The 69,337-nt window shown below is 38.3% G+C and overlaps 14 protein-coding genes across 15 annotated transcripts in view; 7 read left to right on the top strand and 7 right to left on the bottom strand.

Moving 5' to 3' along the window:
* Positions 1-260, top strand: part of LOC126799939 (transcription termination factor MTERF15, mitochondrial-like) — a 1,423-nt gene extending 1,163 nt beyond the window's left edge. The window contains exon 1 of the mRNA XM_050527203.1: positions 1-260. This exon is cut by the window's left edge and continues 1,163 nt beyond it. Within this exon, the coding sequence (XP_050383160.1) occupies positions 1-169 (169 nt within the window). The 3' untranslated portion in view covers positions 170-260.
* Positions 261-4,413: 4,153 nt separating this feature from the next.
* On the top strand, positions 4,414-6,105 carry LOC126799518 (transcription termination factor MTERF5, chloroplastic-like). Its single transcript, XM_050526733.1, has one exon. The coding sequence runs from the start codon at positions 4,588-4,590 to the stop codon at positions 5,773-5,775; it is 1,188 nt and encodes a 395-aa protein (XP_050382690.1). The 5' UTR covers positions 4,414-4,587; the 3' UTR covers positions 5,776-6,105.
* A 12,037-nt stretch (positions 6,106-18,142) lies between these two features.
* Positions 18,143-20,755, top strand: LOC126801232 (IQ domain-containing protein IQM1-like). The gene is made up of 8 exons (XM_050528719.1): positions 18,143-18,474; positions 18,557-18,671; positions 19,062-19,127; positions 19,318-19,406; positions 19,501-19,588; positions 19,693-19,923; positions 20,034-20,135; positions 20,224-20,755. The coding sequence occupies exons 1-8, from the start codon at positions 18,143-18,145 to the stop codon at positions 20,698-20,700; spliced, it is 1,500 nt and encodes a 499-aa protein (XP_050384676.1). The 3' UTR covers positions 20,701-20,755.
* A 724-nt stretch (positions 20,756-21,479) lies between these two features.
* Positions 21,480-25,463, bottom strand: LOC126797175 (nuclear/nucleolar GTPase 2-like). Its single transcript, XM_050523846.1, is given in 6 exon segments — positions 21,480-21,974; positions 21,977-22,263; positions 22,266-22,433; positions 22,531-22,650; positions 25,084-25,303; positions 25,305-25,463. Coding segments are annotated over 6 exon segments (1,449 nt in total).
* A 754-nt stretch (positions 25,464-26,217) lies between these two features.
* LOC126801233 (protein IQ-DOMAIN 8-like) lies at positions 26,218-29,663 on the top strand. The gene is made up of 5 exons (XM_050528720.1): positions 26,218-26,397; positions 26,476-26,718; positions 27,846-28,046; positions 28,184-28,297; positions 28,809-29,663. The coding sequence occupies exons 1-5, from the start codon at positions 26,332-26,334 to the stop codon at positions 29,475-29,477; spliced, it is 1,293 nt and encodes a 430-aa protein (XP_050384677.1). The 5' UTR covers positions 26,218-26,331; the 3' UTR covers positions 29,478-29,663.
* Positions 29,664-33,594: 3,931 nt separating this feature from the next.
* On the bottom strand, positions 33,595-34,951 carry LOC126797174 (protein NUCLEAR FUSION DEFECTIVE 4-like). Its single transcript, XM_050523845.1, has 2 exons — positions 34,459-34,951; positions 33,595-33,942 (listed from the first exon to the last, which is right to left on the bottom strand). The coding sequence occupies exons 1-2, from the start codon at positions 34,792-34,794 to the stop codon at positions 33,595-33,597; spliced, it is 684 nt and encodes a 227-aa protein (XP_050379802.1). The 5' UTR covers positions 34,795-34,951.
* Positions 34,952-39,154: 4,203 nt separating this feature from the next.
* LOC126797173 (transcription factor MYB26) lies at positions 39,155-40,620 on the top strand. The gene is made up of 3 exons (XM_050523844.1): positions 39,155-39,287; positions 39,438-39,567; positions 39,756-40,620. Exons 1-3 carry the CDS (start codon positions 39,155-39,157, stop codon positions 40,618-40,620), a joined length of 1,128 nt encoding a protein of 375 aa, XP_050379801.1.
* Positions 40,621-41,186: 566 nt separating this feature from the next.
* Positions 41,187-43,606, bottom strand: LOC126800648 (uncharacterized). 2 transcript variants are annotated; one of them, XM_050528041.1, is made up of 3 exons: positions 43,256-43,606; positions 42,176-42,275; positions 41,187-41,619 (listed from the first exon to the last, which is right to left on the bottom strand). In XM_050528041.1, the coding sequence occupies exons 1-3, from the start codon at positions 43,530-43,532 to the stop codon at positions 41,580-41,582; spliced, it is 417 nt and encodes a 138-aa protein (XP_050383998.1). In that variant the 5' UTR covers positions 43,533-43,606; the 3' UTR covers positions 41,187-41,579. The 2 variants fall into 2 exon arrangements, with proteins under 2 accessions (XP_050383998.1, XP_050383997.1); XM_050528040.1 differs by having other exon boundaries at positions 41,187-41,623; positions 43,256-43,601.
* Positions 43,607-48,937: 5,331 nt separating this feature from the next.
* LOC126800647 (F-box/kelch-repeat protein At3g06240-like) lies at positions 48,938-50,179 on the top strand. Its single transcript, XM_050528039.1, has 2 exons — positions 48,938-49,592; positions 49,701-50,179. Exons 1-2 carry the CDS (start codon positions 48,938-48,940, stop codon positions 50,177-50,179), a joined length of 1,134 nt encoding a protein of 377 aa, XP_050383996.1.
* Positions 50,180-52,558: 2,379 nt separating this feature from the next.
* LOC126797171 (putative F-box protein At3g16210) lies at positions 52,559-53,578 on the bottom strand. The gene is given in 4 exon segments (XM_050523843.1): positions 52,559-52,703; positions 52,705-52,841; positions 52,843-53,232; positions 53,234-53,578. Coding segments are annotated over 4 exon segments (1,017 nt in total).
* Positions 53,579-56,589: 3,011 nt separating this feature from the next.
* LOC126797170 (putative F-box protein At3g16210) lies at positions 56,590-57,833 on the bottom strand. Its single transcript, XM_050523842.1, is given in 5 exon segments — positions 56,590-56,595; positions 56,732-57,148; positions 57,150-57,495; positions 57,577-57,702; positions 57,793-57,833. Coding segments are annotated over 5 exon segments (936 nt in total).
* Positions 57,834-59,541: 1,708 nt separating this feature from the next.
* Positions 59,542-60,847, bottom strand: LOC126800643 (F-box/kelch-repeat protein At3g23880-like). Its single transcript, XM_050528036.1, has one exon. The coding sequence runs from the start codon at positions 60,845-60,847 to the stop codon at positions 59,657-59,659; it is 1,191 nt and encodes a 396-aa protein (XP_050383993.1). The 3' UTR covers positions 59,542-59,656.
* A 119-nt stretch (positions 60,848-60,966) lies between these two features.
* LOC126800644 (F-box/kelch-repeat protein At3g06240-like) lies at positions 60,967-62,694 on the top strand. The gene is made up of 2 exons (XM_050528037.1): positions 60,967-61,070; positions 61,404-62,694. Exon 2 carries the CDS (start codon positions 61,405-61,407, stop codon positions 62,539-62,541), a length of 1,137 nt encoding a protein of 378 aa, XP_050383994.1. The 5' UTR covers positions 60,967-61,070; position 61,404; the 3' UTR covers positions 62,542-62,694.
* Positions 62,695-63,290: 596 nt separating this feature from the next.
* Positions 63,291-67,566, bottom strand: LOC126800645 (uncharacterized). The gene is made up of 10 exons (XM_050528038.1): positions 67,210-67,566; positions 66,896-66,990; positions 66,523-66,590; positions 66,395-66,438; positions 66,107-66,184; positions 65,866-66,019; positions 64,969-65,118; positions 64,756-64,863; positions 64,227-64,292; positions 63,291-63,716 (listed from the first exon to the last, which is right to left on the bottom strand). Exons 1-10 carry the CDS (start codon positions 67,470-67,472, stop codon positions 63,621-63,623), a joined length of 1,122 nt encoding a protein of 373 aa, XP_050383995.1. The 5' UTR covers positions 67,473-67,566; the 3' UTR covers positions 63,291-63,620.
* Between the last annotated feature and the right edge of the window lie 1,771 nt (positions 67,567-69,337).

Genomic DNA, 69,337 nt, shown 5'->3' with positions numbered 1-69,337 from the left:
TTCTTTACTTGGTACCGCATTAATGTGCAAGAAAGACTACTTCTTGCATAGGTTTGTGAACAAGCATCAAGAGCAAGTACCCGAATTATTGAGCATCTTTCATGGGAAAGTTGGTCTTGCCGAACTGGGCTTAGAATTTGAGGAAACAGATGGAGTGAAACAAATATAAGACAAACTTGGCATGCTTGTTTATATTTATTACAAGGGTCATTAAAGAACCAATTATTCAATAATATGAGTTCTGCAGTCAGAAATATTTTCTCCTCTTTGGCAGTACTTTAGCCTTCAATGTTACTTTGAATTACCTTACGAGCAATGATTCTAAATGTTTATTCGCACAACACTAGTTTATCATTGTTTGAATTGGATTTCACCAATTTGTATTCCAACTTCCTAACTATCTGTGTGTGTTGACAATTCCCAGCTGTTTCTTCCTTGATTTGTTGGATTATTTGTTGAATAGCCTACTGTATACTGTGCACTACTGCAAATATTTGGTTTTTTGGACATTCATTTTGATGAAAGCTTAAATATGTAAAAATGAAATGGCATATATGATTTCTGAAAAGATTTTCAGGTCCTATTTTGAAGTGTTGAGATTCAGGTTTTGATAGTATGAATAGCAGAAGTGATGAACTCTAGGATGTTTTCTTTAACTTCCTGAACGTTTCTATTTGTCTCCCTCCATGTGCATTAAGCTTTCGATGCCTCCACCAAAACCCTGAACTTACTCATGTACCTAAACTAGATGCATCTAAAATAGATGCAGCATACCATTTTGTTTTGTTCTAGTTTTCTGTCTTTTTTTTTGTGTAATATTCTAACTTCCAATAGTTGTACAAGTAAAATGTCTTGATAGTTGTCTTTTTTTTTATATATTTTATTTGAATCAAAGTGACAATTGGAAGCTGAAAGCCGCCGAGTCAACAATTTCGAGGTGAAAGCCTCACCCAAAAATGTGGATATCGATGACTGATTGACTGGTATGTCGTTCTCAGGCTAACCTCCTCTTACATCAGGCATTAAGTTGTTTGGAGAAGCAGATCATACCTAGGTGTTCTGAGTTCTGCTTTTTGAAGCAATTATAATAAAGGAGCTAGATTTTGCTTCATGTACTATTTCAAGGAGAACTGTAAATCCCTTACGGGATGTATGAGTATGAGCAAAGAGCTCCAGTAAATCAGTTGCAAAACGATGCTCATGTTAAAGCCATATGCGGCATGGATTTTGGAAATGAACGAAAAATATTTGTTCTTGTATGGAGTAGTCTTGTGTGTGTTTATTATATTGCTTAAGCCCGCTCGTAATACCGTACTATGAAAAGTCTGAACATACAAAAGTATATTTTTCGCTGAACAACGAAACTGAATCTTCATTTTCATAAGATACTCTGCTCTTGGCACATAAAAAAACACCATTGTGGTTCATTTTCAAGCCACACTCCAATGCTAAACAAACTGTACTTTTAGCTGATGCATTTGCCGCCTAATAACATGTTTCTCTACTGAAATTCTTTTCACCAACTAATCACATTCAACACAATTGAGATGGGATACAAATTTATGTAAACTATTGTTTCATTGTTTTAAGAAACTAAAACAAAGTTAGTGAACTTTGTACACAACTATGGTGCCGAAACTCCAGAATGAGAGGATTCGAGCTTATTGGATGATCAGAAATCAGCAGTGAGGACTAGAGACGATATCGTCATTTCACCATCCTCATACACATCTCACTGTGATGTTCGACTATCTAATTAAGTCATACTGTATTCAAATTCTTATTCTTGATTTCTTAGTTATATACTCTTTAGATTATGGTGTAATGGTTTAGGCCTCATCATTTAGCCCGCGGATCCGAAAAGCCCGCGGAGCCCCGCAAGCCCGACGGGCTTTTACCCGGCCCGGCTCGCGAGAAAGCTCGCCAAAGCCCGCTTCCGTGGGTAGAGGACCGGGCTTAAATTATAGGTGTGAAACCCGGCCCGGCCCGTGAGCCCGGCCCGCCAAAAGCCCGTCAAATAATAAAATATTATACATACATATTTTATTAGGTTTAGAATAAAACTATTGCATTATGAAACAACTATATTAAGGAAACTTCTTGGGATCGATCGACACCAGTAGATATGATCGGTATATATATTTAGTGACCCTGTAAAAATTTCATCCAATTCGGAACTCGTTTGACCGTCGGAATTTCCGGTAAACCGAAAACAACACTAATATGTCATAAGGGAAGACCCATTACCAAAATGCGAACACCAAAAGTCGTTTGCATATCTGAAATCACCTAATTTTTGTCACCGATTGTATGTGGTCGTACCAAGAAAACCAATTTGGCAAAGCCCCGGTCAAAGAGGATTTTAATATGTCAAAACGCTTTTTTCTTTATTAACCGTAGGTACGGACGGTCAAACAATATCCAAAACGGATGAAATTTTTACGGGTTCTCTAAATATATATACCGATCACATTTACTGGTGTCGATTGACCATATTTTGAACTAGAGTTATTGATCGCCAAAGCGTCAACTAATATATCATACCCTTTTATATTAGGTTTATATTAAAACTAACGCATTATAATGCGACTATGTGAAAGAAACTTGTCGGGATCGATCGACACCAACCGATGTGATTGGTATATATATTTAGTGACCCTGTAAAAATTTCATCCAATTCGGACTTCGTTTACCGTCAGAATTTTTGGTAAATCGAAAACACCACTATTATGCCCTAAGGGAGGACCTATTACAAATATGTGAATGCTGAAAGCCGTTTGCATATATGAAATCACCTAATTTTTGTTACCTATCGTGCGCGGTCGAACTGAAGAAATCTATTTGACAAAGCTCCGATCAATGAGGTTTATATATGTCAAACGCCTCTTTTTTAGTTGACCATTGGTACGAACGGTCAAACCATGTCTAAAACGGACAAAATTTTTACAGGTTCCCTAAATATATATACCGATCACATCTACTGGTGTCGATCGACCATATTTTGAATTTGAGTTGTCGATCGCCGAACTGTCCACTAATGTATTATAACCTTATATTAGGTTTATAATAAAACTATCACATTATGAAGCGACTATATGAAGGAAACTTCTCGGAATCGATCAACACCATCCGATGTGATCAATATATATATTTAATGATCATTTTAAAATTTCATGCAATTCGGACCTCGTTTAACCGTCGGAATTTCCGGTAAACCAAAAACAACACTAATATGCCCTAAGGGGGGACCAATTACCAAGATGTGAATGTGGAAATTTGTTTACATATTTGAAATCACCTAATTTTTGTTACCTATCGTGCGCGGTCGAACTGAATAAATCTAGTTGGCAAAGCCCCGGTTAATGAGGTTTAAATATGTCAAAACACATCTTTTTTAGTTGACCGTTGGTACGAACGGTCAAACCATGTCCAAAACGGACGAAATTTTTACGGGTTCCCTAAATATATATACCGATCACATCTACTGGTGTCGATCGACCATATTTTGAATTGGAGTTGTCGATCACCGAAGTGTCCACTAATGTATTAGGTTTATAATAAAACTATCACATTATAAAGCGACTATATGAAGAAAACTTCTCGGAATCGATCGACACCATCCGACGTGATCAATATATATATATATAATATATTTACTGATCATTTTAAAATTTCATACAATTCGGACCTCGTTTAACCGTCGGAATTTCCGGTAAACAAAAAACAACACTAATATGCCCTAAGGGGGGACCAATTACCAAGATGCGAATGTGGAAATTTATTTATATATTTGAAATCACCTAATTTTTGTTACCTATCGTGCGCGGTCGAACTGAAGAAATCTATTTGGCAAAGCCCCGGTTAATGATATTTTATTATGTGAAAACGCATCTTTTTTTTGTTGACCGAAAATTTCGACGGTTAAACGAGGTCCGAATTGGATGAAATGTTTACACGGTCCCTAAATATATATATCGATGACATCTATTGGTGTCGATCGATAATATTTCGAAACTAGAATTTATTTGTGACTTTTGTTTTAGAATGTTTTCTAACAATTTTTTTATTGTTTCAAACCCTTAAATTAGAGTATTATATTGTTTTTCTAATACAAGCCCGTAAGGCCCGGTCCGCAAAAGCCCGCAAGGCCCGCCTTAGGTGGGCGGGCTTGGATCTTCGTATTTTTGAAAATACTCGGTCCAACCCAGCCTGCCACTTATTTAAATTTATTAAGGCCCGGTCCGGGCCGGCCTGGGCCCGTCACTCCCCCTATAATGGTTGATGTAGATTGTATGAATAACGGTACGTGTATGGTACGCTATGTTGTATAAATACACAGCAGATTACTACGAAGTACAAACCTTAGCGAAACCCAAACAAAAGCTAATACCCCATTTACCCCTTCAGTTTTAGACATAGCTGACTGTCTTCCAAGTCCCTGCTTTGGTGAGCCCAGGAGGAAAACCCCTAAACCCTCAAATCCAAAACTGGAAGTGGGCGAATCCGCAGCAGACCAAAGAAACCACAACTAGTCGGTGAGTCCCTTCCTGTTTACTCCAAGGTTGTCTCTGATTGTGTTCTCCAATTATGTTTGGATTTTGTTTTAGAAGATTGCAATCACTAGTTCCAAGCTGTAGCAGCATTTCTGTTCAGTCTTCAGCAACCCGTTTTCAAAAGGCTTCTCCTTTTAGCAGATTGTATTCATCATTATTGTCTGTGTCTGAAATAGATGATGTGAAACCAAAAGATGCAAAAGACCAATCTTTTACAGTTTCATACCTCATAAACACAATTGGGTTCCCCCCAGAAGTTGCTCTTTCTTTGTCAAAGAAGCGACGGGTGCGCTTTAGATCCCCTAAACAACCAGACTCGGTCATTAGGCATCTGAAAGATTATGGCTTTAGTGATACTGATGTCTCCCAAATGGTTAAGAAACACCCAGCCCTTCTTTTAGTCAGTGCTGAAAGGACACTTGTCCCTAAACTTGAGTTCTTATGTTCCATTGGAATTACAGGAACTGACCTTACTCGGCTCCTTTGCCGCAAACCAGTTCTTTTAAACTATAGCCTCGAGATAAGTCTCAGACCTTGTTACAATATCATCAAAACTCTACCTATTGGTGATGGACAGCTTGGTCTCTTCTTGAGGAACTGGTGTCGGATATTGAGTGTCAGAGTGCTACAAAATGCTGCTAGCAATGTTGCATATCTGAGATCACTTCAAGTGCCAGAATACTCGATCTCATTGTGTGCCTCCTATTATCTTTTTGCTGTATCTCGTGATACTGCAAAGTTTAAGGAATATGTGGGGAAGGTCATCAGTATGGGATTTTCCCCTTCATCCACAACTTTTGTGAAAGCCGTGTATGTGTTTGCTCTGATGAAGGGGAAAAAGTGGTCAGAAAGGTTGAAACATTACAGGGAGTGGGGATGGGCTGAAGATGATGTACTGACTGCGTTTAGAAAGAGTCCATCGTTTATGTTCTTGAGTGTGGAGAATGTTTCCATTAAATTGGATTTTTTTGTGAACAATATGGGTTGGCAGCCAGCCGATATAGCTGAACATCCCGCTGTTCTAACTTATAGTATGGAGAAGTGGATCATACCTAGGTGTTCGGTCATTAGAATTCTGCTGTTGAAGGGCTTAATAAGGGAGGGAGAATATTCAATTGCTTCCTTGATGTTGAGGAGAGACCCTTTCTTGAATAGGTTTGTGAACAAGTATCAAGAACAAGTACCTGAATTGTTGAGCATCTATGAGGGAAAATTGGTCTAGCAGAATTGGGCTTAGGATTTATTGAAAAAGATGGGGTGAAACAAATGTAGGATAATCTTGTTATTCATTTTTGTGTTTTGATGTTTTAGAGGCATAAGAACTGATGTTTCAGTTATTTGAGTTCTGTTGTCAACTTGTCATAGTATAGATTTAGTCAAGTTTTATCGCAGCTTTGGCATTACCATGGGCTTTTTACCTTACCAGGAGTGATTTTTTTTAAAAAAATCTTTATGAACACAGCAATGTACTTTATGTTGTCATAATCTGAGACTATGCACGCTTGAAAGTTTAAACAATTGATTTATTGCACTGTAAATTGGCAATTGGATTGGTTTGAATTCACCCATTTGTATTCCAAATTCCTGAATCCCGAATAACTATGCATAAAGAAATTTTCCTGTATTTATGGCTTTTTTTCCTTTATTGTTTGGCATGTTATCAATAATATCCAAGGAAAACTAAACTTGTCTTATTGACCTCTCTCATATTGGTTTTGCTAATATGGGCAACCAGTTCCTATTGGTTTGCTGTATAACCGTGCACTATAGTATCAATTTCAGTCTAGATATTTTTTGTGGACAGCCAATTTGATGAGAGCTAAAAAGAAACGAACTTTGATGTCTAGAATAATATTCAGTTGCTATGTGAAGCTTTGAGATTTATATTCAAATAGTATGAAAGCAGAAGTAAAATGACATAAAGATGTTCTCTTTCATTTCATGTATTCTGTTATTTGTCTCACTCCATGTATAGTAAGCAGTTATACTTTTAGCAAGCAAATTGCCCTGAAACTAGTGTATTTTGTTTCTCATGGCAATTGGAATCTGCCTTATCAAGTTATCAACAATGTCAGGGAACTGATGCACCATTCGAAACTCTGAACCAATTCCTAAATGGGAAGCCTCTGGCAGTACATGAATAGTTGGTCATGGGACTCATGATCTTCAGTATAAGCATAATTTTGTGTTTGTTTTTTTAACTCTTTTTTTTTTTGGTCTTTTGGGGTCCTTTATTTTAACTTACTGCAAAAGATTTTAACTTTCAGCACCTGCATCCTGATTTTTTGGTCCTGCTACTGGATTTCTGGTTTTGTGCTCTCTTCATGCCAGGTTACTTTCTAAAGTCACTCTCTTAAGATATAATCTCTAACTTCAGAGGAGGTATACTTATGCAGTTATCTGGCTTTTGATTCTAGTTACAGTGTATGTGCAAGGATCTATTGTAGTTGAAGAGTATAGATTATAGATGGGTGGTTTGATTGAAGAGTGCATAGAGCATTTGGATGTTCAAATTATCACTATAAATTGGTTGCTGGTATGTAGTGTGTATATTAGGATATATGAGTAAATCAGTTGCTGAAAACAGCCCTGTGCCGGGTAGTATTTAGGTCATCATCTCGTACTGCTGGGCATCCAAATTCCTGCATTAACTGAATGGAGCTTCGTTAATGCTTTTTACAGTTTAATACTTTATAGAAAAACATTTTGGGTTCTCTCCAGAATTTTGTTCTCTCTGATTAAGAATCGAGGGATACACTTCAGTCATCAAGATACTAGAGATTATGGCTCCAAAATTGTCAAGACTCCTACTCGGTACTGTATTAATCCTTGTCCCCAGACTTGAATTTTTTGGTTCCCATTGGAATTACAGGCACTGACCTTGCTCACATTGGTTCTGGCAACCAGACATTGTCAGATATCATCAGAACTCTACTGTCTACCTATTAGTGACGAAAAGATTTGTCTTTTTTCCTCTAAAAAAACAAATTTTTTTTTTGTCTTTTCATGGGGAGCTCTTCTGGGATTGTGATCGAATGTCGAATTACTAAGCAATGCTGCTAGCATTGTGTCAAATATCATCAAATGCAATTGTTCCGTGAATACTGATTTCTTTAAGTATGTCCGATGTAGAATCATAAGACCTTTCTTGTAATAACCCTAAATTTTCAAAACAATATTTGATTTGATTTGAATTCTATAAAGTTATGAAATTCAATTAAAATGAATTTGATTGTTTGCAACTTTACGGAACGGAAACGGAAACGTTTAATAAGAAAAACGTTACGTTTCTGAACGAATTTATCGACTTTTATTTCGTCGCTCGGTTGCGAAAACTTTCTTCACGAAAGTTGTGGAGCTCGTCGATACGAGTTCGTGAGTATGTGACGCGTTCTAATCGGACGTCGGACGTGGAAGTTATTAACGTCGGAAGTTAGTTTCCGATTTTAGAAACGAGTATAAATAGGATGTTTTAGTGATTAGGGTTTCCATTTCAGGAAAACCCATTCTCTCTCTTCTCTCCGCCTCCCTCCCTCTTTCTCTCTCCCCGAAAACTCTCTCCCTCTCCTCAGAAAATTGCCTTCGTGCGATCTGCCTCCCTGGGCCTCCGTGTCGTGCACCGCCGCTCCCTACGGCATCACGAGGCCCTCCGCACCAAACCCTGAGCTCGCGCCGCCCTGTTTCGCAGCCGAGAGTCTCCCCTCTCTCTCCGAGCCTTCTACATCTCGTCGCGACCTCCGCCTCCAAGCCGTCGCGTTCCTCACAGCCGGTCCCTGGAGCACCGCGTGACCTCCGCAGCAACCCTCAAGCTCACCGCTGCTCGAATCGACGTCGCCGGCTTCTCACGCATCACCGACGATAAATCGAGCTTCCATCGTTCGAATTAGGTAAAAATTGATGTAATTGAATTGTGGTTTGTGATTGATTTGGGAGATTTCTGGATCGATTGGAGAAGGATTGAGGAGAATTGGAGGTGTAGGTGGCGAGGGTTGAGCACCGCTGCCTTAGGCGGCGCGTGTGAGAGGGTGAGGTAGTGTAGGGGTGGCCTAGGGCCGTGGGAAGGGCGGAGGAAGAAAGGAGGATGGTTTTGGGGTGGCGGTGGCGTCATACGCGCCTTGGTGGGTGTCGGCGCGTGGGCCCCACGCGCTGCCACAGTGAGTGGTGCGTGAGCGCCACGCGCGGCCTGCCGGAGGTGGCGCGTGCACCCCACGCGCCGCCACGTGCGGCGACGTGAACAGTGATTCCGAGAAGGGTAATTTTGTAATTTATTTTTACATACGGTAAGTGTAAAAAGGTGAATTACATACGGTAAATGTAAATTTTATTTACATTCGGTAAATATAAATTTAAATTACTTTTAGTAAAGGTAAAAAGTAATTTTGGAAGGGTAATACGGCAATTATTAATTACTGAGACAGTACGTACATTTGAATAGTAATTATACGTACAGAAATATGTAAACAGTATGTACTCGTACAACGATACGTATTGGTTATGTATTTGTACATTAATACGTGAATAGTACTTTAAATAGTAATCGTGAACAGTAACAGTAATCGTGAATAGTAATCGTGAACAGTAACAGTAACCGTGAGTAGTAACAGTGAACAGTGCACTGAATAGTGACGGTGAACAGTAAATTCGTAAAACTGAAAATTGCTGAACAGTAACCGATTATTACTGTTTCGGCATTTAAAGGTTTACGAAACGTTTCTAAATTCTTTTCTTATTTTTTCAAGGTGATCTATAAAACAAGGAAAGAAATTTTCTTCGGAAATTGTGGGATTACGCTCGAGTCGATAAGGTGAGTAAAATCTCACATATTTACGAATCTACCCTTGCGGTGATTCCAAGATTTTTGCAAGAGTTTTAAATATCGAAATACGACATGTATATAATATAGTGGATTATCTATATATTGTATAAATGGTAATAAGTATATATATATATGGTTTGCTATAATATATACTGTTATGAAGTCATTTGAAATAGGTCACTTCGATGACGAGCATGTGATTTAATATGGGATTTGTTAAACGTTTTGTCTTCGGACGTGTTTATAAATTATGACATGTATATGATATAGTGGATTATATATATGTATTGTATAAATGGTAAATAAATACATATATATATATATATTTTGCTATATAATATACTGTTATGATTTTATTGTGATAATGTCATTTTGATGACAAGATATATCGAGCATGTGATTTTGATTTGTACAATATGATGTGAGATTATTGTACGTGATTTTAACATTGAGATTGTTAAAATGTGATTTGTCTTCGGACCTGATGTTTGGTACAATATGATGTGAGATTATTGTACGTGTTTGGCAAGTCGAAACCTAGCCTTTGGCCGAGCGAAAGTTACGATATAGTTAGAGCTCTAGTCTGTCTGCCGTAGTACTGCATGCGAGGTAACAGGTGGTTATCTGCTCATGGGTACTCAGATTGTTTTGGATGTTGGGTAGCGGGTGGCTATCCAATATCGGCGGTGTATTACGAGAGGGGTAACAGATGTGTACCAGCGTTCTTGGTACCCGTATTATAAATGCATTTGGGTAATCAGAAGGGTTACTTAATTTCTCATGAGCGTTTCATTTCATATTTCTTTGGGACAACCAGATGGGCTGTCCATTGACTCATGAGGGCATTTATATTTGTTGATTTGTGATTTCTCGTATATATTGATATGCGAATTATATTTTCATTTTACTCATACGAGCTATAAGCTTACCGGGTTTGTGTTTACAATCCCAGTGCACCAATTCGATGGTGTAGGGGATAATTCCGCAGGTGTTGATTAGTGGAGGTTGAGTGACGACTCCGAAGACTCGAAGTTGTTCGTATCCTGCTTGTGGTGAGGTTTCTAGCGTGGATTGTGTGTGAGAATTGGTGTGGTTTTATTTGTGAGTTCTGTGAGAGATTGTGAGGATTATTACATTTCCATCTTATGTAATGTTAAATTATAAATTTGGGTTGTAATAATTGGTTTTCTGAGTTGAATTGAGAACTCAGTGATGATCAGCTGTGCACGTTAAATGATTTCGATTTCATTGAGATTATTTTGTGTTTAACGACTTTAAAATTTAAGTTTTTAAGCTCGAAATTTTGGAGTCGTTACATTTCTAGTGAAGAAAGTATCTTGATTCGTTAGTGTTTGGGGTATCGTTAGATTGCATTACTTGTTGTCATTCTATTTACGTGGTGGAAATGAAACTTGTGATCGTCTGCGGGGGAGGGAGTGTATGTGAAAGCCATGGCTGAATCCATCCTTAACTACGCAATGAGCGGTTTTCAGCTGCCACATTCTTTTTGCAGGGATCTCCCCATTGGAAAATTTGGAATGAAATCCTCATTCAACTGATGTATCTGTTTCTTCTTCAAGCAACTTGGATGCTTGCATTGTCACATAAGCAAGGACTGAACGTCTAGTAGAGACAAATCGATGTACAGCTCATGGAACAAATGAATTGATTCAATGAACTCTGAACAAATGAGTCATTTTGTCAGAACAAATGAATCCAGTCTTGCAGTACTTATCACGGGTTACTCTCACATCGTACCAAAATTGACCAGTGGCCGATGTACGTATGACTATGATGGTTATGCGAAACCTTCTAACACGTAGTTTTCTTGACAAGAACGTATATGTTTACTCTCCCAACCCAAAACTCTTGTCAAAATTATCACCCGAGTTCACTTGAACGGGGGATGGTCTGTTGGCGGAAACCACCAGCCTCTGACCGTCCTCTGCAGGTTCTACGAGCATTACCTCATTACCATTTTCAGATCGGTTGAATCCTAAATAGTAATTGTGAGTGGATGGTAGTAGGTGAATGAAGAATTAGTGGAGGAAACAATATGTAGTGGAGTGATTAGTTGAGAGATTAGTATATAGTGTAAATTAGCCTATATATATCATTGAATTTGTATATGCAAATCAATTCAAGGAAAACAATCGGTATTTTACCACTTGGTATCAGAGCCTCCTGCTCTGTTCTTTCTCCTTTTTTTCCGGCAGGTCGATCTCCGACGCCTCTCCGCTGCTTCTGCTTGGCCGCTCCGCACTTGGGCTCGCTGCTCGACGTCGCCATCGACCTTCCTCGGAGCTCATCGACCCGCTGCTTCACTGCTCCTCATCTCTGCCGCTGCTCCTCATCTCCGAGACGCCCTCCTCCGGTGGTCCCTCTCTTCCCTTTCCTCGGCTCTCTCTCGCTCCATCGACGAGACCTTCCTCAGAGCTCATCGACCTGCTGCTTCACTGCTCCTCATCTCTGCCGCTGCTCCTCATCTCCGAATCGACCCGCTGCTTCACTGCTCCTCATCTCCGAGACGCCCTCCTCCGGTGGTCCCTCTCTTCCCTCTCCTCGGCTCTCTCTCTCTCGCTCCATCGACGAGACCCTTTTCCCGCCGCTGTCCCTTTCTCTCCTCTCTTTCCCGAAATTTTTCTTCAGAAACCCTAACATTTATCTCTCAACCCGACCCGACCCGGCCTGCTCTCGACCCGGCCCGCTCTCGACCCGACCCGGTCTCGACCCGACCCGGTCCACCCGACCCGACCCGGTTTGCCCGACCTGACCCGGTCCACCCTATTTTTGTCAGTGCATATTCACCGTCAGGGCACGTACACCGGTGACAGATTGTTCTCATTTTTTGTGTTTTTTTTGCTGTCTAACTACATTGCTTCTTTTTTCAATGGGTTCTGGACATGAAACTGAGGGTTCTACGCTCCCTGAAGTTCCGACCTTCGAAGTATCTGTCAAAAATTCTGACAGTGGTTCCTTTGGGGGCACCAAACTCAACGGAACCAATTTTCGTAAATGGAAACGACTCATGGCTGCTCATCTTCGAGGCATGCACAAGATGGGACATGTCACCGGCGTCACTAAAGCTCCTAGTCATGAGGATATTGTTGCCTACAACAAATGGGACGACGACGATGGTCTTGTCATGTCCATCTTGTGGAAAGCTATGAATGATGAGATAGTTGATCTCGTGGAGGCATGTGCTACTGCGCAGGCAATATGGGAGACACTGACTGGCTTATATATTAATGACTCTGATTTCATACAGGTTCATGAGTTAATGTGCACATCTTTGGCCATACACCAAGATGGGCAACCGGTGGCGCATTATTTCACCAAGCTAAAAAATATTTGGGCTGAGATTGATGTGAAACGTCCTTGCATGATAAAAAATCAAGAGGATATTGTTTGGTACCATAAGGAGAAGGAGCTTGAACGAGTTCACCATTTCCTGAAAGGTCTTGATGCCAAGCATACTAGTGCGAAAGGCGAATTGCTCCGAATGACCGAACCACCTAATCTACTCACCGCTTTCACCTATATTCGAAAGGATGAGTCTCAGCAGGAGAGTATTCTTCCGGCACCGGCTGTCATTTCCAGCCTTACTATTCATGCTCGCTCTCCGGCACCACCCCTTCTGCAAGCAACTTCCACCCCCTTCATCGACAAGGACCACCACCAGGTTTCGGGAATCAACCTCGCCCTCCTTGCTCTTATTGCCATGATACTAACCATGCTCGTGCGACCTGTTGGAAATTATATCCGCATCTTAGGCCCAAGAGGCCTAATCATCGTCCCCAGGCAAAAGCACCTCTTCACTTAGTTCCGGAACCCGATATCTATGGTGTGGTTGGGAATGATCATCATACTGCTGGCGGAGCACCTACCGCTTCCATCGTTGGCCGTAGTCAAATTGGTATGGCCTTCAATATTTCTCACTCTGTTAGTTTTGATACTTGGATTATTGATTCTGGTGCATCTGATCATATGACTTATGATAAATCTTACTTCACCATATTGTCCCCTCCACCCGTACCCTCTGTTACTAATGCTAATGGTGAGGCATTTCCCGTGTTAGGATCCGGATCCGTTCGTATTACTCCCACCATAGAGCTTCACAACGTACTCTATGTACCTGCTTTATCTCATCATTTGATATCTGTTCCCCAATTAAACGCTGACGCTCAGTGCTCTGTAACATTTATTCCTATGTATGTGATCTTTCAGGATCTTCTCACCGGACGGGTCATTGGTCGGGGGTATCTGAGGGGCCGGTTGTTTCATCTGGATCTGACATACGCAGGGGAAAAACCAGGGAGACATTCTCGGACCGCTTTACTCTCCACTTCTGACAAGCTAAGTGAAGTTTGGTTATGACATCGTCGCTTAGGGCATCCATCTTTTAGTGTTATGAAAAAATCTATGCCTACTTTGTTTATTAGTGTGGACGAATCTTCTTTATGTTGTGAGACCTGTGTTTTGGGCAAGAGTCATCGATCTACTTATTCACCTAGTACTTCTACTAAAAGCTTTCTTCCTTTTGAACTAATTCATTCTGATGTTTGGGGACCCTCTAAAGAGTCTACTGTGTCAGGCATGTGATATTTTGTGTCATTTATTGATGATTGCACACGTCTTTCATGGATTGTACTTCTTAAAAATAAAGATGAGGTTTTTCCAGCTTTTCGTGCCTTTCATACCTCTGTCCAAACACAATATAATGCCACCATTCGAGTTCTTCGTTCTGATAATGGGGGGGGGGAATATGTGAATCATCACTTTCAGGAGTTTTTTAACACACACGGGATTATTCATCAAACAACGTGTCCTTACACACCTGAGAAAAATGGGGTTTCTGAAAGAAAAAATTGTCATTTACTTGACATGGCTCGGTGTATTCTTTTTAGTGCCCACATGCCTAAATACCTTTGGGGTGATGCTGTCATTACTTCCGCCCACCTTATTAATCGTCTTCCCTCTCGTGTCCTTCAAGGGAAAGTCCCCTATGAGGTACTTGCATCTCATGTCTCATTACCCTCTTTTCATAATCTTCCTGCTCGTGTTTTCGGTTGTGTTGCTTTTGTTCATCTTCCACCACATCAGCGTTCTAAGTTGGATGCCCGGGCGATTAAATGTGTGTTTGTTGGGTACGGAGGACATCAGAAAGGGTATCGGTGCTATCATCCCCCTACTCGGAAATACTATGTCACTATGGATGTTACCTTTTTTGAGGACATGAGTTATTTTCCCTCTTCTGATACTGCTCTTCAGGGGGATAATTCATTTTTTGAAGAGTTGTATCATGGAAAGGGGGAGACAAGTGAGTCAGTTGATATGGTAATAGGTTCCGTTGAGATTACCAAAGCCACACAGGCACCACTTGAGGTCGTCACTCAAGAGATTCAGGCACCAGAAGCTGACAACACAACTGCTCCTCATGACTCCCGTACAACTATTTATACCCCTGACCAATGCTCTCCTGGTACAGAAGATCACTCACCTGAGGTTAGTCATTCTAGAGCTAATAGTAGACAATATGTTTTGCCAAATAGGTCTACTCGGGGTCAACCAACAAAAAGATATGAACCTACCCTTCAGACTAAAGCCAAGTATCCGGTAGCGAATTTTATATCTACCAAAAGATTATCTAAGTCATATGAATCATTTGTGAATCAAATATCTACTGTATCAGTACCTAACAAAGTGCAGGACGCATTGGGAGATCCAAAATGGAGGAAAGCAATGGAGGAAGAGATGGAAGCATTACAAAAGAACAATACTTTGGAGCTTGTACCTCTACCATATGGCAAGAAGACTGTAGGATGTCGTTGTGTGTTTACAGTGAAGCATAATCCAGATGGGTCAGTAAGCCGATATAAAGCACGCTTAGTAGCGAAGGGGTTCACCCAGACATATGGCATAGACTATGATGAGACATTTGCACCTGTTGCAAAGATGAACACTATCCGGGTATTGCTTTCTGTCGCTTCTAACTTGAACTGGCCACTTAGGCAGTTTGATGTTAAGAATGCATTCCTTCATGGAGAACTAACGGAGGAAGTATACATGGATCTTCCGCCTGGATATGTGGCCGCTTCTCCAAGTAACTCCGTATGCAGATTGAGGAAGTCTTTGTATGGTCTTAAACAGTCACCTCGTGCTTGGTTTGGAAGATTCTCACAATTCATGAGAAAGATTGGCTACAAACAGAGTAATTCAGACCACACGTTATTTCTCAAACATCAACAAGGAAAGGTAACAGCCCTAATTATATATGTTGATGATATGGTAGTTACTGGGAATGATACTATTGAGGTAGATAGATTACAGAAACAGCTTGCCACAGAGTTTGAGATGAAGGACCTAGGTACACTCAAGTACTTCTTAGGCATTAAAGTTGCCCGGGGAAGTGATGGTATCTATCTGTGTCAGAGAAAGTACATCCTTGATCTACTAACAGAGACAGGTATGTTGGACTGCACTCCCATTGATACTCCTATCGAGCAGAACCATCGGTTAACAGAGTATCCAGATCAAGTCCCTACTGACAAACCTCGTTATCAGAGGCTAGTTGGCCGTCTGATTTATCTATCACATACCAGACCAGATGTTGCGTATGCAGTAAGTGTAGTAAGTCAGTTCATGCATAATCCCAGCGAGCACCACATGGATGCTGTTGTAAGGATCTTAAGGTACTTAAAGGCAACTCCGGGGAGAGGAGTAATGTTCTCTAATCACAATAAAATCCTTGAAATTTGTGGCTTCACAGATGCAGACTGGGCTGGAAATATTACAGATCGAAGATCCACATCAGGGTACTTTACCTTTGTTGGGGGTAATCTTGTTACATGGAAGAGTAAAAAACAAAAGGTGGTAGCTCGATCTAGTGCTGAAGCGGAGTACAGAGGTATGGCTCAAGGAGTATGCGAATTGTTATGGCTTAGAAACTTGCTACAAGAGTTGAGTATTAAACCTAAATGTGCTATGCATCTGTACTGTGACAACAAGGCAGCTATTGATATTTCACAGAATCCTGTACAACATGATCGTACAAAACATGTGGAGGTTGATCGTCACTTTATAAAGGAGAAGCTAGACGCGAAGATCATCAGTTTTCCTTTTGTTCCTACAGAAGAGCAACTTGCCGATATGCTCACAAAAGGAGTATCTAAGAAAGCTTTTTATGACTCACTTGGCAAGTTGGGCATGATTGATATGTATGCGCCAACTTGAGGGGGAGTGTGAGTGGATGGTAATAGGTGAATGAAGAATTAGTGGAGGAAACAATATGTAGTGGAGTGATTAGTTGAGAGATTAGTATATAGTGTAAATTAGCCTATATATATCATTGAATCTGTATATGCAAATCAATTCAAGGAAAACAATAGGTATTTTACCACTGTAATGAAATTATTATTGAAGAGCTATACTTGTATCAGTTGTATGTTTCAATTAACCAAATAAAATCTTACTATGACATACATGCATGGTCCAGCGTATGGTACACATATGAGCTATGCCGCTATGCCTCATACAGAAATCATTTGTGTATAATAGATTAGTAGAGACTTCGAAATATAAGATAATTGGTGTATTCAACTATTTCTCTCGAGTCGTAATCGAAAGAAAACAATTTTCTTCCAGTTCACCTTTGAAAGGTCTGATCATTGACTGTAAGTTTCATGAATCTTTCTTGCAGTGCCTTTCGTAATCAACTTACTGAAGAAACAATATTGAATGGGAAATTTATAACAAGCGACCAGAGGAACAAATGGAACAAAAGTAACGCGGCTATAAGAAAATATGAGCATAAATATTTGATTGGCCCTAGAAGTACATAGTTAAATAAGTTAATGAAGAGATGATGTATGATCATACGTGCTGAAACAATATCAGAGTGAAGGTATTATCATAGACCTGAATCAGTCGTGACTCGTGGGTCAAGGCTTGGTATTTGAACCTTATTGTCATGACTCACATCCCTTTGACATTGTCTCTATCTCCATTTATCTCCATCTGTAAATTTCCACTGGAATTCATTAGATACTTTCTTGACAAGTATACGTACTAGAAATTCGATTGACTTTAATGTTATGTTATAATCATGTTTGACCACCTCTCTTCTGCATGTCTTGCAATTAAAGTTAGCATTATATGATAATATATGTACTTATTATACACGTAAATATACGATTCAAGAACACATGAAACGTTGAAGCCTTCAAATTCAAGAATCAAACCTATCCACTCCTCGTGGGGTTGTCAGAATCAAAGCCAGGTTTCCTTTTTCCATTCAGAAACCCCCGTTTAGTGGGAAAGCTTTCCAGGCTGCTGCCATTCTAGTTTCTGCAATCTTAGTCCAAAATCTGAATACGTGTTAGAAGGTACTAACTTCCAACTAGTCAACTTCACTTTCAACACCCTTCGACAAGTTTATGTAGTATTTAAGGAAGAGACTTTGATTTAGAGGTGCTACTACAACTCTACAAGTCTACAACACAACTCATTCTTCAGATTGGGAGGCATCGATCAGTTTCCTATTTAGGTAAGCTGTCTGTCTCTAAAGTGCTTTCACTGACATACATACAACAATTGCTAGTTAAGATTAAAGCTAGCTCTCTCTCAAGTGTGACCAGGTTTATCGATCTTGTTATAGGACTATGACTATAATAATGGAGATAATGAGATACTACGTACATTGAGTTTGGATTAGTAACGATACAAAAGCATACTTCTGAGGCACATTCATTTTGGTTTGACAGATCTCGTAGAAATGGTGACATTGATATCTCTCAATTTAGTGTCCAAGAGAAAGAAGGTGATGTCAAGAACAGTTTGTTTTGAAACGGAAACAGATTCAAGCAACAACAACGGATTCGTTGGCCTAGATCAATTGGTTTTAGAAGAATCTGTAAGCTGCAAGAAAAGAAAAGCAAGAAAACTAAAGCTCGACACTTCAACTTTGCTACACAAGCTAGACGGTTGTGTTTCTCCGCAGACCCCACGTGAGCTTGATGAAGCTGCAATCAAGCTGCAGAAAGTTTACAAGAGTTACCGAACTAGACGAAACCTTGCAGATTGTGCTGTTGTTGTTGAGGAGCTCTGGTTTGTTCTGTTATCATTTTTATATTCTGGTGCTTGTTGTAGTAGAGTTCAGTCATATAACTAAACTATATAATTGTTGTAGGTGGAAGGCATTAGACTTTGCTGCACTTAGGCGGAGCTCTGTGTCATTCTTTGAATCTATTAAATCAGAAACCGCAGTTTCCAGATGGGCAAGGGCAAAGACTAGAGCTGCCAAGGTGAGATTGGTTTCTATAACTTGCATATTAAGTTTTTTGACAATTCAAAGTTTCAAACAAACCTCTAATAACCTCATATCAAGTTAATATGCATATTATCTTGCATTTTGGTTTCTGTAACTTGCATATTAATTTACTTGGCATTGGATGATATGATTTTGAAGATCGGCAGATATTTTAATGTCATCCAATACAACTTTGGACCCAATCAGTCCACTTTAAGACATTTATCTTTAAAATAACTTGCAGTATTAAATCTTTGACCATGACTAAATTATTGACTAAATCAAAAAATTTAAGTTCTTGTAAGAACTGCTATTTTTTATCTGCTAAAAAGTTCTATTTTGAGTATTTTCTAGTCATTAACTGATGAAGAATATGTGATTGTAGGTTGGGAAGGGTTTGTCCAAGGATGAGAAGGCTCAGAAATTAGCTCTAAGACATTGGCTTGAGGCTGTAAGCTCCTAAGAACTTTTATCCCATTATTCCAGTTAGTGTCGAATTCCTTTTGAGACAGGTCTATAATAGACCCTATCACAAACCCAATCTGAGATAGGCTTGTTTGGACATTTTTTTGGTTCGCTTTTACTGCTGAGTAATTCAACGTAAATCTTTTCCTTAACCTTCACATTCTTATGAAAAACAGATTGATCCACGACATCGATATGGACACAATCTGCATTTCTACTATGATGTGTGGTTCAATAGTGCGAGCTCTCAACCTTTCTTCTACTGGTACAGTTCTTACAAAATCCATTTTTTTTCTGTATCATAATGTTATGGCTTATCTTTTGTAACCTTTCTAATTATGCACCTGAAATTAATGTAGGTTGGATGTTGGGGATGGGAAGGAAGAAAATCTTGAGAAGTGTCCAAGAACGGTTCTGCAACGCCAATGCATCAAGTATCTTGGACCGGTTAGTACTAATATATACAGAGTATATATGAATCGTAACATGGTAGAGGGTTTGATGTTTGATAGATGATAGCTTACATTTACCATTACACATTGCTATTACAGAATGAGAGGGAAACATATGAAGTGATAGTGGTAAGTGGGAAGCTTGTGTACAGACAAAGTGGGATCCTTGTGACTACCACTGAGGGTTCCAAATGGATCTTTGTTCTCAGTGCATCAAGGATTATGTATGTTGCAGAGAAGAAGAAAGGCTATTTCCAGCACTCTAGTTTTTTATCCGGAGGCGCCACCATTGCTGCAGGGAGATTAGTTGCTTCTGATGGGGTTCTCGAGGTACAAATTCATACACAGTTTCTTGCCAAAGCGCCATTTCATTTCATGACCTAATTTTTGTTCTCCACCAACCTACTAAATTTGGAACTTGTAATCTCCATATTTTTCAGGCTGTATGGTGCTACAGTGGTCATTATCGGCCGACAGAAGAGCACTTTTTAGAGTTCATTAGCTTCTTAGAGGAGCAACAGGTCGACTTCACAAATGTCAAAGTAATTATTCAGACGCTTTCCTAATGGAATCAAACTTATTTTCCATGTGATAGTCACTTATTCTATCTGCAATCATTAATCTATGCAGAAACATCCTATAGATGATGATATTCCACCTTCAGAATCTACCAGTAAAAATATGAGCACCCTTGAGGATATCCGATCAACGAACATTGAGCCAAGTACTGACGAAAATCAGTGTGCCGTTGACACTTCCATCGTAAGTGATCACAATCAAGACATTGTGGAAGCACCAGAGTTTGATGTGGAAAGGGGATTGCCTTGCAAATGGACTACAGGAGCTGGCCCTCGAATTGGATGTGTGAGAGACTACCCTGCACGGCTGCAATTTCAGGCACTTGAGAAAGTCAATCTGTCACCAAGAATCAAAGCAGAACGCGCTGCAAGCAATAATACCCCAGTGCCTTCACCAAGACCTAGTCCCAAGGTCCACTTATCACCTAGACTTGCTTATATGGGACTTCCTAGTCCAAGAAGACCGCATAATTTAAGTCCTGCTAACTCCGCACTAGATACTTCAGCAACTAAACCGCATTGTGCATAAGGGTACTAAGGTTTAAAGGAACTGACTTCCTAGCTAGTATAACTTCTTATTTGGTTCTTTCTGACCTAGAGGTCATCTACCTAATTACAGCACCTTTCCCACTATTTTCTTGTAAACCCTTTGGCAGGGTTTATTGACCTGTTCTTTTGTATATATCATTTTAATAACCATTGGATGAGATGCATTTCAGAAGTCTGTTTCCATGCAAGTTTTTGAATTGTATTCTTACTTCAAATAAGACACTTTGAATTAAAATCAATTCCTCTGTCCCTCTCAATTTCTAGAATTTGACAAATTCTTCAAAACCAAAGGTGGATTAATATTGCAGACATTTATTAAGCATGCATCAATGATAAACATCAACTGTAACTATGTACTTAAATTAAGTACCAAGTTGAGAATATTCAGTCAAAGTAACGAGCTCTTCGCAGTTAAAGTGACTATATATATTGGACATGAGGAAAAGTCTGAAGTTCTGTTCCATTGTATTTGAGCTCAAAATATAAAGCTAATGAAATAATCATGCCTATTGTCATTTCCTTGACCAACAACATGAAATTTATTCTAAGCTCTGCTTCAAAATGCAATATTATTTTCTTCTTACTTTAACAACCAATATACTTACACTCGAAATAAAATTTAGGATGTAGTAGAAACTACAAAGCATTCATAATATTATGGACTATGAAAAGAAACCGACTTACGGTGTAGGCTTCTTTAACTCATTCTCAATATAAAGATCCCTTCGGACCGGGATACTTATTTTGCTTCTGGGATGATTAATCAATCGGATGGGCGGATAGGCCTGACGCTTGATTATTACTCATTAGTGTCTCGTTTTCTCTTTGTGGAGGAGGCACAAAAAATGGTATTTTACCCCTCTGCCAATCATGGAGGACCATCTTTGCTGCTGTCATCAAGTCAGGTTCGCCACCCTTCAAAAGCTTTCCGGATGATTTGCATAGCTGAACTAGAAAGTCATTATCATCCTCCCAGTCCTTTATCTCATATGCTCTTTGCAAGTGCTGTTTCTTAACTCGTTTCAAAACTTCTGCTATGTGTTCCGAAGCATCCTGCAAGTTTGTGACACGCACCACGTCCTTCAGTACAATATCAGTCTCAGAGTCATTGGTTTGATAGACAACTCCGGGGCAGTCGATCAAGAAGATCCTCTTTGTGAGTGTTACATATTGCCACACTTTAGTTTCCCCAGGAATAGGTGCCACCTTGCAAACATCTTTTGTTCTCAATGTGTTGATAACAGATGACTTTAATTTCCAGCATTAGGATATCCAACGAATCCCACAGAGATTGCTTGCTTGTGACGTTTTAATCGGGAAAATTGCCTCAACACTGATAGAAGAGAGCCCTTGCCAAATGACTTGTTGATGCTAGCATGAAATTTAAGAGTTGGATACTCCGCTGACAATACCTTTAGCCAACCTTTCGTTGCCCAAGCAGGAACCAAATCGCACTTGTTCAACAAGAGAATCATGTGTTTATGCTTGCAGTGCTCTTTCAAATGCTTCTATAAGTGGTAACACCTTGTACCTTGCGGATCCTTGCATCAATTACCTGGACAACAACATCTGATGAGTCTATCACTTTGTAAAGCTCACCCCAAATACGTTTACTTTGTCCCTTCTCAAACATTGTATGGCGAACCAGGTCCCTGAACCCATCAGCTTCGCCTCCCTCTGCAGCGATGTCTTCCTGCTTCTGCTCAAACACATCTAGACAGTAGCAAATCTTATTAGGTCAAGAACCATTTCATATTAATTGGATGTAAGAAGTGACCATTAATATAAATTTATGCTTTTTGCTACGTACCCTGATTTCCATCGGCCTTTATAGCTAGGGTCTGGTAATTAGCTGCAAAGAGTTTTGGACGCTTCCTCTTTGTCTTAGGACCAAATACATCGGAAAATGACTCTCTCTCAAGCAGATGATGTCACAGCTCCGAAATTCGAATGATAAAAATTCGAATTCGAAAATATGAAAACTCTAAAACAATCTCAAATATATTGAAATCATCTTATCATAAGAGTGTATCGAAATTGAGTCCACAACATGACTCAGTCGACTTGAATAATACATAACCAGTTTATACCTCAGTATTATAACCAATGAAAATGTAAAATTCACTCAATTCTCACCACAAACAGAAGAAAGAAATCTTCAGAGTAAGCCCTTTGAATCTGCTAATCCACACCTGCAGAACTATCCCCTACACCATTGAATAGGTGCACCGGGATTGTAAACACAAACCCGGTAAGCTTTGCAGTTCGTATGAGTAAATCAACAGTATAACACACATAGTATACAAAAGAAAATACTGAAAACATTTAATTATAAATGCACTCATAAGTCACAGTACGACCCATCTGGATTTCCAATAATATCTGAATATATAAGTGTTCATGAGACATTGGGCAACCCATCTGTTTACCCAAATTACATTTATAATACAGGTACTCATCTGTTACCCCTCATGCAGTACGTAATCAGACGCTGGGCAACCCATCTGTTATCTAACATCACAAAAATATGGGTACTCATGAGACACAGGTAACCCATATGTACTCATACAGTACACCGGCAGACATAATAGAGCTCTAACTGAATCGTAATTGTCACCCGATCAAGGCTAGGTTCTGATACTGCCAACACGTCTGAAGACAGAAAAACATGTCCGAAGACAGAAAAGACAGGTCCGAAGATAGAAAAACACGTCCGAAGACAAAAAAAAACACGTCTGAAGACATAAAACGTGTTAACAAGACTCAATGTTAAAACCACGTACGATAACAATCCACCCATGTTATTGTACTACAAAAAAACGACTCTTCCTCAAATAAAATGAATATAGTGGACACAATATAATTCATTTGGAAATAAGAACGTGACAGTATATAATATAGCAACCCATATATATGTATCGTATTTACCATTTTATACACATACACAACCCACTATATCATATACATGTCTTAGTTCAATCTTTTAACAAAAAAAAACGTAACTATGAGTCACCGCCAATGACAGACTCGTCATAGTGAGATTTACTTACATTCACTATAGTCCAGAATTACTAAAAAAAATTCAAAATCATTTATTAAAATAGCGTTTCACTTATCCATGAACCGTAGACGATCAAGTTCACGTAATTTAAACCAAAACATATTTTTAAAATAATTTTTATAAACTAGTGATGCAACGATTATGGTGACAACTCAAACTAAATTCAATAATTATAATACTACTTCGATCATGATGATCATTGTGAGGTTTACTCACCTTATTTCCCGCGTGCAACTTCTACAACACCGAAAACGATTCTCTCACTCGTTTCGTCAGTCACCTAATAGCATGATAAAATGTTTAGAAAACGATACGTAAAATATCAGGTGACGATTTCAGCACAGCTAAATGATGTTCATAAAGCACTGTTCATAGAACACTGTTCACAAAACAATGTTCGGGTTTAATTTTTTACAGAACACTGTTTACAATTATTGTTCATGAATATTGTTCACAGTACTGTTCATGCGGCGCCACTGTTTGCCAACCACCAAATTTCACCACCACAATCTGAATAACATTCCGAACAACTTTCTAGTTCACCACAAAGTCTAATTCTAAGACTAAACACTTCAATTTAACAAAATCCGAAAACCCCCAATTTAAAACCTATGATTTCTTTTCTTCGATTCTCCTAGCACACAACGATTTGAGTTAAATCTTTTGGAGGGTTTGTAGTATGGAATGAGACCTTTAAAATGGGACAAGAATCTTACTGATTGGTTGCCGGAGGAGGGAGATCCGACGAGTTGAAGTTCGGTGAAATATGCATTTTCGGAGGAACTTCCGGGCTTCACCGCTCCCAAACGGCAGCGAGATGGCGGGTGGCGCTGCCACCAATCGACAGGGGATGCAACAACCTTTCAAACGTGACCAGTGTGCCGCACTATGGTGGCCGAACGACGGAGATCCGGCGGCCCAAAGTCAGCCGCTTGGGAAGAGAAAAATCTGGGATTTTCGAGTACGAACAATACCCATGAACAGTACACCCGATCCGAATTTCTGATTTTTCTCCAATTTTCTCTTTAATTTCTCTTAGACTCGTCAAATTGAATATTCTTAAATAATTAATCTTTTGAACCATTTCGTTTTCATCCTCATGAATTAAATTTGGACAATGACAACTTAATAATAATATCAGAGAATTCATTAAAAATTAGATATGCATTTTCGGGATATTAGAGATGAACTCTAGATTGCTTCATAAATATCAAAAATTTCAGTAAACCATGCCATCCATAACCAAAGTAATAGATCCAGATATGCTTCTGCATCACCAATCCAGACGAGAGGCACAATAATAGATTCGTACATTGTGAGGGGCACAAACAAGGGACATGGGCAATTTCGGGGCCTTCAAAATAACAGTGTATCTATTGGACTTGTGAGTCTGGAGCTCATCACCGATCACATCAAGCTCCTTCTGGTGAATAACCCTAGTAATCCCGAACCAGCGGCGATCGGGTTGGATTCGAGTGTTAGGCAACTCTTTGGATTGGAATTCGTTGCTGATGATGTTTCCTCATGCGGTCACTCTTGGGCCTCGCCTTGTACATTTTGAGACGCCGCACGGTGGCCGCGCTACGTTGTTCTTTGTTCTTCCCATCTGTACGGTTCACGTCAAGAGAGTGCTTCGGCTTTCCGGATGTACCTATTGCTTTCCTCTCTGTCTTCTTCGTCATCTTTGTGGTGGCCGGAGGCAAACTTCACCGCCGGCAGAATTGTTCTGTGCTATTATATATTGTAAAACCCTAGGTTTCAAAGAGACTTGCATGCAACAATTGTAATATTTTTGAAATATCTAATTACCCCTTCAGTCCTTAACTCTTAAAAAAAAGTCATTCTAAAAAGAAAATATTAATAATAATAAAAAATCGAACGGCCAGTAGTATCAAACCCTAGTGTAACAATGTGGAACTCAATATTTGCTCACTATAGGACCTCTCACGATCTGTTAATTCGTGTGTTACATGCATGGCTCCTACACTGTTAAATCATATAATCTTTTTTCAAGTTTGTAAATTATAAATCAAGCCATCCAAAAGTCGGGGCAGTCAAATCGTAAAAGCTACAACAAACAGAAGGAATATGAGTAGTTTCGCCTTTTGTTTTAATTTGTATCTAGCAGACTAGCAATGGGGTTCAACCCGTACCCGACTGGACCCGGTGACCCACATTTCCTCACTAAACCCGTTCGGAAGCTTCCCCTTAACGTCGTCGTTTTGCCGAAGGAGCGGCATCTATTAAAACCCTATTTCATAGTTCATACCCATCTATCCGTTACAGACTTTTAATTGACTTTTTTCAAATTTCGAATTCAAAATATTATTAAAACAAACCTTTACCCAAATAAATAATCGATTTCTGATCACTACTTTAACACGAACCCAGATAGATCTCTTCTCCAAACTCTTCAAAAACCCCAATCCCCAAAAACCCAGAGACAACTCTCTCTCTCTCTCTCTCTCTCTCTCTCTCAGAGAGTACAAAACTCTGGAAACACTTTTTCCACAACCCACTCAAGGTTTTTAATCCTTTGTGTTACTCCAAATGGGTACTCCAGGGAAGTGGTTGAAGTCTCTCATTAATCCCAAAAGGCCCATTTCAACTGACCAAGTACCTCCCACATAACACCCTTCTCTGTTCTTCCTCTGTTTTCTCTGTTTTGTTGACTCTGTGTTGTGATTGGTTTAGGAGAGGAGCAAGAAGAAATGGAAGCTGTGGAGGAGCTCATCGGATGGGTTTGGATCATCGAGCAAAGGTGGTGTAAAGAAGGGATATGTGGAGAGTTCGGAGGCAATGGAGTCTGCAAATGTAGTTGATCATGAGTTGGCTGCTGCCATGGCTACTCTGCTACGAGCTCAGCCTAAGGATTTCAAGATAATCAAGCGAGAGTGGGCTGCTATTCGGATTCAGACTGTGTTTCGAGGATTCTTGGTGAGCAGCTCTGTTTATATTGCTGTATAATTCACTAGGAGTAGTTGTGTGTTTGTGGAGTTATTTAATTTCTGTTCACAACTGTGTAGATTGATCTAGAAGAGTTAAATTTGAATTTCTCATAGTTTGGTTTTGAAGAAAACCTGAATTCTCAAAGTCGGCATTTGCCAAGATACGGACTTTTTGGGTATATAGTTTCTGATTTATGTGCTAAAGGAGAAAACATAATGTTTTTTTAAAGCTCTTTATATGTGATCATAGCTTTCTGATATTTCCTCTAGATAAGTTTTAGATTCAATCCGTTTTCCATTGGTTTAGTTAACTTAGTCATACGTTGTATATAGATAACCATGAGTTCTTGTTACTGTTTAGTCTCAAATGAATATCTGAATATGTATTGAGTTCGACTGTCTAGATTGTTTTAATCTCAAAGTGTAATAGACATTTCGTTTATGGATGCTTATGATTTCTCGTTCTAGTGTTTCCGAAATTCCAAGACTAGCTTGTTGGCTTTACTTGATCTAGCTTAGGACTGTAGCCTGTAGGTAATAAAATGAGCAGAAGGAATGTTTTCTTAAAACTCACTAACTCTGATACATAACTTCAATTTTATTTCCTTTTTGACAACTTTTAACAGACTTGAGCCATTTATTTCCTTATGGGTGTGTTTGGGGACTTTTAGGCACTAGAATAATCGATCTTAAGTGCTGGTATTGAAATGAAAAGCTGAAAAGGAAGGAAACTTGAAGCTTATGAAGTAAATATGTTTTGGTTTGCATAGTAGATAAAACTAATTAATAGGTTTACTTCACTTTTGTTGTATATTTTTCCAGAAAAAAAATGTTGTATAAGTTTCAATTGAGCTGCTTAGTTTCTAAAATAGGCTGGCTCATAGCTTCACAATGAAGAGAAAAAACCATCCAATTAGTGATCCGCAATCTGCTTGTTTAGATTACCAACCATCCAATTAGTGAGACAATATAAACTTGAGTTCGAGAACCATTCAGAATGAATTCTATACATTTGAACATATACAAAATATTCAATAGACTCTCATTTCTTTTATTTTTGTGACCATCTCTCATTTGGTTAATTGCATTTTGTAATCGCTAATGTGATAACTGCAGGCTAGACAGGCTTTGAGGGCCTTGAAGGCATTAGTAAGGCTTCAAGCTATATTTCGTGGGCGGAGGGTCAGGAAGCAAGCTGCTGTTACATTGAGGTGCATGCAGGCACTTGTTCGAGTTCAGGCTCGAGTTCGAGCTCAGAGATCTTCTGAAGCTGATGAACTTAACTCCCAAGGTGATGATTCCATTAAGCAAGCTGAGGTATCATCACAAATTTCTTCCATGCTAACTTTTGTTTATGTTTTTCAATATTCTGTTCTTGACAGTTTGATCCGTAACTTTTATTGAAGCTGGAGATTAATCTACTGTATAATTTTTGTGTTTTCATCGTTGTTCAGCAAGGATGGTGTGATAGTCCAGGAACAGTAAGTGAAGTTAGAGCAAAGCTACAAATGAGGCAAAGAGCAAATCTAAAGAGGGATCGAGCAATTGCGTACTCCCTTTCTCAACAGGTAACATTATGGCCTTTTTTTTTTATATCTTTTCTTTTTGGTATGAAACTAAAGTCTAATTTATTCGTTATCGCCTCCCATTTCCTGAGGACCTAAGCTTAAGGTGACTAGTAAGTGCTAAGTGAGCATTAAAGTGGTTTTAGGAAGCATTGGGTTGCTCAACTCATAATGATCATATAAACAAGCGTAGTAATGTTGCTCTTACACTGCTTTTTTTTGTCCTACTCTCTTTGTGCATGGTGAGGTTTGTGTATGAGGAATGTGCTAACTTGTTCTATCAGTAACTTATCATTCAGCTCAATTAACATTGTTGAACTTTTCTTTTTCTGGTGCTGCTGGGAATTGGGGTTTGGTTTAGTCTATATTTTGAACTTTTTGGTAGGTGTATATGTCTCATATGAGTCATATCTAGTCTTTAGTGTCACACACTGAAATTTATTGATAGGATATGACTTACATCAAGGCGTTATTGAATGAATTTTTGACTAGCTTGAGTATTTTGATTTTTCAGAGGCCAAAATCATGTTCCAGTCCATACAGCAGAATGAACAAGACAGCAAAGGTTACTAAAAGTCCAAGAGTTGGCTGTAACAATTCGGAATGGAACTGGTTAGAAAATTGGACGGCGACCAAGCCATGGGAAAATAGACTGATGGAGGAAGTCCAAGTTGTACCCTCAGAAATGAAAATTTGTAATTCCAGGAAAAGTGGAGATGATATTGCTGGATTTTATCCAATTTCTTCAGAACAGAACTCAGTGAAGGCGCAGAGGAATACTGTCACAACCAGGATTTCTGCTAGGCCATCTCAATCAATGAGTCCAATAACTCGTTCATCTTCTACCCCAAGTTCTGATTTCCTAAAGGATGAGAGCTCATCATCGACTTCATTTACTTCTGGATCTCCAACTGCAGTGTCTAGCAACCGTACCAAGGTAGAAGAAAGTAATATGAGCAAACCAAGCTACATGAATCTCACAGAATCTATTAAGGCGAAGAAGAGAAGTTCCAATGGTCAAAATATGCAGAGGTACTCCATGGACGAATATCGATTCCATATCAAAGCACTTTCTAATGGGGATACAAGGAGCATCAATGGCGGTTCTGATTTTTCAGTTAATCTATGCAATGAGTTATATTCTCCAGTATCATTGGGAAGAGCTGAACGAGCAAGATATTGATGACAGTAATGGAAGCTACTGGCAATTGCTACATACTTCACATAGGAAAGGTTTGCTTAGTTCTTCCATGATTTCAACAGCTTGTTGTAGGTCTATAATTCCTAGTTACACTGAGATTTGCATCGGAACAGTTACTGAAAGAATTAAATGGTGATTATATAGTCAAGTATAGGTTTTTGGGAGTGAGAGTGATATCTTCAAACATTTAATAGTATACATGTACACTTTCAGGTCTGGCTTATTGTGTCCTAGATCAGTTGTTTGTGATCTAGAGTACTTTTCCCCCATCATGGAAGTTATAATTACAGCATGTTAAATGATTGAGTTATCTTATGACATAAGGATCCCTTTTGCCACCTCTCAGTTTCACTTTTTCATCTCTACCAAATATATATTATCAATGACATCAAATGGCAGCTCGATCTTGTGCAATTTGGAGGAGCTGTAAAAAACTCTCTGGTATCAGAAATTTACTTATTTGGGATGTCTTTTCCTGGTTGGAATATGTCAAAGTTTGAGACAGAAATTTCAAGATGCTTCGTGAGGACTCCAGATGCTTACTATAGCCTTGGTACCCCACAAGCTAAAGACGAGTTACATACAAGCTAGCATGTTAATTTCACACTTCTGTTTAACCTATCATTTTTCAGCTAGGTAGTTCCTTTCCTAGGCTTTCCCTTTCGAGTTTTGACAGACCTACTCCTCATCAAAATATATACCATTGCAGAGGTTATTACTTTTTCAATTTGTTCATGAGAAGATGCATGACCAGTATGACAGCATTACCTCCAAAATTAACTTCTTAACTCCAGTTGAGGATCATAATACTAATATATATCCTCATAGCATGTCCCTTCCATAAGTACATAATCGAAACCACAACTACTAGCAAGACCGGTGCAAGGCTATTCGCAGCAACATTTGCATCACGCTATCTTATTTGTATTTTCTGGTGTACGTACGTAGGGTTTGTTCATTCTTTTAAGCATTACATTATGATCTTTTCTGCAAAGCAATATATAATTTGGTTTAAGCTGAATGACAATATTCTAAAGGTCATCTTCAACACTTGATGAGTAGATCAGATGATTGAACGGTCGAAGACTCAGCTAGGAAATTAGGCACAGATCACACTTCGACTGATGTGGTTCGAGGGTCAACTTCAGAAGCATGACACAATTTCAGAAGTTTTAGACAGTATCTTCAGATCCGTTAGGGTTTGACTTCGATCTCTCACTGTACTGTGTTTCTGAATGGCCTACCTTTGCCCTAAAACAGTGCACTGTGATCGGGTTCACGTGGGTGAGTGCCCTAACAGAGGCAAGAGATCAATTTTCCACCAGAAACTGTGAAATTTGTTGATGTCGTTTGGATGGGATCGAATCTCAGTGGAATGAAGAAGTATGCGCGGGCTTATGTGAATTGGTAAGAAGAGAAAAGGATGGGTGGCTTGAGATGAAGAGAAGCAAATCAGTGTGGGGTAATATACATATTGTAGTTTTTGTTTTCTTACACATAATGAAGAAACAGATTACTGATGTGATAAATATGCGTCATCTGATTTTTATTTTTATTTTAATAGGAAGCCAGCATAACTCAGCATGTTTTGACCTTCACTAACTACATGCATCATCCATGTGAACATATAAGGTAATGTTATCAGTTTTCCCTCAGAACAAGTATGATTGAGTTTCCTAGTCGAAAATGACCTATAACAGAGTAATTAATATTATGGAGGTAAAGGACAACGATACTGAATCATTCTTTCATGTCGATATTCATGAATTGATTTCTCAGTAATTATGTTTGGGATGAAAACATAAATCTCTCGCAGCCAATTGCCTGCCGACTTTGTTGGCTCATCAAATGAAGCAAATGATCGAGTCTTCTACAACTAATTCCTGCCCATATATGCATGCAAAAACTAGTCAAGGATCTTTTAAGGTCCTATTTCTTTGAACAGAAGCATCATTTTACCTATCTATTCTCAATCCGACGCGAGCAAGCAAGCAAAAGCAGTACAACTTTTTTTCTGATTGTTAATGTTGTGATTACACTCGATTTAGTACGCCGTACTCCTTGTGGATGTGATACGCCGTATTCCTTGTCTCATTCCTGTCACAAGTAGCACACGTCGTCAAAGTAGAGACCAGGGCGGCGTGGTCTTCAACTCTCCGACGCTTAAGTTTGGGTGATGGTAATTTATACAGAGTTACAGTAGGGAGTTTTGTATGCTTACCTTATGAGGTCAGGAGTTTGACCTTTTATTGTTGAGTTGGGATAGATCGTTTATCTATCTTTCGATGTGGGACGACGTCCGATTAAGGTGTTCTCTGGAGTCTTCTTTGAGATGCGTGTGAGGGCGCGTCCGTAGTCAATTTGGATCGCGGAGAGGCCCATTGCGTAGCTAGTACGGCTGACTTGCTATTAGTATTGTAAGACTGTGCTATACATTAGCCTTAATGCGCTTGATAGTTGTGCTGATTATGGCGGGCATAAGCCTATGCCAACACTGATTATAATTTGCTGCTCTATTTCGTGAAATGAATGTGGGGCTTCTTACCTAGGCGTTTACATTATAAACTAATTCAAGTTGATCTCCACAAATGTGCCTGAGTGATAATAAAGAGGAATCGTTCCATTATGATTTGAATTTTTTCGGGTTAAAATATAAATGCAGCTCAAATTAGCAAAGAACTTTAAATATCCGCAGAGATCATCAATTAAACGAAAGATATGCTGAAAAACAATTGATAGTACTAAGGCTGTGTTTGGTACAGCTGAGCTTATTTAAAAAGCTGGCTTATACTTATTTTTTAGAATAAGTGGCTGATAAGTAAAGTAGCTGAGTGTTTGGTAAACATGCTTTTATAAGTGGCTGTTTGTAGCAGAAGCCATGACAATGTGTTTGGTAAACTCAAACTGGCTTATGCTTTTAATTTGTCAAATGACCAATTTAGACATTTAAGATAATTTTGTATGAATTGTTTGGTAATATAATGTACTCAAGTATATAATACTAGAAAACCACTTAGCTTGAGAGGGTATTTTGCCTCTATGTTTGAATCTTCACGTTGGGGTTTGAGCTTGTGCACATCTCTGTTGGTATTTATCAGCTTTAGTAACTTTTCTACATTCGCAGGACTGGATTTGAAGCAGACAAGGATCTGCCTATTGTGCTAAAGACTATAGTTGCAGGCAGATACTATATAACCGAATATCTGGGTTCAGCTGCTTTCAGTAAGGTTGTACAGGCTCATGATCTTCACACGGGAGTCGATGTTTGTCTAAAGATCATAAAAAATGATAAAGATTTCTTCGATCAGAGTTTAGATGAGGTTAAACTTCTTAAGTTTGTAAACAAGTATGATCCTGCAGATGAGCGCCACATTCTACGACTTTATGACTACTTCTACCACCAGGTATACCTTTGTGATCCAACATAAAAAGTAATTTTATTTAATTACTTCGTTTAAGTAAGAGTTGTTGATTACTAAATCAGGCAGGGTATTTGGTGATTGTCTTTATCTTTCCTGCGAGGATTGATAGTACCTTCAGTTTTTTTTTTTTTTGGTGCTAACATTTCTGCTTTATAAAACAGGAGCATCTCTTCATTGTTTGTGAACTACTCAAGGCAAATTTGTACGAATTTCAGAAGTTCAGTCGAGAATCAGGTGGTGAAGCATACTTTACACTAAGAAGGTTACAGGTTTGCCTGACTGCTCTCTCTCTCTCTCTCTTTCTCTCTCTCTTATAACGCATGGATATATCTGAGCAGAGATGTTATTTTGATTACATCTTCTTGCAATCACATATTAATTTGTGAGCATAGCTTTCTGCTGCTTGTAAAGTTATTTAAGGAGTACTACAGCTAGTATGGAACTTAACCATGCACTCATAACAGGCCATAACTCGTCAATGTTTAGAGGCATTGGAATACTTGCATCACCTGGGAGTTATTCACTGCGATCTGAAGCCTGAGAATATTCTCATTAAAAGTTACAGACGATGTGAAATAAAAGTCAATATGATGGGGATAACAATTGGAAGCACTACAGAGACTATTAAAATGGCCGCAAGCAATGTAATCAAAGTTTGGCACAAATCAAACAAATCCTCAACTATTATAACTCCCAACAAATAAGCTGCCAGAACAAGGCAAAACACTATATGTAAACGTGAATCCTGCATTGTCACCTGGTCTGACTTGTCTGTGACCCCCCACAGGCCTAACAATGAACATCAGAGCAATAACAACCATTGATGGACCAACTGCAATCATAAAAATCAACGATGCATTGCTTGGGGCATTGAACATTGCATAAATCTGAGATATTATTGCACCACTTAAACCAGCGTACACAACAGGTCCCCGGCTTTTGGGAAAGTTCTGCACACACAAAATCAAAGCCGCTGTGTTGAAGAAGGTCTCTCCGTTCGTTCCCACATATATAGCAATGCAAAGCTGCAGACAAAAACTTGCTTGGTTAAACTAAGTCCACAGAAAAATTTTAAGAATTGCATAACTCTTCTGAATATGAACAAAATGCACGGTTGTTCACATGTTCCAAGCACAAGAAAATGAACATTTATTCTTAAACAGAATGACCACATCTCTAAATATTATATGTCACATTCCTATAATCCTATGCAAATCAACAAAGACTAAAGTAACCATGCTCAACAATCAACACCGTAAGTTCTCTCTCAGAATTTCAATACCAGTATAAAAAGATGGCCAACTCTTTGGTGCTTTCCAATCTGATAGCTAATCACCGGCTAAAAGGGTTATTCAATTATAAGCTAATCTTGGTATATCAAGCAAAAGTAATCAAGTTTTTCAGACAATATGCATATACAATGAAACAGCAAATTCAGCAGCTAACTATTGGTACCCACAAAAAAGGGAAGCTAGCCATACCAAGAAACAACCCAAAACCAGACTTGATGATCAAGATTCAAACTTGATTGAACTACTCACCACCCACAAAGGCAAAGCAACAATCTTTTGTGAGACAATAAGCCAAAGCAATCCATATCCAAGACAATTGATCACTGTTCCAATGGCCAAAAGTCCCCAACTGGGTATAATCTCGGATAAGTATCTGGCAATAAATCCAATAGCATCACCTAAGTCCTTGGCCACTCCCAGAATTGCCACCTGCCTCTGGGTGTACCCCATGGTGCTCTTTATCACAGGAGAAATGCTCCCAAACAAGTACCCAATTCCTGCAAAGGACTGAATCCACATTGCACACACAAACACAAGCCATCTACTGTTCTTGAAGGTTTTGAACTTCCCATGAAGCGGTGCCATCTTTGTGTTTGGTACAGCTTTGTGAGCTAGTTTGGGATCTCTGAATAATTGAATATGAATACTGATGAGTTAGCAGGTTGACTGGTGTTTTTTTCTCAGTGCCTTGTTGCTATATATATAATAATAATTATTATGAAATTTAACACAGGGATGAGGAGCTCTCTGATTGACATTCTGGATCAGAAAGAAGACAGAGGCGAGAGGGAGAGAGAGAGAGAGAGATAGAAATACATAGAGAGGCGCTTGGTTATGGCGTCGGAGTTTCATCACGGACGACTGGTGGAGGAAGAGAGAGTTTCGAGCTTGGGTACATTATGTAATTTGATCACGTTGTTGAGGGTACTCAATGAGATTTAAAAAATTTCATTTAAGTTTCGCTACAGTATATCGCGTGTAAGCTCGGCTTCTGCTTCTGTTTCTAAAAGGAAGTGGGGAGCAGCTTCTGCTTATATGAAGAAAAAGCCAGAGCTTTTAAAAGCTGGAAGGAATAAGTTAAGTTACCAAACATGATAGAGAGCTTAACTTATAATCACCAGAGGTGATAAGCCCTACCAAACGCAGCCTTAGAAGCTAGTTTGAATCTGTATACTCTTTAATTACTAAGTGTTTTCTTTTCTATCGTTTTCTCTTAACAAAATGGAGCCATGAATTGCCTTAAAAATAAGGCATGTATGCATCGATCGGCCCTGGGAGATTCTCCATGCGTCTCTAATCTTATTCCAAAACCCATTAATGATTTCAACCTTGTAAAATAGTAGAGACAAGTGTATCATGCACATGCATTCAGGTATAAAGTTGGTAAAACGTGAAAAAATTGGACCTATCGATCCCCCTCTATCTTAATGGAAGTATATGATCATCTTAATGTCCGCGGTAACTCGATAAGCTGTGACATGCTATATAGATGTCTAAACTAATGCATGTTATACATGGATTCAAATCTTACTAGCATTTCCAATTTCTCATTTACAACAATGTGTGTGTGTAACTGTATATATAAGAAGATTGAACGGTCGTACACGTACACCCGCGCGCTTGTTTGGGATCCCTTCTGCCTTGAGATGAAAGGACGCGGCCTGTCGAAGACGTACGTACTCTGGGTCTCTGGTATTCCAGATCGAAGAGCTAGATAACCCAGCCCGTCTATCTTCCTTATTTTAATTAATAACGAAGAACAAGCTAGCGACAGTGCATATGTTTGAGGCGTTGAGCTGACAATTAAAGAATCGCAAATTGAATTATATATGCATTAAAGGCTCATACTATAGAAAATTTCTTATTCATGATCAGGTTCAACTTGATCAAAGTCATCAAACATCTTATACAAATTTTGCATGTTTTGTTTAAGCCTAGCTTAAACATCAAATACATTACACTACTATTTGACCAAATGTTACCGTTTCTTCTGGGTACGTAAGTTTAGGTCGAAATGAGAGTGGGGACCCGCGACTCTGCCTGGAAAACATGTGTGCAACCAAACCCCATACCTGAAATGGGGCTGGGGCTAGCTTTGGGTTCAATTATAAGCCATGCAAGTCTAGCAGAAGGCTGCTGCTGTATTTAGCCTTTTTCCACAAACCCTAATCGGGCCACCATATATATCACTCACTGCCACCGCTTCATGCATTACTTTCACCACCTCATATATACTTACTCTTCCATATGTCATTCATATTTCCTCAGGACTAATAATTCTGTCGCACTCTACAGTTCAATCGTTTATAATATAACCTACCTAGCTCTCTCTCTCTCTCTCTCTCTCTCTCTCTCTCTCTCTCTCTCTCTCTCTCTCTCTGTAATACCCCGATTTTTTTCGGGTTTGCATTGTAAAAATTCTTGTAAGTCATTTAACTTGAGAATTGAATAAATCGCATTTTTCGTTTCTCGTCGATGTCAAACGAAACAACAACTGACTTCGGAAATTTAAAAGTTAAAACATTACGTTTCCGCAACACGGGAGTCGATTTTTACTCCGTCACTCGTTTCCAAAAATATCCTTCACGGAAGTTGTAGAACTCATCAATACGAGCTCGTGGACATATCACGCACCTTAATTGGACATCGTATGTGGAAGTTATCGTCGACGGAAGTTAGTTTCCGATTTTAGAAAAAGTATAAAAGGAGTTTTTAGGAAATTAGGGTTCCCTAAAACAGAAACCTCTCTCTCTCTCTCTCTCTCTCTCAATCTCTCTCTCGACCCATTCTCTTTAAAATCGCCTCCGGCCACCGTGGCCCTTACTGCCGGCTCCAAAGACACCGCACGGCCTGCAGTATCAATCCAGGGACTCGACACGCCTCCTCGCGCCGCCGTGAAACTCGAGCGACGATCCAAAGATCCTGCAAATTCCACCGTTGTCCAAGCTCTTCGCCGGCGAGACCAGAGCACGGGGGTTAGTTCGTCATCACTGATCCTCACCACTGGTGCCATATGCAAGCAGGTTGGAGCTCAAATAGCACCGCCACCGCACCCCTTCACAAATTCGACCTCCACCGGCATTCAAGCTCCTCCGGCGATACCCCAGCAGTTCTAGGGTTTAATATGGGTATGGAAATGTTTTAAATCGTTTGATATGCATGATTGTGTGAAGTTTGTGGCGATTTGTGGAGTTTTGAAGGAGGAGGAGGGAGAGTTCATGCCGCCGCCTAGGGTGGCGCGTGAGGGCGAGTGAGTAGGGCTAGAGATGGCATTAGGCCCTGGAAGGGTGGAGGAGATGAGAAGAGATAGTTTTGGGCGGTGGTGGGCAAGCCACGCGCGCCGGTTTGGGTGGAGCGTGAGCCCCAAGCCCTGCTACTGTGGGTGGAGCGTAAGCGCCACGCACGGCTGCCGGAGGGTGGCGCATGAACCCCACGCGCCGCCGCACGTGAACAGTGTTTCCGAACAATATTTTTTGTAAAAAATAATTTCTGTACAATAAAATATAAAAAGTAATTTATGTACAGTAAAATGTAAAAAAGTAATTTATGTACTGTAACAATGTATCATTAATTTCTGTTCAGTAAATTATAAAAAGTAATTTATGTACAGTAATTCGGTGATTAGTATTTATGTGAACAGTAAACAGTAGTACTGATTCTGAGGTTTTATGTAACGTTTCTAACCACTTTATAATACAACTAGGTGATCGACAAAACAAGTGAAGCATTTGCTTTCAGTATCGTGGAAATTACGCTCAAGAAAATAAGGTGAGTAAATCTCACAATGACGAGTCTACCCTTGGCGGTGATTCATAATTACACCTTATTTAAAAGACCTAACTATGATAGGTATATATAATAGTGGGTTGTATATGTGTATAAATGGTAAATATGATACATATATATATGAGTTGTTATATTATATATTGTCATATTCTTATTTCCAAATGAGTTTATTTATAGCATGAATATTTATTTTATTTGAGCATGAATCGCTTGGTTGTTGTACAATAACATGTGAGGATTGTGTTGTACGTGGTTTTAACTTTGAGTCATGTTAAAACGTTTTCTGTCTTCGGACGTGTTGGCAGTATCGGAACATAGCATTGGTCGGGTGACAGTTACGATTCAGTTAGAGCTTTAGTCTATCTGTTGGTGTACTGCATGAGGGGTAACATATGGGTTACCTGAGTCTCATGAGTACCCATATTTTTGTGATATTGGGTGATAGATGGGTTGCCTAGTATATGACGGCATACTGCATGAGGGATAACAGATGAGTACTGGAGTCTCATGAGTACCCGTATTATAAACGTAATTTTGGTAAACAGATGGGTTGCCTAATGTCTCATGAGTACACATATTTACAGATCTTATTGGACATCTAAATGGGCCATCTTGTGTCTTATGAGTGTATTTATATTTACATATCATTTGTAATTTCTTTTGTCTACTATTTGTGTTATACTGTTGATTTACTCATACAAGCTGCAAAGCTTACCGGGTTTGTGTTTACAATCCCGGTGCACCTATTCGATGGTGTAGGGGATAGTTCTGCAAGTGTGGATTAGCAGAATTGGCAGGCTACTATGAATATTTCGTAGTTTATTATTTTTATTTGTGGTGAGGATTGTGAGGATTTTACATTTCCATTTGTTATAATGCTTGAATTATAAACTGATTTTGTAATAATCAAATCGACTGAGACGTCATATGAACTCAGTTACGATACACTGTGACTATAAGATGATTTCAATATTTTTGAGATTGTTTTAGAGTTTTTCATGACTTCAATTTTCGAGTTTATCACTTGAAATTTCGGGATTGGGACCTCTCTCTCTCTTAACTTTCCGTCATCTGTTTGTGGTGTTCAATTTTTAACTTCATATATAAACACAACTATAGACCCATATTGTTCTGCCACTACTGGGCTTCTTTGAGAGAGATGGGGCATCACTCATGCTGCAACAAACAGAAAGTGAAGAGAGGGCTATGGTCCCCAGAAGAAGATGAAAAGCTCATCAATTACATAACGAATTACGGCCATGGCTGCTGGAGCTCAGTTCCAAAACTTGCTGGTAATCCATGAATCTATATATATATATATATATATATATATAATATATATGGTCATTTACTCATTTTAATTGGTTTGAAAATGAACCCATTGTAATTTGTTTTATACTCAAACTTCTGTTGTTTCTGTTTATTGTGACTGATCGATGCAGGTCTCCAAAGATGTGGAAAGAGCTGCAGACTGAGATGGATAAATTATCTGAGACCTGACTTGAAGCGTGGGAGCTTTTCTGCCCAAGAGGCTGCACTCATCATTCAACTCCACAGCATTTTAGGCAACAGGTATACTGATATGGCATTGGCAATTAATATTGTGCATGCATGCTGTAGTAATATGTGTTTATATCTATATTATGTATGTATGTATGTATGTACTGTTTTTGTGCTGATTAGCTTGACCATTTCAAGATTTTCACGATCATGTACTTTATATATTGTTGATACATTATCCTCGTGTAATATCTGACCAGATGGGCTCGGATAGCCAAGCACCTTCCAGGAAGAACAGATAATGAAGTGAAGAACTTTTGGAACTCCAGCATAAAGAAGAAGCTTATCTCCCATGAAGTGATTCCTGCTTTTGCCTCATTCTCTCATTTTCTTAACCCTAGTACTGCTGGTTCTGATCAGGATAGTTTGTTCACTACTCCACTCACAAACCCTAATTTGGGTCTTCAACAAGAACAGCCTTACGCTCCTATTCCGCCATCTAGTTTCTACCATGGTGATCACAGCATTTTCAAGTTGTTAGACTACACCAATTATAGTTCAAACCGTCTTCATTTTGCAGCCCCCATCCACTTACCATCAAGCTATTCCTCGTCATACGATTCCTCGTTGTCATTGGGTTATCAGCCCCAACTATATGATTCAAATCAACAAGGACAAATTTTTAACAGTATTGAAGTTGCTTCACACTTTAATATCAATAATGAGCTTATGGTTCCAAGTGTGGCATCTCTAGCAGGTTATGATCATGAGAGTCTATCAGTTGTACCCGCGATGCCTCAATTTTTTGAGATCAATATTGAAGGTTATGCTTGCAGAGCAATTCCATTTGATGCACCTGATGATCATCCTCCACAAGAACTTGACTCACTTGCAAAATTATCATCGTGTTTCGGTCCATTTGATGAACATGACTCTTACAATCCTTTGGATCTGCAGCTTCCTTCCAATCAATTGGAAATCGTTGATCCCCTGGTATCATCGTTGCCAATATTATCACAGCCTTCATCATCATCTGCATCTTCATCCTTGTCACCATTTCCAAGTAGCCAAATATTCATCACGAACGCTAATGGTCTTTCAAGCTTGGGAAGCCTGGCAAGGTAGCTCGCAAGGCATGGCACCTTATATTCAGATTAGTTACCTTAATTATATGGTTGGAACTAAAGTTTATAAACGAAACAATGCAATACATTTGCTTCCTGTGATTCACTCATTCACATAAGGTATTGTTATTCCCAAAACTAGACAAACTAAATGTTGCTAGATGAGGATCCTTAAAGAAATAATGCTTGCCTGAATGAATAAAGATATTTACTCTCTTTCACATGGTGTTGTTATACTGATGTATTCCCCTTACAGTACCTCTCTGTATTTGTATATCACTTGTACTCTACTCTAGCAACTGATCCATTATTATTTTCCTACTGAGGAACTCTCGTTGTTCGCTATTTGAGTATCAAATAAAACCCAGATCCGGCTTGCGTTAGCTAGCTATAGTCAACTTGCTGTGACATATGCGAAATGTTTAATCTACACTTTCTTAATACATGTCATTCGCGTTGACATCTACAAATTAGACAATTTATACTGTTATACTATCGTTCTCTGTTAACTGTGGACCAAAAGAAAACAAAACCAGAAAAGGAAGAGAAACAAAAACAGAAGAAAAGGATATCGAAAGAGCATCTGAAAGGTCCTTATTAGAAGAAATGATGAGATCAACAATGCGTCCTTTTGTTCTGTATACAGATCGCATCCTATGTCTTTGCTATTGAACTGTGAGCAGATTGGATAATTGATGGTACAAAATTTGAAATAGCTCTGCACGACATTTTGACTCTTCAATCCAAGCAAAAAAAAGGCCATACAAAACTCACAACAATTATGAAATACAGAGGTAAGACCTCGGGAAAAAACATTAAAAAGCCTGGGTACATCGAGGCTATGAGCAACTACAGGCACCCAAGGTAAACATGAACTTCTAAACTAGATTTTCTCATTGGATCATTGAAGACTAGGGCTGTGAAAGAGATGCTAAGCTGTAATTCTTGCTCGACCCTTCGCTATTCTTCGAGCAATGACTCTCCGTCCACCCTTAGTTGCCTTTCTGTTCATGTGTCAATATGTTAGTCTTTTATGGTGAACTCTTGTCCGAGTTGAGGCGTAAAAATAAGAGAAGACAATATTGGTGCTAAGCAATAAAAACTTGTCCTGTTAAAGGCCACCAAATGAGAGACCATTGAAAGGAAAAATGATTTAACTGCAGATTAGGCCAATGTTTCTTTGGTCAAATGATTTATTCGATCAAATGACTAGCCTAACATTAGATGAAGTGATTTTATAAGCTGATATGACTATCATAATAGCCTTGTATTTCAATGATTTCTCAAGTGATCTGAACAGGGCCAACTTTAAGCATATATTATCCAAAGAATCACAGTCTACTGATTCCTTTTAACTAGCCAGATGCTCAGATCTAAAGTTTGTAACATAGTAAGCATAAATTGTTTTTTGAAAAAAAGTTATTCTAAAACCTGTCTGATATCCAATTTACTGCATGTTACAGTTCTACAATGAAAGATAAAGTTGCTCATAAATAGCATACATCTATATATATATATATATATATATATATATATATAGAGAGAGAGAGAGTTACCGAGCAAAAAATCCATGGTTCCTCTTACGCTTGATAGTACTAGGCTGGAATGTCCGCTTCGGAAACAATATCATTGGCTCATTAGATGAAGATTCATCACCTGAGAAATGATTTATATACCGCGTAAGTGGGACTGGAAACCAAAGATTAAGATAAACTGTGTCCAAATTACTTTTCGTGCAAGCCTTTTCTCTGGTTGGCATGCAGCACACTTGGCTGGCATTGCCTATAGGTCTACATGAAAACTTGCAGAGAGTGTGGACCCAGTTTACAGTGCCGATCATACTTCAAACAGTTGAAGAAATTAAACAGCTCAACCAGCTATAAAACTAATATCTAACTTAATACACCTATCCATCTGAACAACACAACTTCAGACAAGAATGCAAAGTGATGTGAAAGTTTTAACATACTACAAGAATATAGTCTGAGTCTCCAAAGCAACATCTCCCCACAAAAAGTTTATAACACAAAACAAACTTATGTCACTGCATCCATTGATCATAAACCTTGTATAAGATTAGTGAACTACATCGACATGAAGGTTGTTTCTTTTAATCAGGACATGGGAAATTCAAATCTAAACTCCTAAAATGTAAAGAAATCTTCCCATTCTCTAAGCAAGTGTTGTTAGTGTAGCTCTAAATGCAATTCAACTCAAGCATGTTCCTGTTATTTAACCAACATACCACAAACTTAATGGCAAATGTCAAGAAACAGAGATGCCGATTCCAAAACACAATGCCTCAGAAACAAAATCCATAACATAATTACAAAACCGAGCTCACGAGAGTACGCATTTTAGTTCAACATCAACATGCTTAGAAGATAGAAGCTAAACCTTGTTCAAATCAGAGCCTATCAAATTACTATTACTCTCAAATCTATGAAACTTAGTCAATCAACATTTTCACACTCTTATTCAAACAAAACCCAATTCCAACCGACCCATAAAACCCTGAAATGTCCGCTAATCTAAATAAAGCTGTAAACTTGATGATCAAACTAGTTCTAAATACTGAAAAGACTTCAAATTTCTATTAACAAATCCGAAATGAGGTTAAGCCCATAAGAGAGTACCTTCAGGTAAGATGAGGGGGAGATAAGGGAGGCCGCAAGGGTGGACGAACCCATCGTTGAAGACCCTTGTGATCGATTCGGCGTCGTTTTGGGGGAAGCGGAGGGAGGTGTCGAAGTTGGAGAGAGATGGGAACAACTTTGGGGTGATTTCGAGGGCGTGGGAAACAATCTGGTGAGCCGAATTCGGGTTCGGGTTCGGGTTCGGGTGGAGGATTGGTCTTGATAGGAGCCGGTTCATCAGAGAAGCTCCGGTACGGATTAGGGTTTTGGACGCCATTGTTGTGCTTCAAGAAGACGGAGCAACAAGTAGAGACTGATAAAGAGAGTCCAAAGACTCCAAATACGACACCGTTTAAATGATTGAGAAAAGAAGGACGAAATGACCACCCTCTTAACTATTACCTAATTTGGGTCTCTATTAAGAAACTCGATCGAGTAATCAGTTTGTTGGGTTTGATCAAATGAAATTAACTTTTAAGCTTTTGAGCTCGTTGTGCACCTTTGGTTTTCTTTTGTGATCAAATTTCTTTGAACACTTTTTAGGCTCATAGACTAATTTGTTCGGAAAAGTTTCGTCAAAGATTTCTCTAAACTCAAAGATTAATTAATGTCAAAATACTTCCTCCCGTCTCTGGTCACTAAGAGCAACGTTGGTGGAATTGGTCACTAAGAGCAATTCAACCACCTATTCAAGTTGTTGTTCACATTGATACATATGACTAACCATACATTGATACATAGGTATTGTATAAGGAAGATAAATGGTAAACCACATGCAATTTGCAAATGTATTTGGGCCCCAACATAGATGTGAAAGGAAGGAAAGACACTCCTAGCTCCTATAATCTGACCATTAATAAGTTGACAAAATTTTAAGAATGGTGAGTGAAGTATAGACCATTCAGAATTAAGGTGCGTATAATTTTAAAACTATCTTATTAGTAAATGACGTTCAATTTACAACCCAATTTAGGTGTATTTTGTTATCTACCTAGTTAGTTTGTCTACTTTTTGTTTAACCTTTGAGGGCAAGTTCGTCTTTTCAAGAGTTACATGAAATTGCTCTAAGCTCTTGGGGCTATGGAGATCTAATGCTCAGTCAATCCCACCACTCTCCTGTATCAAGATGAGCAATTTGGGATTCAAACTCTTGAGCATCCTTGTAATTCTTCTCCATGAATATTCTGGTAGTGGTGCTCAATTGAGATGAAAAATTATGATATACATTACCTCTATGTGGCTCTCTATCATGAATTAATCAAATTGATTACAAGGGAAGGAAGAAACTCGTGGATCCTAAAGACACCCAATATGAGGAGGGGAATACCTCTATGTGGCTCTCTATCATGAATTAATCAAATTGATTACAAGGGAAGGAAGAAACTCGTGGATCCTAAAGACACCCAATATGAGGAGGGGAATATTCGAAGGCTCCATTTGGGAGCAAGAAGTCGATAAAATCAAGAAGCCCTAATCTGGGTTTTGAAATCTACGAATTTGATTTGATATAATGGCCAATTCGGTTATGGGGATGGGATTGAAACCCGAAAATGATCCGATCTTGGTTTGGAGGAAAGGTGGTGCAGAGGAATTATGTAATAACCCGAAAAATTCATATCTAATTTCCAATGAGTTCACGAATATTATTAAATTTGTCATTATCCAATTTTATTAGCCGAGAATGAAAACGAAAGGGTTCGAAATATTAATTGTTCGGAAACGTTCAATTTGACGAGTCCAAGAGTTGACTTTTGACTCATTGGGATTCTTAGAAAACTTCTTACATAAAAGTCGTAGAGCTCGTCGATACAAATTAGTGGACACGTGGCACGCCTAAATTGGAGTTCGTATGAAGAAGTTACGAATCAAAAGATATTTGGACAATTTTGGAAAATAGTATAAATAGGGGAATTAAAGAGAAAAATGGGAGAAAATCAGAAATTCGGATCCGTACTGTTCATGGGGTACTGTTCATCCGAAAAAAAATCCAGAAATTTCTCTCCCGAGCAGCCGACTTTGGGCCGCCGGATCTCCGTCGTCCGGCCACCATAGAGCGCCGCACCGGTCACGTTTGAAAGGTTGATGCATCCCCTGTCGATTGGTGGTAGCGTCACCGGCCATCTCGCCGCCGTTTAGGAGCGGTGAAACCCGGAAGTTCTTCCGAAAAAGCATATTTCACCGAACTTCAACTCGTCGGATCTCCCTCCTCTGGCAACCAATCGGTACGATTCTTGTTTCATTTTGAAGATCTCCTTCCATACTACAAACCCTCCAAAGGATTTAGCCCCAATCGTTGTGTGCTAGGAGAATCGAAGAAAAGAAATTCTATGTTTTTAAATTGGGGCTTTTCGGTTCTTGTTAAATTGAAATGTTTAGGCTCAGAATTAGACTTTATGGTGAACTAGGAAGTTGTTAGGAATGTCATTTAGATTGTGGTGGTGAAATTCGGTGATCATTAGTGGCAGTCAATGAACAGTGATGCCGCATGAATAGTACTGCGAATAGTGTTTTATGAACAGTGTTCTATAACAGTCCATGTGAGCATTGTTTTAGTAAACAGTGTTGTGAGCAGTGTCATGGTAAACAGTAACTGTGCGCAGTGTTTTGGTAAAAACGGTAACTGTGAACAGTGTTTTAATAAAAAAACAGTACATTAGAACAATGATTAGTAAACACGAACAGTGTTCTATGAACAATATTTTATGAACAACATTTAGCTATACTGAAATCGTCACCTGATATTTTACGTATCATTTTCTAAGCATTTATCATGCTATTAGGTTACTGACGAAACGAGTGAGGAAATTACTTTCAGTGTCGTGGAAGTTGCACGCATGAAAGAAGGTGAGTAAAATCTCATTTATTTACGAATCTACCCTTGCGGGGATTTAAGATTTTGTATAATTTTAAAGAATGAAATATGACATGTATTTGATATAGTAGAATATATATATTTGTATAAATGGTATATAGTTACATATATATATAGTTTGCTATATTTATTACTGTCGTGATTTCATTGTGAATATGTTCATTTTGGTGAATGAGATTTATACATCGAGCATGAGATATGATTTGTACAATATGAGATGATTATTGTACGTGGTTTTAACATTGAGTTTTGTTAAAATATTTTGTCTTCGGACGTGATTTGTCTTCGGACGTGATTTGTCTTCAGACGTGAATTGTCTTCGGACGTGATTTGTCTTCGGAAGTGAATTGTCTTCGGACGAGATTTGTCTTCGGAAGTGAATTGTCTTCGGACGAGATTTGTCTTCGGACGTGATTTGTCTTCGGACGTGATTTTGTCTACGGACGCGTGATGTCTTCTGAAGAGTTTTGTCTTTGGACGTGATTTTGTCTACGGACGTGTGATGTCTTCGGACGTGTTTTGTCTTCGGACGTGATTGATGTCTTCGGACGTGTTTATGTCTTCGGACCAGTCTTCGGACGTGTTTGGCATGTCGGAACCTAGCCTTTGGCCGGGCGAAAGTTAGGATACAGTTAGAGCTCTAGTATGTCTGCCGGGGTACTGCATATGAGGTAACATATGGGTTATCGGCTTATGAGTACCCATATATTTTGATATTGGATGACAGATGGTTGTCCAATATCGGCGGTGTACTACGTGAGGGGTAACAGAGGTGTACCAGCGTTCATTAGTATCCGTATTATAAATGCATTTGGGTAAACAGAGGGGTTGCCCAATTCTCATGAGCACTTTCATTTTCATATTTTTGGACAACCAGATGAGTCGTCCATTGACTCATGAGTGCATTTATAATTTGATGTTTTGTGATTTTCGTATATATTGATATGCGAGTTATATTTTTATTTTACTTATACGAGCTGTAAAGCTTACGGGGTTTGTGTTTACAATCCCGGTGCACCAATTCGATGGTGTAGTGGATAACTCCGCAGGTGTGGATTAGCGGGAATTGACGGACCGCTCAGGGGACTTGAAGTTATTTATTTACAGCTTGTGGTGAGGATTTTGTGTGATTTTCTTGTGAGATTTTGTGAGGATTATACATTTCCATTTGTTATAATGTCGAATTATAATTTGGTTTGTAATAATTGGTTTGACTGAGTTGTATTTTGAACTCAGCGATGATCCGCTGTGACATTTTAATGATTTCGTTTCATTGAGATTGTTTTAGAGTTTTTCATGACTTCGAAATTTGAGTTTCATAGCTCGAAATTTTGGGGTCGTGACAAATTATGAAGACACGAAGTGCAGGGCTGGATTGGAGATTGGAGAGTCGTAGGTGGTTGAGGTGAGGCAAAGATTGCAGAAAAATATCAGATGTTGGGAAGGCATAAGAAGAAGAAGAAGAAGAAGAAGAAGAAGAAGAAGAAGAAGAAGAAGAATGAATACCACTTTGCTCTCTAAAAAATAAAAGAAACATACCACTTTGCTACATAGAACTAAGTTATTGATGGTGTATACTAGAAGAAGAAGAAGAAAAATATGACTTTGCCCTCTAAAAAATCAAAAGAAACATGAAACTAACAGTGTTATTGATGGTGTATACTAAAAAATAGAAGAAGAAGAATGAATACCACTTTGCTCTCTAAAAAATAAAAGAAACATACCACTTTGCTACATAGAACTAAGTTATTGATGGTGTATACTAGAAGAAGAAGAAAAATATGACTTTGCCCTCTAAAAAATCAAAAGAAACATGAAACTAACAGTGTTATTGATGGTGTATACTAAAAAATAAAAGAAACATAGAACTAAGTTATTGATGGTGTATACTAGAAGAAGAAGAAAAATATGACTTTGCCCTCTAAAAAATCAAAAGAAACATGAAACTAACAGTGTTATTGATGGTGTATACTAGAAGAAGAAGAAGAAAAATATCACTTTGCCCTCTAAAAAATCAAAAGAAACATGAACTAACAGTGTTATTGACGGTATGTACCGGACTTGATTATGTACTAATGTGATATTTTCTTAATTCTCAGTGAATGATAATTCAAGTACCATTCCTAAAACTTTGCCAAATAAGTCTCACAAGATTGTATTCGCGATCATCACGAAGACATGCATATTGATGTTGCCATTTGTTTAGAATCAAACCATGCATTAGCATCATTATACAAAGTTGAAATAAAAACAAACTAAATTGGCCTCGACATTCACTAATACGTACGTACGTACGATCGATCCAGCTACATCAAGAAAAACATTAGTTAACCCCATTTCCTGCCTAGCTGATAGCTTTAATACTGCATGAAACGAAATTAAACCACTTGCACGCTAACATAATAGCGAAACAAATTTTGATTTTTCTAACCTTATTGTATTGTGGTAATGCTTCATTTTAGGATGCAATTTACTTTCTGGTGGTCACTATATATTCATTCATACACACCAGAATTTCAGTCATTTTTGACTCCTAAGAACCTGCCTTGTATCCAAATCTTTCGCTTTTCTTTTTATGGAGGGTTATAAGTATTTTAATTTCCATGAGTCGTTTATCCATCTCTATCTTCGGATGTTTGATATACAAAATATTTGAGTTTTTTGGTATCTAGGATACCCGGACACCTGAAGCGAGTCACTGGATTTTCTGCAAAAATCAAAGTATCATACTCCTGTTTTTTTTCCTGAGTAAATTTATGCTCCTGTGATCATCAGAAATTTCATGACATTCTAATCAACGTTTTTATTCTATGATTTCCTTCAGGATGACGTCCACAATTTGTAAGAAAGAAGTATTTATGGACATCCTAGTAAGACTGCCTGCGAAAACCCTTATGCGGTTTCTATGTGCATGCAAATCATGGAGTTATGTGATTAGCAGCCCTGATTTTGTCTCTACAAATCTAAACACAAATTTCACAAACCGCAGAAATATGCATCTAATCTGCCTCCACCACCCAAACTTTAAATGTATCGTCGATACGAATGATCCAAACTTTAACCAACCTCTTCAATGGTCTTTGTTTCACTACGAAACATATGAGCCTGGTTTGAAGTTAGGCCATCCATCAGGGAGCACAGAACATTATGGGATTTATGGTTCCAGCAATGGATTAGTTTGCATTTCGCATCCAGAAGACAGTTTGAGTTGCAGGAGTCCTATTACCATATGGAATCCATCCATTAAGAAATTTAAAACCCTTCCATCAAGCACGAACAATAAATTTCGATACATGTCCCTCCAGTTTGGTTTCCATCCCAGCGTCAATGACTACAAAGTAGTAAGAATGATGTGGATGAACAAGGATGCCTTCACAGTCGAAGTCTATTCTCTTAGCACCAACACTTGGAAGATGATTGAAGAAATTCCTCCATGGTTAAAATACAACTTTAAACATGGTGAAGGTAATGTATGTTTTTATATATTGCTTGTGTTACGAGCAAAATGCAAAATACCTAGCTACCCCTTAACTATTCTAATTCTAACTCAATTCTTCATCATCAATCATGAAGGTACATTCATAAACGGAGTAGCCTACCGAATTCTTGAGAAAGATTACATGTATACCTTGATGGTTTTCGATTCGGCCACAGGAGAATTTGAAGAATTCATATTACCAGAGTCCATCATCAGCTCACACAGTTTACATATCTACCCTTTCAAGGAAAAGCCTTGCTTGATTTTCCACTGGTATTGTTCTGATGAGGAGGGCATGGATAGAGGTGAGTTCTGGGTTTTTGAAGACAAACGTTGGGAACGTAGGCATCCATTCTATTATCCTAGCAAATGTTATCATACGATCGGGGTTATAGATGATGAAGTGGTTATGAAAAAGCACGATTACAGGACTGGTGTAGCAGACGTGATATTGGTGGATTACGAAACCAGGGAAGATCGTCAAACAGGAATTAAGTTGGCCATTACCAGAATTGGCTATGAGGAAATGTTTTATGTATTTACATACACAGAAAGTTTGGTATTACCGAACTAACTGATCGGTATAAATCAATTAGCAACATAGTGCTTATGGAACTGCCAAACACTAATACTTGAAATTGCCCTTCTTCTTTTTTAGAATAAGAACGTTCCATTGATATATAAGATGGATACATCAATTGACACTACTAGAAATATGGCCGAGAGTTGGTGGTACTTGCCACCATACCTAATTGGTGTTTGGTTGTGGGGTGATTACCACCAGTTTGGTTAATTTAGTATGGTGATGTTATTGATGTATTCAAGCTTGATTATAGGAATTGTTGTATAATAGAATGGTGGTAAGCATGGTGATATGTCTGATAGTATGGCCCGGTATGGGTCTATGGGAGTTAGCGGAAAAAGTGGTTTGTGGCTTTCCTATATATAGGTCTCTTGTATATGGTTTAATAATATATACAAATCTATCTTCATCTAAAATATCTTTAGCCTATAGGGACAATTAGAATAGGGACATATAAACATTTGTGCCTATTAAGCAACAATTATAGACACTTAAGTCATTGTGTACCCATTATGAACATTGAACCATTGCAAAGAATATATTGTGTCCCCATTATGAACATTACGAACACTTAATTTAGGGACAAATAAGTGTTCCCATTGATGCTTAAATGTACAAATACAATACACCAGCATGCTTTCTACGATATTATTGGTATCCTACAGAACATTGAACAATTGCAAAGAATATATGTAGTGAGAGCAAAAATGATACACACGCCTTTGAACGCACCTAAAAAAAGCAAAACACAACGAGGGTGAGTTTTCTTCTCCTGGTCGATCGCCGCCGACATCCTTGCCGCTACTATTTTTTGCTTGCCTTCGGTCTTTGCTTTCTCTTCTTGGGTTGGTGCCCGACCTAGGAAGGAGGTTTCGTGGTGGTGAGTTACAGATCCGCCTTCTGCCTTGATAGAAGGGTTTAGATCTGATTTCAGAGTCGGTTTTGTGATGGAAAGGAGGTTATCTACCCCGATCTGGTGGTCTTTGTTCGGATTGGATTAGTATGAGTTTTTAGCAATCGGTTCAGTAATTAAGTCTGCTCTGTATGCTAGTAATTTTGCTTATGCAATTGTTTTTATTTACTGAATTGGAGGTTTCCGGGCCTTTTAGAGTTAAGAATTCATATCTCCAAGAGTGATATATATCAATATTAATTAAACAAACAACGCTTATGGAACCGCCAAACAACAGTTTTCCTTTTTGCCCATTGTAATAATTATTATAACTAAATGTAAAAACAGAAGAAGAATAAAGGTTAACATAGAATTTGCCAATTTTTCTATGTGTATGCAAGAGTTTGGAAGTGGAGATGCTATGAGGGATAGATACTTATTAGAGCCAATTACATGGTGGGCAATCAATGGAGCTTCGACACCTACTCTTCAAGGTATAGCCTTGAAGCTTCTAGATCAACCTAATTCTTCATCTTGTTGTGAAAGAAATTGAAGCACATATAATGTCATTCATTCTTTAAAAATGAACAAATTACTCCCACAAAGAGCGGAAGATTTGGTATTTGTGCATACCAATCTTCGCCTCTTATCTAGGAAAAGCCTAATTTACAATAGTTGTGAAACTCTTATGTGGGATGTAGGAGGTGATCAATTTTAATCCTCGGAAGACATTAATGTCGGAAGACTTGAGATTGCCAACCTTACACTTAATGAACCACAATTGGAGGGATACTTATTTGATGATGTTGATGATGATAATGATATTGACATTGGAGAACATTGTGGAGGATGACATTGGAGTTTGAATGAAATTATGAACTATTTATATTTGAATTTTGTTATGTATTTTGTTTAAAGTTTGAAACTTTGTCGGACTTGTATTTATATTTGATATTTCATATTTGAGATCTTGTTTTAATTTAAGAAATTATGCTACATATTTTTTTTAATTAGGTATATTATTTAATATTTAATTAACATGTCTAAAACGTGTCTGTATCCAACAAAAATTTCATTTACGTGTCCACGTATCGAATTGTGTCCAATACGGACACTCGTGTCCATATCCGTGTTTCATAGATGGTGGGAATGTTTCATGTTTTCTCATGCCAAGTCTAGTTTTGCAAAATATGCTTTTATAGGGAGGGGTTTCTAGTCGGCGACAGTTGGACTACATAACTAGTATATGTAAGCACATGTACTTTTGTCTCCCTTACCGTCTTACCATCAATAAATAGAGGAAGTATTCAATCATCTGTGCCTCGTGTGATTATTTCTTGTTGCCCACTCGATTGTACTTGTTCATGAGATTGTCCCTTACAACTATATAAACTGTGTTCTTGTTTGTTGCTAGCACTATATTAATATCGTGTGGTTTCATTGTCCCTTGCAAGATACTCATTTAGGTAACTTGTTGCTCACTCATCAATTAACAAGTGCCGCGCGGTCCTATTTGTGCATTGCAAACTCATCCCGTAACACATAGTCATAGTGTTAATCAAAACTAGACTATTCTCCAAAATGAACAGAGGCCTGAAATACTTTCTAAGAAAATCTGCAGCAGGAAAATTGTACTACTTGAGTCCATGACTCCTTGACCACATATTCTTTCATCATCCATATGTTGAAGCTGTTAGTTTCAGTTGGGCAAGTAAGCACACAGAGACAGTTATAATGAATAAAAGGATCACGAAACCAGTACGTCAGCATAGGGTAATGGAACCGTATTCTGAAACTTCTCCGCCCCTAAATCAAAAGACAGAATTCTTGAGCCCCCCTTCATGTGGACAATATACCCAATGCAGAGCTCCGTTAAGAACAACCCCTGACGCGTAGTACATGCAACATAATCAATGTCCACGACAGTCCTCCACAACCCTGCTTTCAGTGAAAAGATGTGAATCATGATTTTCTTAGCACCATTTAAATATTTGAACCCCCGTATCACCTTGTAGTCGTCATTAGCAGAATCATACCCGAATCCATAAAAATCCTTGCTCCATGCTACTGAAGGATGTTTTGGTAAAACTTTGGAGTCCCTGGTAAAAGGGTTCTATAACAGAATAACGTTGTCAACTTTTACACATACCAAGGCCATTGCAAGCACCATGAATAACTGACCAACGTTGTACCGAGAGATCCAGCGGAGTGACACCAAACTGACCACCATCGCCAGTAACATAAACATTAATAGTTTCCAAGTCCAAAGCCAAGAGAGGATCCACTTTGAAAATGAGCTTGCGCGGGCTCTCTCTGTAGCCGAGGTGTTTCTTTGAGAAATAGGGTTTGGAAATCAAAGCACGCCACGACTTGCGGACGCACCGGAATCGCATCAAGAGTTTGACCGGCAACCTAGCTAGGATCTCGGCAACCACATCTTCCTCGTAGTCCCCAAAGTCCGTATGAGCTCGCTTAACCATGACATCGGTGTTTCCCATTTGTGGCATACAAATTGACTGATAGAAACTCTACTAATTGTACATAAACTGGTGCGGAAGTGTTTGAATTATCGGAACGTACTTAAAAGTTTCGCAGCGACCGACCACCAGAACTGTCGCCGGGGTGACATTTCCGGTAGCGTTCAGGTTGCTCTTGTGCCTTATCCCTCCTCAGATTGCTCCGAGTGAGTAAGGGTTTGTTGACGGCTGCCTCAGAGTGTTGGGAAACTTTCCCTCATCGAGTGGCTGGACTTAGATTTATGATCTGTTTTTAGTTGGGCCTGCATTTCGGGGTATTTGGCTTCAAATACGATCTAAAAAATTAATACTTCATCTAATTAAAATTCCAAATTGAAAGCATTTATTTTATTTTTCTAATCTTATGAACAGATTACAAAGATAGTCATTCCACTAACTTGTGCACAGAGCACAAATAAGACTCATAAGAGAACACAATTAACATATTCAACCGTAACCTTAAATAATAATTCCGCACTCATTAAACAACGAAATCGAACCTATAATGTAGGAGTTTTGAAATAGATAATAGACATTACTTTAAAGATAATTTTATGCATTTGTGCTCTGTGAATACAGAAGATAAAACAAAGAATGAAGTCTCTTGGCAAAACTAATTAAGCACCCCAAAATGAAGGATATCAAGTTTTGCTTTCTTATTTATTTCGATGGACGAAGAAAACTTACAAACAAGAACCTCTAATACAACCTAAAGAGGAAGCAACCGAAGCATCAAACGAAATAGCTTTAGATACAAAATAAGAAAATTTTGAAGTCCAACAAATAACCACGTCTTGGTGACCTTATTTTTTTCATTTAGAATAGATATCAAGTTTTACTTGATTGTTCAATCTTTATTAAACAAATCATGTTCAATTTTTTCGTTACTGTAAGATTTTACTCACCTTAGTTTCCTGAGCGTATTTCCTACAATACTGAAAGCAATTCCTTCATTCGATTAATCGATCACCTAGATTGAAGAAGAAATGATTAGAAACGTTACGTAAAACCTCAAATGTCGAAACAGTACTAATGTTTTATTGTTCAGCAATTTTCGATTTTTACGAAATTACTGTTCACGTAAATTATTATTCATGTATTTAATGTTCATATACGTACTGTATATGTATTACTTTTCATATACGTACTATTTACGTATTAATTTTCTTCATATACATACTGCTTACGTATTAATTTTCATATATATACTGTATATGTATTTTTCTTTATATACATATTATTTACGTATTACTTTTCCTATACGTACTGTATACATATTACTTATCCAGTAAATCAACACAACCATACCTCCGTCCACAACCATCAAATCAACACAACTCCAACATGAGAAATCACAAGCAAGGGGAGGAGATCACAACCATACCTTCTTTGTAACCCAGATCGCCGGGGTTTGGCCGGAAAGTCGCCGTGAAGTTCTTAAAATCTCAAGTTCTCCGCCGACGTTAAAGCTTCCGATTCAAGCTCCGATGTCGTGTTATACGCCACCCAAACGTCGATTAGAGAGGATTCAAGGTTCCATACATCGGCAGCGAGTTTACTGCAGGAATCTCTGTTTGTCGAAGTGGCTCCTCGGTGGCGAGAGAGGTCGCGTCTTGCTCGGATGAGGGAGGAGTCGAGCTGGGGAGGGCCTAGGGGCCGGCGGTGAGGGCCACGCCACCCTGAGGCGAGAGATCGGCAGTGAGATTTCTTTGAGAGGGGGAGAGGCTCGAGCTGAGGGGGATGGCTGCGGGGAGAGAGGAGAGAGAAAAAGGTTTTCGAAAATGGAAACCCTAATCCTTAATACTTCCTTTTTATACCCTTTTCTAAAATCGGAAACTAACTTCCATCGCTAATAACTTTCACGTACGACGTTCGATTAGAATGCGTGACGTGTCCACGAACTCGTATTGACGAGCTCTACAACTTTCGTAAAGGAAGTTTTCGGAAACGAGTGACAGAATAAAAGTCGACTCCCGCGTCGCGGAAACATAACGTTTTTCAAATTTAATTTTCCGAATACAGTTCCGTTTTCGATTTCAACAACGTCACGAAGCGAAACAAATACGTTTTATTAATTTTACGAAATTTATTAATTTTTAAGAATTCATAAAATTTGATCCCGAAAAATTGGGTCATTACAACTAACATTTCAATTTTCAATGGTCATAATAAATACCATAAGAGGTACCTGATATTTCATTCCTAGTACAATATCTACAAACAACCTGCAACAACTTTATTTTTGCATAAGCACTATACTTTTGGGAGATCCCAACTCGTTTCCAAGTGAGAGGAGAAACATTATACACACATCTTCTACATCTTTCCTTAATCGAGAAAAGAATGGGAAAAAAGACATTACACGCACCTCTCCCGGCTCATTATCATCCCCACCTTGAACTACACCCAGGCTTCTTCTGCTAAAAGCACTACTGCCTCCCTCTATCCTTGAGAACGGCAGCAGTGAGCTACAAGCTCACCTACAAATTAAGCTACAATAAGTTATAAGTTAAATTAGAAGTATTTCACTTGTTCAGAACGAAATGCAGTTTATACAATACAACATATGTTCTCACAATCTAATAGCCCAACCATTGAGATGAAAAGAGAAGACCAATTTTATATGATGGAATAATATGGGAAACAGATTATTAATAGTTCACTAAACATGATGCTAAAATCTGGAGTCTGCCTAGTACATAGCTAAATTGTGACGAAACTTTTATCAGTATCAAACACAAGCACAAGTACTAAAAGAGGTACAACTCTAACAGTATTGAACAGAAGTACTAAAAGCGGTACAACTCTCACACTACTTCTGAAGTAAGAAATTGAATACTTGTGCTGTGCATAATTGATGCTGTGTGCGACAATACATTGACAAGATTTCGCATATCAAATTCACGATATTATGCATTTGAATCATATATGATGACATTTAACTTCATGCTAAAATTGATTTTCTAATAAAATTTACATTGGACAAAAGTTGATTAAAGCTGAACAAAGTGGATACGTTACAGAACAGCAATTGCAAACACAAACTATGTAACAAGGTAGTACCGAAAACTGACACGTACGTACAGGTAACAATACTACTAACATTCTAATGTTAATGGAAAAAAGAATACTCACATTCTTGAATTGGAGGTCTGGTGAAACTAATGTCTCTCGATAAGTGACAGTATAAAGAGAATAGGCCACAGCAACCTCAACAAAATGCGTGAATTCATCTTCATTTAGATTAGAGAATACGACGAGGTGTTCGTACTGACCCACACCGGTAATCAAAACTACACCATTCTCCAAAATGGACACAGACCAGAGACAGAATCTATAACCAGGATCAGATAGACAATTCTCCAAAGAAAATTGTACTACTATAGCCCAAGATTCATTGACCCCATATTCTTTCATCATCCATATGTCGATACTGTTGGTTCCAGTTGGATAAGCGCCTATACAGATACAGTCTTTATGAATAAACAGATCAGAAAAATGGCCATCAATTAAGAGTAATGCAATTGTCTTCTCAAACTTCTCCTCCCTTAAAATCAAAAGACATAATTTTTTATCCTCCTTCCGGTAGAGTATATAACCAATGCAGAGCTCTGTTTACATACAGCCCATGCAATATTCTTTTCAATTTGACATGATCAACGTCTCTGACAGTCCTCCAAGAACCGGTTTTCAGTGAAAAGATGTAAACCATGATTTCCTCAGCACCATCCGAATTAGAAATGAACCCCCGTATCACCTTGTAGTCGTCATTAGCAGAATCATACCCGACTCCATAAAGATAGTTACTAAGCTTATTAGAGTCCATGAGTTGAGGAGGATTTGGTAAAACCGTGAAGTCTCTAGCACAAGGGTTCCACAGGATCATGGTTTTGGAGTCTGTAGTACAATGGTTCAACAACATAAGGGCCTCGGAGTTTGTAGAACAATGGCTGTTCCATAACATTATGTTGTCGAATCTAACTTCTACACAAACCAAGCCATTGCAAGAACCAACAAAAACTCCACAAGTCCTTGATGATTTATGTGCTGCATTATGAGTCTTAGTGTTTCTGCTTTTTTCTTGTTTGGGTCTTTTTTGACCCCGTCTGTAACCAAAAAAAAAAACATAATTTAAGGAAGCAGGTCACAGCTTGAGATCTGTTGATCGGATATGAGATAAGAAATCAAATGCATACTTAGAGACGGGAGAAGCATGATGTTTCTTCACAATGCTCATAAGGTGGATCGAACTGCATTATCTTTACTAAAAAGATCGTTCAATGGTCAAGAACTTTTTCTTTTTTTAGTGCAATAGGGCAGAGATATCTATTCCATCTGATGATCTGAAAATCATACAGAAGTCGAAGGAGGCTTAAATGCTATGGTGTAAATTCCAGTCTTCAATGGAAACAGTATATCAAGCATGATGAACTTCAATAAATAGAACGAGTTCAAGTAGCCATGATCAAACTTCAAACATTACTGTAAGCATTTATATTCCAACTCTAACCAGGATACAGGTATTATTCTAAGTAGAAATCCTTATATTCAACAACACTATTCACTAGCAAACACATGCTAGCTGAATCAATGTTTATAGCGATTTGTGAACTCTAGAACTTCAAATACACCAACTTCCAACTGAACCAGATGATAGGGGTAACAAAGAATATCTGCCAGCTCTTTGGCAGCTTTACTGTGTTTTGAAAGTGTAAACAGAAAAAGGTTTGCAAAAAACAAAATGCTGAAAATGGGTATATGAAAGCATGAAAATAACTCTACACATAAGTTGCCCATATTAAATTTGCAGAGGCCATTTTCCTTTAAAAAAATAAAAGCTCTACAACATAAGTTAACCTCAATTCCAACAGTAATGATTTCAATCAGAGTGATAACACGCTCTACAACACGTCAGTTCTGGCAGAGTAACTCAACTGATAATTGAATTAGAAGACAGCATAAGACCGTGTCATGTGATCATTAATTAAGAAGGCAGAACTAGCAGGGTCGTCTATACCAGGTGGTGTTTGATGCCAAAGTTCTAAAACTGGCCACAGTTGCAAATTAACATAAATTGACATAGTATAAGGAGAGGTGAAAGCTTTAACGGGAGAGAGAGAAGAATAAGCACATCATCTAGTCACAGAACAAGGCAAAAGAAAATCCAGAAATCCTTATTAATCTTCTGACCTAAGACCATTTATATTCCACGTTTACAACTCTAGAGACAGAATCAAAATTTAACAGACAGCCTAAAAATGTATAATCCACGTCAAACTTCATTAGTAGAAATGTTTCTATTTATCACACTATGCACTTGTGAACACAAGATAACGAAATCATGTTAATTTGTTTAGTGTAGCATGTCAAACCAGTTTATGCAGCTGAACCATATAGTGGAGTGTCGAAATATGATCAAATAAACAGGTAAACATGAGACCAACTACCAAGTATGCTCTATGTGGATGAGGTTAGTACAGTTAGACACTCCCGAAGCCTATCTGATTGTATTGACAGATCATAGTGAACAAAGAATGTGGGAAAGATAACTTCATATCATGGAACATATAGATGCAAATATTATAAGCACCTGGATGTCTAGTAAATATATAAACAGAAATGAAGCTTACCATGCTACATTCCGAGGAGTCATGCAGTTGCACCAAAAGGTAGGGGCAAGTAGAACTTCAAAATTGAGAAGCATTTCTACTCTGGTTAAAACTTAAAAGTAGGATAAAAGATAATAGCCCAACATAAAGTGGCAAAGCCGCAAATGCACACCTCATAAAGAAGTTTTATCAATTAGTTTCTGTTTTCACCTTAGAAGCAATGATTCATCAATCAGTGGAGGTAAAACTTGAATCATCAAAGTGGCACCCCAGACTGCCTGTCAAACTCTAACAATAATTGAATTATACGACATTGAGTGAGCAGGGGCAAAAACATTACATATGACTACAGCATCTCATACAGTAGCAAAACAGAGACACAACATATGACTTCAGCATCTCATACAAAAGGAGTGCCCTGAACTCCTGAAGGTGATTCCCTATGTTGGTCTTACATGCTTGCAACAGTACTGCCAATTAATGGCGAAACTAAAGTTTCTAAATAGACAGCAGTTCCATGCACATAAGCACTTTTATTTTTGGCAATCTGAAATGTCTTTTCCTTCATATTGTATAATGCCAATAAGCCATCGAGAGTTGCCCACATCAAAACTTCACCATTTCCATAGATATATGCCACGTACATATACTTATCTTCTAGAAGTGGAATATATATCACTTCAGTCCAAGAATTCTTGACTGCATAGTCCTTCAGCACCCACATCTTAAAATCGCACTCAAGTTGGGAACCAGTGGTTTGAATGCACATGGTTAGGCAATTATTAAGAGTTCCAACATTGGCAATAATTCCCCATTCATTAGATGTATTGGTATGAAAGGGAAATGGAATCTCATGAAATTCTTCCTCTGCTAGATCAAATGACACCAACTTGGAAGCAATAAAAAACCCATCTTCCAATACCCAATGCAGAGCTTCATTAACTAAACTCCCTACCGAAAGCACATGGAAATACCTGTTGAGCCTTTCAAGCTTCCTCCATGAACCCGTTTTTAGCGTGAAGACGAAAACAACTTCATGACCAGGTCTACAGCAACCTAGTATTACTTTGTAATCATCAGTGGTTGAATCATAACCGAAGCCCCGAAAGTTACTATGGGGGGAATGAAAGGGCGGTAGGGGTAGGACCTGAGATTCTCTAGTACAAGGGTTCCATAACATAAAGGTAAAGGGTTGTTGTATAGCATCAATATCAAGCATATCACTAATATGAAGCAGTAGACATATCAAGCCATTGCAACTACCAACGATTTGAATATTAGGAATCTTAAACCGAGAATCAAGTACCGGAAAATCAAGCATTCTGGTTCGAAGATGACCATCATGGCTGAAACACTTCAATACTGCTTTGTGTTCCGCGGATCGGAAAACCTGATCTTTGGTAAGAAGAGAGAAGCGGGTGCTGAAGTTCATGTTGATGCAGATGAGGTGTCTTTTGATGAAGTACGATTCGGAGATCAATGCCCTCCATGCTTTGCAAACACACCGGAATCGGAGTAGCGATTTCGCCGGTAGCCGTGCGAGGATCTCGACAATGAGACCATCTAAATCAAGAGAGTCAGAACTAAACACAACGGAGACAACTTCTTGTCGCTGCCGCCGAATGCAGACAACGTCCGACATCTTTCATGTGTTTTTCTTTGGTATCACCTGAAGTCTGAACTGAAGCATCCCTAGTTTTAAGTCAAAAGGTCTCAGTCTTTTGGGTTGGGCCAACTCAATTTATTCTACCAAGTCCAACCCAAAAACCATCAAGTAAAGGAATATTAGAAAGACCGAAAATCCCCAACTCTTCACTTCTTCTCTGTCGCCGCAAAATCTTGGAACATCTCAGTTGTCGATCAAGGTACGAGCTTTTCTGACCAGTTTGTTCAAATTTACGGTCTTTGTCCATATAAATGCTACTTCGAAATTCGTTGTGGAAGGCCCATTTTAAGATTTTTCTGTTTCAGACAGCTATGAGTTGATTAAGTTCTACTTGATGCTTCTGTGGTAGCGTAAAGATTGGAATTTCAATTTTGAAGCTCACACCCATTTGCCATTTTGATTCAGATCTTCTTCCATTATGTTATATAGCTCAATTGGTTGTAGACAAAGTAATTGGTTGTATGTTACTGTGAGCCGAACTGGAATTAGTATCATATTTTGTGACTTCTTTTGCATTGATTGCTATATTCAGGATGAGAAGAAACAAATCCAACAAAATTAGTACTAGTAGTGTCAGTTATATCCCTGAAGAAGTCTTGATCAACATCCTAGCAAGGTTACCTGTAAAGTCTCTTCTTCGATTTAGGTGTGTGTCCAAGATATGGTGTGGTTTGATTGGCAGCCCAAGTTTTGTTAGAACACATCTTAATAGGAATGTTACCAAACTTTCGCATACCTATCTAATTGCCCTACAGCGGTTGAGAGAGAAACCAGCGCTTTGCTACTCTCTATTTTCTACTGAAACATTTGAGGAGTGTTTGAAGTTAAGACATCCGTTATGGACTGAAGAGCAATTTAGGATATATGGTTGGAGTAATGGCCTACTTTGTATTTCGGATCAGGTACTGCGTCCAAGTAGTCCCATATGTATTTGGAACCCATGTATTAGGAAATTCAGGACTCTTCCCCAATCAAGATTCAAGGCACATTACTCCAGTTACGATATCTCTCTCTCATTTGGGTTCAACCCAAAAGTTAATGATTATAGAGTGGTAAGGATGGGCTGGTTTGTTCGATCTATATTTAAGCTGCAGGTCTATAGTGTTAACACTGGCTCATGGAAGATGATTGAGGTAATTCCTCCTTGGTTAATGTTCAATCCGGACTGGTGTCAAGGATGCGCATTTGTCAATGGAGTGGCATATTGGCTTTTCACAAAGTCAATGAAATTTAGGTTTGTCTCATTTGATACGGACAGTGAAGAATTCGAAGAATTGATTGTACCTGATACTATCTCCACCATTGGCTTGACACGTGTTAGAGTCTATAATGACTCAGTTTGCCTTTTTTATTCATACGTTGAATCTCCTGATCGCCAGAATTTACAAGAACAGACAGACATATGGATTCTGCAAGGACAGTCTTTTACCAAGTTGCACACTGCAGTTTTACTCCCTGGAAGTTTGCCGTTGGGGTTCAATATCCAGAATGAACTCATCATAAGAAACGGAAAGCGTACTGAAGGTGTTGAAGGAGATACGTGGAAGATGGTTTTATATGATCTCAAAATGAAGCTGATTACAGAAACAGGAATCGGCTTGGCGTATGATAGTCATTCCCAAACTTCCGCAGGTACTTGCATTGAAAGTTTGGTTCTGCTTGATCGTTAGAGAACTTGGAAAATTTTAGAAGTCCTATGTATTGTTTATCTTCTTTAGAATCTGTGCATATGACCAGTCACATTTAGAAATGTACTGATGCACTGTCGATAACAAACTCCTTTATTGTTTTGATTGGCCTTCAATTTAAATGATTGTATCTCTTGTGGAATATAACAAATGGGCAAATGTCCCAACTTTTTCAACCAGCAGTTGTTTCTGATATCTGTTTTCAATAGTTAACTTTCATGTACAGTAGGTTATACAGAAATGTATTAATGATCACGTTTACAAGTGAGGAGCAAGGCATGGAGAAATCATTAATTATTATGGTCGACTGGTCGTGGAATGAGTTGCATCCCTGTATTTATCGTTCCGATGAAGAGCCTTGTTTCTTAAGATTAATTTCAGGACAATTCAGCCTGTTTGAAACTGGATAGCTCTTAGGGATCAAAAAATATATTTTCATTGTTTTTGTCGTGGAAGATGCTTAGTGCTCTGCATGAGCCGTATGTGCTTGGATTTCCATTCGGGTAATGTCATACTTGAAGAGATGCATCCTTTAGATTCTCAATTGAAATGTCAAGGGTATAATGAATCACTACTTTGCTTGTTGCAATGAAACTGTCAGGAACTTGTTGAGCAACTAATCTGGATTCATCAAGTTTAAACTTGGACGGGTATATGATGTATATGACATGAAGCTTGAACTAAAGTATCATTTGTGAAATTATTTTGCTGTGTAAAGCAATTGCTAAAAAATGCAATGACATTTGGAACTAAAATATAACATATCACTGAGGTTTTAACCAAATCCAATTACAATACAACCGGCAATGTTAGGCTGGTAAAATAGAAAGAAAACAACCTGGCATTTCTAAAACATGCCATAGGATTATCAGAAGCATTTGCTCCATGACCAAATAAACCAAAACAAAAACTTAAGTGTAGACTACAGAAATAAATTATAGAAACGGACACTAAAATCGTGATCAACTGTTAAATTGGTAATAAAACAATGGAACCGTAGACCCAGAAAAAAAGATCGGAAATCCAGATGTACACAAAGTCAAGTTGGAACTGGGAAAGCCTTATTGCTCTTGAAGAGCAGATGAGATCCACTTGGATGCAGCTGTTTGAGTATCGGATTCGAGATGTGGTAAAAGGGAAAGAGGAGTTACTGATACCTGTTAGATGAAAGAATCAGCCATTCTTGCTATTAATAATAAATGTCTCTAACTAAGACTAACGTAAACATGAGAAATTCATTCATTACACCTGCCACCTAAAAGAGGTTAATGCAAATTTATCTATTCACGATCTGTATGAATACCCTATGAAGATAGGTAAAGCCAAAACTTAATTAAAATCAATGAGCCTTTAAAAGTTACAGGTGCAAAATAAATTAACCTGATCATTTAAGAGCTTTTCTGTAATTAAAGCTGGGACCTATAAAATGATGTGAACCCTGCTAGGAAATGTTAACCAAAACCAAGATGAACCTATTAATGGCACAACCTTCTTACTACAACTAATTTTATTATAACTCAAACAACCACCTACAAAATCATCTTATGTCTCAGTGTATGAGAAGAGTAAATTATGAATATGAACTTTGGGACAAACTGGACTTAACCATTCAACATTTAACACCTTTACAATTAAATATAGAGAAATGATATAAATATTTAACTTACAAATCCACTTTCTAGTGCTCTGAAATCCAGATCCTCATCCACATTTTCCTGCTCTTTATCCACAAACTGCAGACATAATTATATACTCATGGTTAGTATTGACATCAAGAAATATACTATAAAGCAGTACAAAAAAAAACTGAGCAACAGCATAAAGCAGACAAACAAGAAGTGTAACTTAAAGTACTGAAAACTTAATCTGTGCTGGTTTGTAAAATAATGAAATTCCTCGAAGCAACTTGTAGAAATATATGCTATCCTGAACAGGCCTTTAGTACTTGTTAGTAGAATACAACTCTACAGTACTTTAATTTTCAGAAAGTCCTACAGTGAGCACACACCAATGCTTTCACATAAAATTAACTAGACCAAGAGCACCACTGTGCCGGTTGAAAAATATAATAGCCTAACAATGAACTATGATTTCATATTTGCATTTCCTCACTCTTAATGTCCTTCAGGAATCATTTCAAAAACAAGTTAAACCTTCCATACAGATGCTTCCAGATGTAACCTCACATGCCCTTACCTCTAGCCGGAAGTACTTTTTCACCCGTTCAAAATCAGATTTTCCTGCAGCTCCAGTTGATTCTATCTCCACATTCTTCTTCTGTGTCGTCACACGACGAGCTGCACCCTAAAAACAGGAGTAGGAAACATCAATTCAAGAATGAAAACCAAAGGAGACAGGGAATCTTCATTACAATAAAAGACATCTATTTAGTGAAAGCTAACTACTTACGGCAGCAGATGCATCTCGGCCAAGTTGTGCAAGCTGAATCCCAAGGCTTTGTTGACTGTTCATAAAATGCCCCTGAGGATAACGATTGGCTGAAACAGCTTGCCAGCTGGGAGTAGATCTCCATGTGCTTTGCTTGGTTATTTTAAAACCCTATCAAGAAAAGGAATTTATGTTAATTCAGTAGAAGAGAAGATACAAGAGAAGAGTGAAAGCTAAACAGCTTGAGAGAAAAGAAATGAATTGTTGTGTTAGTTCTGTTGAATTGTTATAGAAATGAAGAAGAAAACAGCTAAAGTAGTAAGCAAAAAAATCACACAAACAGACACGTGTGACAGCTGATCCTATCTATGACAGCTAGGACTAACTAATTAACAGAATTAGGACAAATTAATGTAATGACTAATACATGGTTAACAAAGAGATCTTTCACAACTGCAACTTACATAATAGCATAGCAACAAATGATATACAGCAACTTTCTCATGCAATGTCCAGATATTTCAGGTTTTTTCAGCTTCACTGCTAAAACTACCATCTGTAATGTAGGATGTCTTCTCTTTCAATTTTGTTGATTAGCCTTATGATGTTTTAGTAGTGAAAACATAAATAAAATACAAGCAACTATCGTCTGGTAATACACCTAGTACAAGATTAGCATTTTTCACCCTACAAGTTGAAACAATGAAAATCCAGAATTACCTAAAGCTTCAAGACCTCTTCTTTTTTAAAATTGAGGCAGTAAAGTAAACAAATACATTTTAAAAAATTTATAAAATAAATAAACTGAACCTGAACATTCAAGTCTTGAGGCCTCAGATAATATACAAAATTACAAATCAATAATCTATCTGACTATTTTCCATGCCAGAAGATTTAACAATCTTCAAAAATACAAACCTTGTTTGATAAAGGAGATGATGGAATCTCTATATTCAGGAAGCAACTCTTGGGAAAATCCCCCTTCTCAATATCCCTAATAGCTGCATTTATTAGAGGTAAACAAACAGCAACTGCATCTTTGAAATGATTATCTTGACTCTCATCCTTCCTCCTAGATTAGATTATGACACAAAAGATTAACTTATCAATATTAATATGTAGAGAACTGAGCATCAAATTGCATGGATTCAAAACTCACCAATTCAGTGATATTGATAGAGAGGGTACTCCACTTATTAGTGCCTCCCTAGCTCCAGCAACAACACCCGAGTACAACCTGGTGAAAATTAATATATGTAGCAAACATTATTCACCACTCTCCAAGATATAGGGTATACGTTGCTATAAGGGTAACTAAAACAATAGAGCCATTAGACGGGTTCACTGGACATCACTGTAAAATGTTTACTAAAAGAAATTTTGAATGCAGAATACAAGCAAAATTGAAGATAACCAATCATTGCAGAGATAATAAGTGAAAACTTACATATGATGACCAAAATTTGATCCCCGATTGATTCCACTAATCACCTGAACCCATTATTCTCGAAAATTTAGTACAACAACCACCAAAGTTAGATATGAACTCAAAAAAAACATCATGTTGATGCTAACCAGCAGAGGCTTTGACCAAGAAAACAGTGCGCCAGATAACGCTAATGACACACAATCTACGGGAGTACCTGAGCAAAGAATCATCGCAAGTATTACTATAGATAACCGGAAAAAAAAAAAACAAAGCCCTGCAGACTGTGTAGTAACTAACCACGAAACATAACAAATGACTAGACTATATACTGTTCATTATCAGCGCAAAAACCACATCACACAAGTGCTCACTTCCAAACTTTTTAACTAAATTATAGAAATGCAAGAAATGATCTCCCCAAATTCGAAAAAAATGAAACAAAAAAAAAGGCATGTACATCGACTTTAGTCTTGAAATTCGATTTAATAAAGAAAAAACAGCACAGAAACATAACTGTACCTGCAACTTCATAAGCAGTGGCGCCATTAATATCAGCAGAACTAACAGAAACCGTTTCTCGTAGCGTCACCGAATGGCCGGATACTGATTTGTCCCTAAACCAAACAACCAACTTTCAGAAACTACATAATCACACAACCACAATCCCAACACTAACAAATGAAACAATCCCACATACCCAGATGAGAAAACCAACATAACACAAAAGCAACCAATAAACCAAATACAACCCACCCACCCAAATCAGAACACAACCACAAAACACATAAAAACACAACAAAGTAATAAACTTCAGAGAGAGATGGAAAACCCACGATTGGGGAGCGCAGACATGAACATTGTAAAGGCCTAGGCGGACAAGAGCTTCAACTAGGTAAGTAAGACCAGGGGAGTCAATCCCATCGCCATTAGTGACCAAAACAATGGGCTTGGAGCTATCAACAGGGTCCTCTGCAGGCTCAGAAGTTGAAGCCTCAGTGGTTGATTGGTCACCTCCACCACCCCTTTTGCTCAACACGTCTTGAAGATTGGAGACCAGCCCTGGAGGCAACATGTTGGGTTTCACAGATGAAGTCATTACTGGAAAAAAGATGGCAACTTTGGATAGGTGGTGATTCTGGTCAAAACCCTAGAGGAGAGAGAGAGAGAGAGAGGGAGGAAGAAGCAAAAGGAGGGTGATAATGAAATGAGAGATTGATTGAAAGAGAGAGATGGGGGAAGATATAGATGGACCGGTTCAAACGGGAGTTATTTTTAGAGGGAGAAAGAGAGAGAGAGAGAGAGAGAGAGAGACTTTAACTTAGTTTTGTTTTACGGGGTGTCCGATTCTCACAAGAATTTAAGAGAAGTGGGGGAAGAAGAACAGTGATGAGATTACATGACTGGTTGTTTTTCTTGGATTTGGTAAATACTACTATTTTTCAAATTTTTCTGATTTACTTCTTTATTATGATTTCAAAATTTACAATGGCAACTTGGCAAGGATAAGATTAATGCTGCACATTTTACGTGAGAGACATGACCCCAAAATATGAAAACAAAAAATTTGTATTGAACAAGATGGGGAGGGTTTGATTTGTAAGCAAAGGTTTTCAATTTTACTTGTTGGGGAGTCTATTAATCTAATAGGGGGAGGTTGGTGACCTACTACATTGGCCACATGACCACATCTAAGGAAAATTTGTACTAAGATTCATGTGGAGAATTTTGTGAAGGACCATGCATGTATGCATGGACCAAAATGCTTGTTTCCATTAACTTTGTATGGTGGGGAACTGGGATTAGTTAAATTTAGGGGAAATTTAGACAAAGAAATTGGTGTACCTAACATTTATTCACATGATAACATAGTATTTGACTTGTAAAGAATGTACATCGACATGTTGTTAGTGTATTTTCATTTTGTTGTTGTTTTCTTTAAGTGACTATAAGTTAAAGTTATTAATCTCATCATCCAAAATAATGAATAGTTATGTGCTCTAAATTCACTTGATTTTATGGTTGTTTAATCTTTTTCATGAGCATGCACGGTTGTATGATATAGACAAATCAAAGAAGAAAGTATCATTTCTACTGTTATATATAATTGGAAAGTATAGATTATATACATGAAATAGCCGTATATAACTTTTAACTTACAGAGCATATCCCTGGGTATAGATTATCTTTTTCATGAATCTGTTGCAAGAGGGAGTGCTGGGCATGTCGTATACATTATATCCCTGGGTAGCTCATCGTGCTCTTGTCAAATTTTTCTGATCATATTTGAATATTCTCTCTTGTTCAACAGGTTTTTGTTTTGCCCAAAAACTAAGCTATACTATATGTATCTATCACATATTCTATGACTATGACGGATAATGATTTAGTTTAAAAACTTAATAAGGGCCAAGATTATAGTACCTGGTGCATGTTTATGATCTGATGTATGTTGCCAATCTCAATTCCTCGCACATGAATAGCTTCATTATTTTCTCCTCTAACTCTACTAGAGAAATTCTTAATGACACTGCATGATCGTGAGCTGATTAACCCTAGAATTAGGATATTTGGACAAAAATTATATATCTAAGAACTCTCGAATGCACGTATGGCAATGCTAGTTCAAATTAGCAGCACACATATCGCAGTTGGGAGAACCCTTAGTCAGCTCACTTAGTTGTCTGACAGCTCAAATTTGCCTCTATATCTTTCGGCCTTGACAACTTTCCGTTTTGGTGGATATCCGATAAATGATAATACAACTAAAACGGATAATGCTAGCTGAATCACATTTTGAAAATTCACATAGAGCTCATTTTAAGTTTGTGTCAGCCTATATGATATTATTGACATATTGATATATACATCGCTGGAAGTTTCATTAAATTCATGATCACAATCATCACACAAGAAACAAATCACCACCAAAATAACAGATGATGAAGAAATCAGGAAATGGTA

This window comes from Argentina anserina, chromosome 6, assembly GCF_933775445.1.
Source record: "Argentina anserina chromosome 6, drPotAnse1.1, whole genome shotgun sequence".
NCBI classification, from domain to species: Eukaryota; Viridiplantae; Streptophyta; class Magnoliopsida; order Rosales; family Rosaceae; genus Argentina; species Argentina anserina.
This window is presented reverse-complemented; position numbering and strand designations above follow the sequence as displayed.

Excerpts from the sequence above, each read along its gene's own strand:
- LOC126800647 (XM_050528039.1), top strand. The coding sequence starts at position 48,938 with ATGATTTCCTTCAGGATGACGTCCACAATTTGTAAGAAAGAAGTATTT. Across the intron at positions 49,593-49,700 it reads CAACTTTAAACATGGTGAAG|GTACATTCATAAACGGAGTA; the intron begins GTAATGTATGTT and ends TCAATCATGAAG.
- LOC126801232 (XM_050528719.1), top strand. The coding sequence starts at position 18,143 with ATGGTGACATTGATATCTCTCAATTTAGTGTCCAAGAGAAAGAAGGTG. Across the intron at positions 18,672-19,061 it reads CAAAGACTAGAGCTGCCAAG|GTTGGGAAGGGTTTGTCCAA; the intron begins GTGAGATTGGTT and ends ATGTGATTGTAG. Across the intron at positions 19,407-19,500 it reads TCTCAACCTTTCTTCTACTG|GTTGGATGTTGGGGATGGGA; the intron begins GTACAGTTCTTA and ends AAATTAATGTAG.
- LOC126800645 (XM_050528038.1), bottom strand. The coding sequence starts at position 67,472 with ATGACTTCATCTGTGAAACCCAACATGTTGCCTCCAGGGCTGGTCTCC. Across the intron at positions 66,439-66,522 it reads CTTGGTCAAAGCCTCTGCTG|GTGATTAGTGGAATCAATCG; the intron begins GTTAGCATCAAC and ends TAATGGGTTCAG. Across the intron at positions 65,119-65,865 it reads CATCTCCTTTATCAAACAAG|GGTTTTAAAATAACCAAGCA; the intron begins GTTTGTATTTTT and ends TTTTCTTGATAG.
- LOC126799518 (XM_050526733.1), top strand. The coding sequence starts at position 4,588 with ATGTTTGGATTTTGTTTTAGAAGATTGCAATCACTAGTTCCAAGCTGT.
- LOC126800643 (XM_050528036.1), bottom strand. The coding sequence starts at position 60,847 with ATGTCGGACGTTGTCTGCATTCGGCGGCAGCGACAAGAAGTTGTCTCC.
- LOC126800644 (XM_050528037.1), top strand. The coding sequence starts at position 61,405 with ATGAGAAGAAACAAATCCAACAAAATTAGTACTAGTAGTGTCAGTTAT.
- LOC126800648 (XM_050528040.1), bottom strand. The coding sequence starts at position 43,532 with ATGGCGTCCAAAACCCTAATCCGTACCGGAGCTTCTCTGATGAACCGG. Across the intron at positions 42,276-43,255 it reads CCCCCTCATCTTACCTGAAG|GTGATGAATCTTCATCTAAT; the intron begins GTACTCTCTTAT and ends ATCATTTCTCAG. Across the intron at positions 41,624-42,175 it reads AACCATGGATTTTTTGCTCG|AAAGGCAACTAAGGGTGGAC; the intron begins GTAACTCTCTCT and ends ACACATGAACAG.
- LOC126801233 (XM_050528720.1), top strand. The coding sequence starts at position 26,332 with ATGGGTACTCCAGGGAAGTGGTTGAAGTCTCTCATTAATCCCAAAAGG. Across the intron at positions 26,398-26,475 it reads GGCCCATTTCAACTGACCAA|GAGAGGAGCAAGAAGAAATG; the intron begins GTACCTCCCACA and ends TGATTGGTTTAG. Across the intron at positions 28,298-28,808 it reads CGTACTCCCTTTCTCAACAG|AGGCCAAAATCATGTTCCAG; the intron begins GTAACATTATGG and ends TTGATTTTTCAG.
- LOC126797174 (XM_050523845.1), bottom strand. The coding sequence starts at position 34,794 with ATGGCACCGCTTCATGGGAAGTTCAAAACCTTCAAGAACAGTAGATGG. Across the intron at positions 33,943-34,458 it reads TTGCTTTGCCTTTGTGGGTG|CTTTGCATTGCTATATATGT; the intron begins GTGAGTAGTTCA and ends TTTTGTCTGCAG.
- LOC126797173 (XM_050523844.1), top strand. The coding sequence starts at position 39,155 with ATGGGGCATCACTCATGCTGCAACAAACAGAAAGTGAAGAGAGGGCTA. Across the intron at positions 39,288-39,437 it reads CTCAGTTCCAAAACTTGCTG|GTCTCCAAAGATGTGGAAAG; the intron begins GTAATCCATGAA and ends TGATCGATGCAG. Across the intron at positions 39,568-39,755 it reads CACAGCATTTTAGGCAACAG|ATGGGCTCGGATAGCCAAGC; the intron begins GTATACTGATAT and ends ATATCTGACCAG.